Consider the following 72,089-nt stretch of genomic DNA (forward strand, 5'->3'; position numbering starts at 1 on the left):
TAATGGCGGGCTTTCTTGAAAAATTAAGGGTATATTATCTGTGTTAAACAGTTCCGCATCTGTCTCAACATGTACCGAAGTGAATATAGGAGACTTCGCTTGACTAGGAGGAACCTGTCTCTTAAGGAGCTCAATTGAGAGGTGACGCTCGGCCCTCCTTTCAGCTAGAGCTAATTCTCTATCAATATCCTTAGTTGCTTTCGCAAAATATTTATCAAGGGGGCCGAGAATGGATATACTCACACAGTTGGGAAGAGAGTTAGGAATAGGGCTAGACATTCTTAAATAATAAGACAATAATAAGTAGTGCCCAAGGAAAAAGGGGGTGTTAAACAGAAGGTGGGCAAATTAAGTCAGCCAATATACAAGTAAGGACACGTTACTTCAGAGATTACTATCAGATAAACTCAAGGGTAGGTGGGAGTACAAACCCAATAATAATAGTAGTAAGACCACAACACTCAGCTTATCAGAGGGGGGGCCCAGCACAGCCTCTGCCGGCCCCGGACGGCCACAGACGGTCCCGCCCTTGTCCCGGGCTTCTCCCGGGACACTCCCGCGCCGCGGGGAGAGTCCTTCTCTTAAATACGTGGACCAGTAGAGTGAAGGCGGGGCGTGGTGGACAGAGAGAGCGGCCAGGTGATGGGAGGCGCAGGTTACCGAGGCTTCTGGTCCTCGAAGTCCGGTCCCACACGCTCGCAGCCCTGCGCAGCACACGCTTTACTAAAAAACACTGTCAAGGCTTCCAAGTGGCAGTAAAACGCTGCGGGACCCGCAAAGCGTGAATGAAGATAAGGGGCTAGGAACGCCCTCAGCAGCACCAGCACGATCAGCAAGTAGTCCCAATGCGTTCTGCCTTCAAGTCTTTTTAAATGTGAAGGCGGGGCGTGGCGGACAGGGAGAGCGGCCAGGTGACGGGAGGCACGGGTTACCGAGGCTTCTGGTCCTCGAAGTCCGGTCCCACACGCTCGCAGCCTGCGCAGCACACGCTTTACCAAAAAACACTGTCAAGGCTTCCAAGTGGCAGTAAAACGCTGCGAGACCCGCGAAGCGAGTTCCGCGAGTTGTGAATGAAGATAAGGGGCTAGGAACGCCATCAGCAGCACCAGCACGATCAGCAAGTAGTCCCAATGCGTTTCTGCCTTCAAGTCCTTTTACATGTGAAGGCGGGGCGTGGCGGACAGGGAGAGCACTTAGTTGACGGGAGGCGCGGGTTATCGAGGCTTCTGGTCCTTGAAGTCCGGTCCCACACGCTCGCAGCCCTGCGCAGCACACGCTTTACCAAAAAACTCTGTCAAGGCTTCCAAGTGGCAGTAAAACGCTGCGGGACCCGCGAAGCGGGTACCGCAAGTTGTGAATGAAGATAAGGGGCTAGGAACACCCTCAGCAGCACCAGCACGATCAGCAAGTAGTCCCAATGCGTTTCTGCCTTCAAGTCCTTTTAAATGTGAAGGCGGGGCGTGGCGGACAGGGAGAGTGGCCAGGTGACGGGAGGCGCGGGTTACCGAGGCTTCTGATCCTTGAAGTCCGGTCCCACACGCTCGCAGCCCTGCGCAGCACACGCTTTACCAAAAAACACTGTCAAGGCTTCCAAGTGGCAGTAAAACGCTGCAGGACCCGCGAAGCGGGTACCGCGAGTTGTGAATGAAGATAAGGGGCTAGGAACGCCCTCAGCAGCACCAGCACGATCAGCAAGTAGTCACAGTTCATAAGATGACAATCCTTTATTTCAAACCGGGTTGAATCCTAGTAAGATGCTTACATTATAAATTCGTAAAGTACAATGATACTCTGTAGGGCCTTTCTTAGAAAAAGGTTCTAAAATTACAGAACAATCCCTTAGTTTTAGGAGACACATTCACACAAAAAATTGGGATGTAAGGAAAAGAAAATTATTTTTGGCAGCAAATGTGTTCACATAAGTGTGGGCTCCACTGAGTGCATTATTATGCTTGTTTCAGATTAGTGTTTGAAAACAGTGTTAATAAAATGTTGATCCTTCACTTGCATGGAAGACATCAATAATTGTTGGTGATTTTTTTTTCATCATATATGCTGAATGTGGATGGATGTTCTTTCAGAACCACCATTATGCAGCATTGAAATCCATTTTACTCCAATAAGGTGGTTGCAAAAATTTCCATGACAGCTTGTTCTCACAGAATGTTCTTCATATTTATCTTTCAATTCCATAAAATGCTCCACATTGTGACTTTTTCCTTTCTGAATGTTTTAGTGAACCATACTACATCATTAGTTCTTCCTTTTCCGAACAACTTCCGACATTGCTTCCAAAACAGGCATACTTGCTCCTTCTTTTGCATCTTCTGCCTAGTGCGGATATGTGTAATCATAAATCTAAACAGAAAAAAAATGTTACAAGAATTATGTCTTATTAGCTTGGACTGGACTCAGAACTCACTAATAGAAGACAAATGTATTTGGCATTAAAATAAATGTTAACCGTGAGAGTAAACAGAGGAGCTGACAGTGGTAGCCAGCGTTAAAAAAAACCCAGCAAGGTTTCTTTTTCCTCCTTCCATTTCACAAGACTTAATTTTAACAGTCGCCTGCCAGACTATAAATAACACATAATCAACTTCCCTTCACACGAAACAAATTTCACATTGTTTAAAGTGCAAGCCTTGCTTTGCTTAAAATAATGCTTCTGCTAGCATTTACGTGCTCCATACCACAAAATATTAGTTTATGTGCATTCTTTAAGGATGCCGCGCAAATTTGCATTGCTGCATTCCAGCCATTTTTTTTCTCTATGCAATTAACATTTTACTAGCCCATTAAATTGATTACAGGTAAATTGTTTCAATGTTCCTGCTGAATTTTTTTTATAATGAAAATACAACCAGGCCGGAGACTTTTATAGCCAATAAATTATGGGTATAAAGTGTATTCCATCCTTTTTATGGTAAATATGTAATTCTAAAAGCCACCTTTACCAGCGTTTTATAGCAACTTTTCCAGATTCAGTGCTGCTGAGAATGTGCAAAGAGGCACACAATGCAGGCCAGCATTTTTATGAGGATACAAGTGGAGGGTGAGTGCAAGTGGGCATGGTACCTCGACTATTTTTGAGAGCAGATAAGACCCCTTTAGTTAAGGCGAAAGAGGAGGGCAGTATAGCTGTGGAATCACACTGGGTTTCACTACAGTGGTACTTACGTGTTTATTTCTTTATTGAGCGTATGTACTTCTTTCGCAAAGTGATTTATATGCAAAGATGGTGCACAATAAAAAAACGAATTGCATACCACCAATAAACATTATGATGACAGATATATGCAACCAACAGCAAATATTTATTTCAGATAATGATCAAAAGTAGAGGCCTATAGAATTTGACATCACTGGTGGAAAAAGCAGAGGGATTACAAGGAGCAGAGGGTAATAATGTAAACATTTACAAATGTACGAGGCAGGGTATAAAAATAGATCAAAGAGGATTAGTAAACTGGATACAGGCAATCATAATTTCCTTCTGTAAAGTGGGAATATATCACCAGCTAAGGCTTGAAGGCGCTGGGGGGCGGCGGGGAGGTAAAGTGAACAAATCCCCATAGTCACATGATGCTGAGCCGAACTGCTTCCGGATTGAAACGTGGCCCCCGCGCTCTAAAGTTAGTCACTCTGGCCGCTGTACCACACCGCTGCAAGGTAATGAAAATCATTGCAGACAACACACAGAAATCAAAAGTGCAACAGGAAAGGTAACCAGTGCAAGGAGATCAAATTTCAAGTGAGACAGTCAGTGAAAAAGAGGCAAATGAAAGTGTTAAAAATGAGAAATAAGAGGTGATAGAGAGTGATTTTGAAGACTCATGAAATGGGAAGAGCAGCATTGACGGCAGGAAAATGTAAGATTAACACAACATTTCAACATTTACATCTTGGAAGGTGATTAGTGGACGGAGACCAGAAATTATAGATCTTAAATCTGCAAATCAGAGTGACATTAGAGATGAGGGGAGGCTAAGGGATAAAAGACTTCAACTAAGTTACTGACAGAAGGAGATAGATGAAAGGCAGAAAAAAAATAGATGAAATAAAGAAGATTGTGTTCAATGAAAAGGTGAGAATTTCAGGGTTTCGGATACAATGAGAAAGAGAAGACTTAAAATGACAACAGAAAGACGAGTATGAACCGATAACATGGAGATGGAGGTAATGAGATCAAGTAAAAAGACACTCTTAAGACCCACCTGAAGAACGGTGCAACGAAAGAACTTAAGGGGGACATAATACCTGGAAAAAGTATATGAGGAGAGGAGTAGGGGCCTAGACTTAGCCTTCGGAGATATTATAGGGAAGATGGAAAGGGGTAGATGTTTTTGCAACGGCACAGAATAATATTGTTTGAAAATATAATAATAACATTGCGATAGTGCATTACCAGATAAACAAAATAAAAGAAGTGTGTTCAACATGTCAACAGTGGATAGAGTATGAAAATGTATGACCCAAGAGAGTTTACAATTCTTAGTAGTAATATAAATTGTGATTGCGAGAACTAGCGACTCAGTAAAGCGGACAGGACAGAAAAGAGGTTGGAATCGCAGAAGAACAAAGTGATTGCTAGGGAATAACGAAACTTGACAATGAGCAACATGTTCATAACTTTAGCGAGGTATTCATTCAAGTCCATTGTGCAAATATGTTTAGTGGCTCACATTCACCATCATGCTAACCAGGACTTGCTTAAGAATATTACAAAAGGTGGGCCAAGAAATTAAATGGAAAATTAGTGAAAATACTGGACTGAAGGAATAAGAACAACTTTGCTAAATATGGAATCCCCATGCAAATGCAGGGGCAGGGTTGCAATACCACTTTTATATGATCAAATATTTGAGTATAGTTACATTATTCTACTTATATTCAATTACAATTAGCTCCAAAACTCATTCAATAATAGGTCACAATGCTGGCAATATAGATTGATAACTTCTACTTAACACCTAACGGTTGTCACAGATGTTATGAAAAGGATCTCAGTTGGTCTCTGTTGAGGATTCTTGGTGGCCAGAGAACTCACTGGATTTGGCGGCACCCACCAAAGGTAATGAGAGTATCATGGTTGGACAGTTTTGGAGAGGACCAAGACAAAGCTTGTATATAGAGTGGTATAGATCAGGAAAAATTATGGTCTGGAAAGAGGCCCAAGTGATTACAATGGCTAAGATTAAATCAAACAGTCCTTCTATTAGCATATTATTTGTTGCAGTTGACACAAAAACACAACAGGTATGCCAAGACATGACATAGGCCTTAGGCTGCACCCTACTGACAAGGCTCATTTAGGCTGCCAGTGGTCTGGTGTTTCTTTTGTTCATGTTCAGAGGGGATCTGGCCTATCAGTTCTGGCTGGATCTTTCCTATTGGAGCAGGACTAAGCCTGATTTGCAAATGGCAGGACTCTCTTAAGATTGGCATAGTGGTTGAAAATCAGTGGCTCTTTCATGAAGAGCATACCAACTGGGTTATTCCAGTATCATAGATCTAGATATCCCTACTAACATGATAATTCAGTTTATAATGAAGGACAGACAAATACGCCTGACTGGATTTAGTGGATGGGTTCCTATGTGTTTCTGAAGGCACCACCTTGAAGCTAGGGCCCATTGAAAAGTGTGCTCCTTCCAAAAATAATAACCTCGCATAATCAGAGCAGGATGATCTTTGCAAATGTATTAAAATTCTTCCGGCATTGAAGGGGAGGGGCATTAATAAATGAAACAAATGACAGTAAATTTATAATGAAGAAACTAAGGCCAGACATCCTGAGAAGGGACTATTTGTTGATTGGAGGAACTTAAAAAAAAAACTGCCCAAGCTGTCAACCAGATTCAGCTAGGCCTTTTGTAGAAAATAATTAATACACTCCTTGCTACTTTTTTATTCTCCTTTCATTTTCATAGCAGCATCCCAGCACAACGGTCGTCTCTCCACCACTGAGATCAACCTTCTACTGCCAGGGAATCTTTCCCACATTCTAAATTCTACTTGGCAACTCTAAACATCTCCCTTACAACACCAATTAATAAAGAAATCCAAACAAAATCAAAATATTGAAGATACATGCAATAATATACAAATAACATAGACAATGAAAAACACTCATTTCATTCATTCATTTCATAAACTTTATTCGGGTAACTTGGTACCCATAAAAGCACAATCTCATAAATTAAAATAACAGTCAAAGAGTTTTGAAGACACATGGCAATTTAAAAAACCACAATGATATGACCACAATAAATTGATCACAAAATAGAAATAACTTAATTGGTATTAAATAGATTAAAAAAGTTTTACTGATGTGGGAACATTATATCAACCTTCTATTATACAGTATTAAAATCTCAGGGATCAGGCATCGATTTACGTGCTCTTGCGAAAATTCTAAGGAATGTCCTCGTGCAAAAAATCAACTCTTCATCAATTAATGATACTATGCACGAGTACGCCTTCTCCAGACTAATAGGCCCTCCCTTTTTTAAAAATGGGATTAAAAGCAACTTTGAATATTTTATATAGTATTTACAAAAAATAGAAAATGTAAGATTGATTGACCACTTTTTCCATCGCATGGACATGGTATATGGTTAAGATTAGAGTGGTAACCAAAAGGAAAACATAGTGCAAATCTGACAGTTCCTGCTTTTAGGCGGAATAATAAGCTCCTTTCCCAATGACTCATGGGTAAGGTAAGATATATTGGTAAGGGGTGATAATACTGTTCGATGGTCATATAACTAAGAACAATACATTTCTTGGATTCCAGATTTATCCTTTCTGTGTTATATAGAGAGTAAAAAGCATCTCTCTAAACCTTTTTAGACACTGTTTCAGCCAAGCTTGGGTCTAAGAAAATACATTCCTTATCAACACTACGCAAACTTTTTTGTACGGCCCTCAACCAAGGGATTTCCAAACCTTTCTCACACTTGGGACAATCATTGATAATCTCTCTGGTAAGGGAGGCAGCCTGGTTCTTCCACATTGATAAACAGAAAAGAGCAGGTCGAGCATGTATAAAGTCAGATATAACGTTAAGATTGAGTTCTCTATGCTAAATATATTGTGGGGTCGAAATTGGAATACCCAGCAGTTTTTCCTGCAAAACCTATTTTCTTCCTGCTGGATTCAAGAATTCTTTACAGTACCCCAATATTCTGCCCCATACGTAGCCACAGGGATGCACTGTAGTTTATACATTTTTTGGATAGCTAAGATGGCTCCATTAGTCCTAGGGCAGGGAAGGCTGAGGATTGAGTTGGTGGCCTTTGAGAACTTGCTCCTGGAGTGAGCAAAATGCTCAGTCCAGGAGCCGTTCGGAGCAAAGATCAGCCCTAGATATGAGAATATGCAAGTCCGTGTCAATTTCTGGCAACCTACTGCAATAGAGCTCAACTCTTGCTTCCCAGGGCCGCAGGATGTTAAAAACGATTTTTTAAATTAACGCATAGGTCCAAGCCGTCCATATGCCTTACAAAAGTTTGGACTAGAGTACGCAGAAAATTTGGAGTGCGGCATATAAGAACCGCATCATCTGCGCATAGCACAGGAATTGGTTTGCCATTAATTAAGGGGACATTATGAGTTACAGTTTTCAATGAGCTATTCAACCCATTGATATATATAATAAAAAGAAGGGGGGCCAAGACACAACTCTGTCTCACCCCTCTTTCTACCTTAGTAGGACCCGAGACCGCTCCACCCATTCCAATCCTCACCTGCGCGTGACGATCTTTGTGGAGGTAAGCTAAAAAGTGTACCAATGGCTCATCAAGCCCATATGCTAAAAGGATAGTCCACAGCTTTGACCTATTAACAAGGACAAATGCTGAGGACAAATCCATGAATGCCAGATAGACTGGAGACTTCCATGCAAGGGTGTATTGTCCTATAATCAGGTTAAGATTAAGGTATTGTTCTGTAGTACCCACCTTGCTACGGAATCCTAACTGTCATGGCTCTAAAATATCATTCTCTGTTGTCCAAGTTAATATTTTAATATAAAGAACTCTCCCAAATATTTTTAATGTATTATCAATTAATGATATTGGTCTATAGTTACTAGGCTCAGACCTGTCTCCTTTTTTTAAAATTGGAACTATAATACTCTTTGCCCATGTTGCAGGTAAAGTTGCATAAATTAAATTATTAAAAACATTCGAAAGTAATGAGGCCCAAAAGTCTGGTTTCCACTTGATTAAATCGATAGGCAGCCCATCTGGGCCAGGTTCCTTATTACCTATGCTCTGATTAATAGCTTCTTCCACTTCAGAGATAGTTAGCTCAGTGGTAGCCAATGGGCCGGACTCATAATGGTCTGTCTCTGGTTGGGGGGTTGCATCGATTTTTTTAAAAAGGTTTTCCCAAGCTTCGCTGGAGATGTTAAAAATAATGGGTGTTAATAACTGGCCCATCGATCTGAGGTCCTTTACATCAGACCAGAAAATATTGCCCTTTTTTATACTAGCAGCCTCAGAACGGTTTACCCAGCTTTCGGTTAGGAGAGCTTTCTTCCTATTCGAGATCGCTGTATTATATCCTCTCGTTGCCAACTGAATGTCTGTTCTACATCTTGGATTAGATGACAACATCCTACGAAGGTTCCTGTTGGCCAGTGTACAATCTCTATCAAATCATCTGGGAGTACTTCCTGCCAGGGATGGGGGTTTTGACAGTAGAGTATTGTGGCTTGACAAAGTTTAGAAGAATCATGAATAACCTCAGCATGTATTCGTTGCAATGACAGGCAGAAATTTACAAGATGCATATTACCCTTAAGTCATTTTTTAAACACTACACCACTGTCAACACCCTTCCATATTAGTCTTAAGTTATAAGTTGAAGGTGTGAGATTCGTGACCCTGCGTTCTGAAAGGAACACAGGTCTAGGGGCTGAGCTCAGCACTATTTTAATGGGGTTGTGGTCCTCATTATCCGTGGCAATGACCTCTGCGGCCTTTAACTGATCTTCAAGAGAGGGGGAGATAAAAACAAAATCAATAGTTGAACAACATCCCCTTCCCCTGAAGGTTAGCGGTATATGATTGGTTGCATTATTGCCTCCAACCAAATCTATAACATTAGCCAGACTATGTGATCTTAGGAACATTGCTAGCTCTATGCCCCTATGACAAGAAGGTCCAGGATTACTTATCCCTGCAACACACTCCATATTAGTGAGCTTGGCATTAAAATTACCCCCCAACATAATCCCTGTAGGTCCCTCCATATTAAGCTCAGTATCTAAATTTGAAATAAAATCAAGCAGCCCAATGAAGTTCCTATTATGAACAGAGTAAAAATCACTATTGTAAACATTTACCAGGTGAAAACAAACTCTTCTTTTAAACAGCTCAACTTGGTAATTTTGGCTATTTGTAGGAAGAACAATGAAGCTTCCTCCAGCAGCCACATTAATCCAAATCAGTAGACCCCCCGATCGTCTACCCTTTTTGGGACTTGGGGATACTACACTAAAACAACGGAACCCTTCAATGAATAGGTCTTCGGTAGCCCAGGACTCATGGAACATGACTATGTCATGTTCCTTTATGATGCGAAGCCAATCCTGATTATCAAGCATATTTTGGAGCCCGCCACATTCCGGTTTAGAATTCTTAGATCGGCCCCCCTGTTGGTCCTAGTCATAACTTTAACTGTAACTGTAACTGTCCTATCAGCATGGGAAATACCAGTGAGAATAATGAGGGGTTTGTTATTATTTTACACAGATACCTGGATTCAAGTAAAACTCGGGGATGGTGCTAGAATCTCAAGAAAAGTGTGTACAACTATCGGTTTAAAACAGGGATGCGTACTGGCCCCGCATCTATTTAACCTGTTCATATCAGGTCTTTCTGGAAAACTTGATAGTACCAGGTCGCATTCTTCGAAATTCGACAAGTTACAACTCTCTCATCTTGCCTATGCAGACGACATTGTGCTGTTGAGCTTAACTAAAGTTGGTCTGACTAGGCTCCTAACTAAACTCTCAGATTTTCTGTCTACAAATAAGTTGAAACTTAATTCATCTAAAAGAAAAACAATGCTTATTACCACTTGACTAGGCCCACAACACAACGTCTGGCTAGAAGGCAAACAATTAGAAAAAGTATCCCGCTATAAGTACTTGGGATACTACATAGATGATAAGTTATCCCTACATGACCAGAAAAATTACATGACACAGAGGGCGGGGGCCTTAATATTTGTGTTTAGGTCATAGGCACAGAAGTTGGTAGGGCCATCCCTAAGGCCACTTCTGACAATTATCTCTGGCAAAGCACTGCCAACCTTATCATATGCCAGCGCAGCTATGCACGGAAAGGACTCGGAAATTCTTAATAAATTAATAACAAGAATATATAAAAAGGTTCTTCAAATTCCGAAGACCGCTTTGCCTGCGCAAATGCGATTAGTATTTGGACTAATGAACGAAAAACTGGGCAGACTTTATACATATATAAAGGTGTGATATCGAATTAAGCAAAGCGGAGGGGAAAACAGCCTCAACAAATTCTTATGGCTGGAATTGGAAACGCAAAAAAAATTGCAGGCCAACAAATGTTTGACCAGTGCACTGGAGGCAACATGTTCTACTAATCTCTGGAATAAAAATATGCCTTTTTCATCATTTAAGCTGGCACTAAACAGAGCAGCAACATTTAATTCGTAGTTAACAGATAAAGACATCTTTTCTCATCACTCTCAATCATGGACACTGATTAACAAGTATAAAACCCTTAATCCGGCGGCCTACTTAGACACTACGTTCTCTATCTACATTAAAAAACAACTAATGGCATTGCGTTTTGGCAAATTTCCTACTTTGGCCGATGAGCCACAGTGGAAGCACATTGAGTCAAAAGAATGCCATCTTTGTGGCTACAAAAAGGAAGACTTAATTCATCTGATATGCCATTGCAAGAGGCTGCAACCAGAACGTGTCCATTTTTTAAAGAAATTCTTCCTGGATAGGGGAATAAGCTTGTGTAGAACTGCCATTATTAGAGGTCTGGATCCAACTGACCACCAAATGAATTGTAGAATGATAAAGTTTTTACATGCTCATGATAAATTATTGAAAGCAGCAGCACTTTAATGAGATAATCTCAATTTGGGACGAAAGCAATAAAATGTGGAGGAGATGAAACAGGTGTGAGCACTGACTACTTGAGTGAAATATATTATCTATTGAACAACTGCCATTCATATTTTTCAGACTCATGGCTAGGAGCTAGATGGATGCATTTTTGGGTAAATTTTTTTTTAAATAAAATAAAAAGGGATGCAGATAAAAGATAGAAGCAGATAAAGTCTAGCTCCACATATTCATATTATAGTTTTTTTAATAAAGTTTGTGAAATATGTAAATACTGATTCAAGAATTGTCTTTTACACGTTTTATGCTGAGATTAGGAAATGAAGGGAAATTTTATGTAAATTGGTAATAAATTTAATTTAATGTTTGCAGAACGTTGTTCTATGTAAATTGTTACGGTTTTTATTAACTATACAATAAACACATTTTACCCACTAAAACAATGGAACCCTTCAATGAATAGGTCTTCGGTAGCCCAGGTCTCCTGAAACTTGACTATGTCATGTTCCTGATGGATGTCAAGCCAATCCTGATTATCAAGCTTATTTTGGAGCCCCACCACATTCCAGCTTAGAATACTCAGATCGGCCCCCCCTGTTGGCCCTAGTCATAACTGCAACTGTAACTGCCCTATCTGTATGAGGTAAGGGTGTAATACCAGTTTGGTCCTCCTCATAAACTTGTATTTCGGGCATCTACAATGGTTGTCAGTCCTGAGCATCAAAGTTAGAAAGTGCATGGAATCTATTCGTTACCAGCGGGAATTCGTCAGAATCCCTAGCTAATGTGGCTGATGGTTTAAAGAAATGGCCTAGGGAAAGTGCACAAATACCAGTATTTTGAACAAAGGACTGCTCTCTAGTTGTCAATATACGGCGGATCATTTGTGGTCTCCCGAAATTGAGAACAATGAAGTCACCATTAATATCCTTATTCGATTGGCCGACCCACCCTACTCTCCTGGCCATGATAATTTCATCCATTGCAGATGGGTCAAAACTTTTATGTTTACTAAGCCAGTCAACTGATTTATTCCAAAGGTCCGACCAAGGCTCCCTCGACCTTACAACAAGACTTGGGACACCGGCCAAAACCAACACATAGGGGCCAGAGACAGGCGGTAGATTCAAAATATCACTATTTTGATTTAAACATGCCCCCCTAGGGTGATCACCAATATCATTAATGTTGTCACCCACAATAATATCTTGCTGTGACTGATGACACTTCACACTCCCTATGGCCAAATTTAAGTTATTTGAATTGTGTGCTTTCAACGTGCCCTGACTTTCTCTCCCTATAAGGGTAGGTTTAGAGACAGAATAGTCTTCACGATAGCCGCAGGATACAGAAGATTTTACAGGGAGTATGTCTGTGCCAGGAGCATTAGCTATCAATTGCAACTCAAGACCTTGTTTGTTAGCCACGGGTATTATAGAATTACGTCCACCCACATCATTAAAAACATTAATCAATGTCCCATCACTTAATTTGTGTACAGCAAAGTTCAAATCCATTAGCTTCCCCCAAAGCAAATAAACATTTTTAGCGATTGTATCCTTAATATTGGCCACCATCATTTCGGGAGATTCCGTTGCAACCAATGTCGGTGTAATTCTCCCAGCGGTGCCCATATCAGTTGCTGCACTCCTAGGCCTGGCGATAACATCAGTCTGAGTCCCGACCGAGTTTGTGCTGACAGTCTCAAGAACATTAATATTACTAGTTGGTGGACCACTCTTTTTTGATTTGGGTTTGGGTTTGGTGAGGACAGCATGAATCTCATTTTGTGTATACACCACTTCGTCATGGCTGGTGTATATCGCTGTCACAGGCGCCGTACGGTCTTCGTGACTAATCAGCCATGCCAACAATTTGCTGGGTATGTCGTCCAGGTGATGCATGCGCACCGAGTGGGCCGCATAGTTAAGGTGACGCAGCCTGTCTAGCAATCGTCCATGATCCGCGTGAGCCTCCAACACCCGCTCCTCATTACCCTCCCTCGCCTCCTGTTCTCTTTGAAGTTAATCTGTCTCAATCTGTGTCAGGTCTATCTCCAATTGCCTCCTTAGGTTGACTTGTGTACCTAGGCAGTGGCCCCTGACCACAACTTTAAAAGCGTCCCATTCTATTTGAGGGGTGGATGCAGTGTCTGTGTTTTCCTCAAAATAGTGTGCTATTTGTGTGTATAGGGGCTCCTGGAAAGGGGGATCGAGAAGCAGATCTGGTTGCAATCTCCAGGTGGGTATAGGCGGGCGTGGCTGCGCCCATGTCATCTCCAGTATGTGTGGGTTGTGATCTGAATGAGTGCGGCCCATGTAGTAAGTGTCTGCAATGTGGGGGATAAAGCACTGGATAGCATGTATCTGTCTAAGCGTACGTGCAAAGCATGTGCGCCCGAATAGTAGGTGTACATCCTGGTGGTAGGGTTACGGTGCCACCAGGCATCACGCAGATCCCATTGTGAGGCCCAGTGCATAAGTGTCTTTGTGGCGTCCTGCGCAGGCATGCCAGGCTGTGGAGGGAAGGAGCGATCTAGTGCAATGTCAAGGATACAGTTATAATCGCCTCCCCATACCCAGGGAATCCCATGCCTAGGGGATAGGTTGCCAGAGAGCTGTGTAAAGAAACCATTTTGGTCCGTGTTAGGGGCATACAACGAAATCAAAACCACAGGGTGCCCATCCAGCCTGCCAGTAACCATCACAAATCTGCCCTCCGGATCTATGCGGGAGTGTGTGACTTCTAGAGGAGTCCCCGGTCTCACCCATATCAGCGCTCCAGGGGCATAGGACGAGTAACCTGTGGCATAGAGCTGCCCTCGCCATCTGCGATGTAGTGTGTGAGTCTCCGCATCATTTAAGTGTGTCTCCTGTAGGAGCGCAACGTGAACATGGTGACGTTTAAGGTAGGAATAAATCTGGTATCTGTGTGACGGTGTGTGCATGCCGTGTACGTTCCACATACAGAGTTTTATTACTGACATTTTAACATTTCAAGCAACTCCTTTCCCCCTCCTCTCCAAGGCCCCACAACAGATCACAAGAATATTGTCACCCAAGTACCCCCTTAGTAGATCACCATAGACACATGTACGATTGCCTGCAATACAAATATAAGAAAATAAAAGAAAGTGTGATCCAAACATTGCAATAAGCCATAAAGGACAATACGGTTGGATAATACCAAAAGGTCGGTTGCATAACGTGCTCCTGTCCAAACTCTCTAGTGAGATTGTTAACATTTAAATCGAGGGACATCGCTGTGCACTGGGCACAGTGGAGTTATCATAACATCCGGGTAAGGAAAAGAAGCATCACCCCTCCCAGAGAACATGAGTCAAGTGCAGCTGCTCTAAGACATGTTGGTTGTAAATAGATATAGTACATAGCCTGCCATACATGTCAAGCCCAAGCCTGGTCGCTGCCGGTAAGGCCAATTCTGTCTCGCTTGTCCCATCTGGCCAGCGCGGCAGCAGGCGGGACCCAGCCGGTAGGAGCATCTGTGGGTCCTCACCAGCGCAATGTCTCATTTAGAGCCAAGTCTCAAAGGTCAATACTCATGGCATCTCGCGCCGAGCAGCCAAGTGTCTCCAAGGCAGCCACGCCCCGTGTGGTACCAGCGTCAGCATCCGGTAGAAAATCAGAGGCGCAAGGCGATTGGGGCATCGCAGGCCAGGCATCCAGTTCAAAAACTGCTGTCACATCTGATCAGTGGATCAGATCTGCTGTTTGCGGTGTGACATCCGGCTGCTCCGTAGAAATCTGGGAATCTGGCAATCCGTAGATCGCTTTGTCATTGCTGGGCAGTGCCCGGGGGCTAGCATCCAGAGCTGATTCCTTGGTTGGAGAGTGTCTGAGCTCCGCCACCATGCGGAGGGCGTCTTGTTGTTCATGATGTGCTAGTTCCACGGGCGGTCCAGTGCCCATCAACGCTCGAGTCCCATAGGCCAGCGATGACCTATTCCTGCGTCGTCGCCGTGGACCCCGGGTCCGCCGCATACTGGAGGTTTCCATTAGTCGCCGGGGGGCCGTATCCGTCCCGCTGTCTATCCATGCCTCAACCTCTTCCGGGCTGGTGAAGAAATGTGTCTTGTCTTGTGTCACCACTCGCAGATTGGCGGGGAATAAGAGGGAATACTTGAGGTCAAGCTGTCGTAAGAGCTGTTTCACTGCAAGGAAGGAGTGTCTCTGGCGCTGGACCTGGACTGTGTAATCAGGGAAAAACATTATCTTAGCATTTTCTATTTGAATGTCCTGAAGCCTTCATGTTTCTCGTAAGATGGAGTTACGGTCTGGATAATTCAAGATGCGTAGGAGGAGCGGTCTAGGTTAGATCCCGTAGGAAGTGGTCTCGTCGGCACGTGATGTGCCCGTTCCACAACAAAGTGAGGCGATAATGTACCTTCAGGCAGTAGGTTCCTCAGCCAGTCCTCCATATGCATCGCGGGCTCCTTCCCTTCACATCGCTCCGGTACTCCCATGATCCTAGCGTTATTTCATCACACCCGTCCTTCCGCATCCTCTGCGCGGTCCTCTTGGAATTCAACCCTGTTGAGAAGGTCCCGTACCTGCTTATCAGTCTGGGTGACCCGAGGGTCAAGCTCCGACACAGCGCCCTCCAGGGTTGTGGTGCGCTCTTCTAGCTTCTTATGATCAGCCCGCAGGTGGGTGAGGTCAATTGCGACCCTATCTATTTTGGTCTCCAGTGAGGTGCGGGTGAGTTGAATTGACTCCTCCAGCCTTTCTATGGCGTCCAGCATGGTGTCGAGCTTGGCCGCCATCTGGTCAGCATCTGTATTTTTTGTGAGTTTGTCCATCTTTCCCCGTAATTGCGCTCCTCCGGTGCCAAGCCATGCTCTAGTTCCCCCAGACATGAGCAACGTGTTGGGCGTGAGAACTGTGCCCGCAGCGACAGCGTCCAGTGGGCTGTGAAGTTCCAGTGGACATCCGTGGCAACGTAGCTGGTGAGGTGCGTGTGCATATGGAGTAAGCATGGGCAAATTTTGCAAATTCGCGATCCGCGAATTTGCGGATTTGCGAATTCGCGATCCGCAAAATTCGCGAATTTGCGGATTTTTGTTTTTTGCGTGTTCGCGGGGATTTTTGCGTCTTCGGGAGCCGCTTGCATAGCGAAGTTACCCATGCAGTCGTTTATGGGAGAGGGAGATAGATAGATAGATAGATAGGATCACTGAAATAATATCGAGGGACAAAATATCGACTTGCCAAAATATCGTGGACAAAATATCGACAGTCAAAATATCGAGTTTGTATCTACAAACAGGTAAGTACAAAAATATCGAGCACAAAATATCGTTAACAAAAATATAGATGTAAAAAATATCGACTTTATTAAAAACAGTGTTAAATTAAATTAATATTAAATTTTAATTACTAAAATATACTTAAAACGACTTAAATTAAATTATAATAATTAAATAATAAATGAAAATAATAAAAATAATTTTTTTAAATCTTATTTGTTGACCCTGAACCCTAAAAATACCCCTTTACCCAAAAACCCAAAACTGACCCTGAACCCTAAAAATACCCCTTTACCCAAAAACCCAAAACTGACCCTGAACCCTAAAAATACCCCTTTACCCAAAAACTGAAAACTGACCCTGAACCCTAAAAATACCCCTTTACCCATGAACTGAAAACTGACCCTGAACCCTAAAAATGCTCCTTTACCCAAAATTTATCAATATTATTTAATTACCAATTAATTATTAATTAACAATAACAATAAAGTAAATATATTAGAACATTAGCTGTAATTATTTTAATAATTAATATTATTTTTTCAAAATTAATTACTTAAAAATAACACAAAATTATATATATAAAAAATGTACTCTAATTAATGTAATTAACTAATTACAATTAATTAATTAACAATTATTTACTAATACAAAATATGTTCAAAATTATATTAATTAATTAACTAATTAATATGAATTAATTATCAATTAATTATTAATTAAAAATATTAACAAACATATATTAATTAATTAATTATTATTAAATTACTTCCCACCCTACTCCCCTATAAACCCACAACCCGCTACAGAATTACATTACGCAATTATTATAAAAACAAAATTCATGTAGTAAAATATTTTATAACATTAATACACACTATTCACACATATTATTACATAAAAATACACTATAAAATATTATATATTATTAAAAAATCGATATTTTTGCTATCTATATTTTATACAGTCGATATTACTTCACTTACCTGAAAAACGATATTTTTTATTTTGTCTCTATACCAGATAGATAGATAGATAGATAGATAGATAGATAGATAGATAGATAGATAGATAGATAGATAGATAGATAGATAGATAGATAGATAGATAGATAGAGGGAAAGAGAGAGGGAGAGAGAGAATGAGAGAAAGAAAGAGAGGCCGCATCTCTGAAGGGCCAGATTCCTGAGTTGCTGTAAAGATATCTTTTAGTTTAACCCCTCCTGACAACTCAAAATGGGTGTATTTGCCATCCTCTCCCTTCTTCCTGTTTTTATATATCTGTAAGTGCTTCCTGATGAGGTTTAATTCCTTGGACAGGTGCCTCGTTGCCTACTTGTAACTATTCTCTGACCCTGCTTCAAGGGTCAGAGCAGGGAATAGTTGCAAGTAGGCAACGAGGCGCCAGGAAGCAATTAGCAGCAGGTGTCCAAGTTGAATTTCGTAGCGCACGCTGCATCGCATTTTGAGATGCAGGGCATGTTACGAAATTCGTTTTATTAATTAAATTGTTTACTTACCTTCAAATATCCATATGCCGGTTTTTATCACCCCCCATCCGGCCCATCCCCCGCTCCGCCTCCCTGCCCCACCGCAACTACCTCCGCGGGCCGTGGCTGGTGCAGTACTATGAGGAATATAGAACTGTTGCCCAGTGCAATGTTGTGACCTGAAGAGGAATGCCGCCATAAGTGCTTTGTTCGGCACCTCATTATCCCATGCAGGGGCTGTGGTGAATCATAAGGGCCATCGCCATTGTGCAGCGCTGTGAGGAAGATAAGACATTTGCCCTGTGCACTGTAGTGGCCCGAAGAAGGACAACACCTTGAGCGCGCTATATATGACTCCTGTATGGCAAGTGCAGGCCACAGTGTAGATTAAGGGTCATCACAGAGGTGCACAGTGTGCAGAGAAACTGGCCATCAACCTGTGCATTATGGTACACTGAAGGGGTATTCACATGGTGTGTCACTACGCACATCCCCCATATACCAGGTGGGGGCTATGACAAGGAGAGCAGAGCAGAGTGCAGCTGTGAAGAAACCGTTTGTTACAACCTGTGGAAGAAGACCATTGATTCAACCACCTTAACGTAGAGTATCCGAGATATGTCATGGTTCCTCAGGTAGACTTATCACAGGACCAGAGGAGCCTCGTGGGTATCTGCCACCTTTAAATAGGCATCCATCTTTCTATTAACTGACAGGCATCCAGACTTTCCGAACCACCACTTCAATGGGATATGGTAAGAATAACTAATATGTCACCAGACCTAGAGGGAACTCCCACTGACTGAAGTGCTACAGTGTATGGACAGTTTGAATTTCCAAAAAGCCACTGTTGAACCTTTAAGACTGGAATTCACTAGGGTGGCCTATCCTCAGGTGAATGGGGAATAACCACTATTCTTAGAGGAGGAGGTGGAACTCCAGAGCTGGTAATGCTAGCATACCTGCCTCAAGAAGACTGTGTATATTATTTGTGATGTGCTCTATTTCACTTTGTGCTCATATATAAGTATTACTTTTGTATAAAAACAATTATCTGACTGGACAATAATTTCTTGGGGTGGCTGGATGTATTTTGAGTCTTGAACCAGTGTTCACCCAACACCTACTTCCTCCCCAACACGCGTTGGATTGCCCAAACCGTTCCCACAGTTAGAGATAAGTACTGAAGGGGTACTTTGCCCATTTGTTCCAAAGTCATATTGAGTTGGGCTCCTGGACTTTAGGAGTAAAAGGCCTTAACCATCGCGGTTGTGTCAAGTAACTCGTGTTTGCGACTTGGCCCTCTGAACAGGTTTATGACAACTGCATTCGTGAATATCTTTTTCAGACTCTAAACCTGTACAAGTATGACATGAGCCATGGTTCATGTCTTCTCTCTATCCATGCTAAAGGTGCAAGTGTGTAATTCAAATATTAACACATCCATTTAATTTGTATGAAGTTCAAACCAGGCCGGAGCCTTAGCGAGTTTGCCAGCTACTCAGCAGCCTGCTAAAAATGGTATGTCAGTACTAACAATGTTCATGCATATGTAATACGTTTTTCAAACACAGGTCCAAGCTGCGAGACTTAATTGATTCGATTTACTCTTTGATGTGAATGCTGTTGTCAGTTTCATTGTTTATAAGACTTTAAACAGTTTGATTAAAGACAGGAAATTCATTTTGAGGCATCGCAGATTCTACCTTTCCTGGGTATTTTAATAGTTTGCATCCGAGATGCTGCCTTTAAATCTTCTTTGAAGTGCTTGTGAAAAAGCCAAGACGATGTCCTTGAATTGCAGCAGACACATCAAAGTTAAAGAGCCTATTTTGACATTTTTATGACACAATCTGTATGTGGATTGTGTTACTCCTTATGGACCTAGACAAAGTATTTGTTTACTTACTTGTTCATAGGTCAAAGCTTATGACTTCCATTGACATATGAGCTGTCCTCGAAATGTATTCGACAAAAAAAATGCTGATGCAAAAAAGGACAAGACAACCGAGACACACATGTGCAAATAACCCCTATGCTGCAGCGGGTAATTGGGGCATGGGTGGCTGATTGGCCGCCTGCTCTGCCCTGAAACCAGCCAATTAGAGTGCTGCTCACATGGGAAATGGCAGGGCGGAAGAATAGTGGACATAGCTCTGGGGGAGAGTAGGTACGATGCTAGTTTTCCACTGTTATTTCATATATTCTTTTTACGTCAACATTTCCTTTGTGTACGTGTTGAGGTGCACCATCTTAATCCTCTGCTTGTAAACCAGAGCCCAGACTAAAAAGAATTCACGCAATGTAGAATGAGGAGGAATGCATTGAAGAACCATTTCCACTAAGATTGGCCTGCTGCTCCTCTCATGCCCTGTGCTGGCATTCAACAAGGCTTGAATGATGCACAGTCTCGTGCATTGGTGCATAGCTGATATTGCAATGCTAAGCGAAGAATTGTGCACTAGAAAGATATGCTTGAGGAAAAATTCCTATTCTTAGAGAAACCGAGAAAGCTCCTATGTTTTGGATGTGTGCTGTGCATTGCAGCCCAGATGCAATTATTTTTTTTGACAAATGAACACCTTGTTGACATCTGCTTCAAGTAGGGGTTGTGATGTCTGGCACAGGGCCCCAGGCCCTCATGCATTCTAGAAGGACGTGACTCAGACACCGGTAGTTGCAGGATATATCTGGCCACGAGAACGTGCACCCGGGCCCATTTATTAGCCGGGTCACGTCCCTCATGACGCTGGTGGTGGATGGGTGTGGGCTGTGCGTGCCCACTCCCATAGGGGGAGTGGTTATTAGACCAGTGCCTGGCGAGACACTAGAACGTGTATCGCAGGACACTACATTCCTTTCCAACTTTATTAAAGAACAAACAAAATGTTGGTCCTCCCTGTGGGGATGAAACAATTAACTAAAACACCACAGGGTCCATCAGTCTTCTGAGACAGGTGGCAGGAAGATGCCAGATGTGGGCTGATGACTCTGCCTGCAGCAGGACCTTCTCGGTTGGCACTCGTAGTTTAACCTGAACGGTTCAGGACACAACCGCAGGCTTGGAGACATCCACTGCATAGCGACAGTTCACTTGTGATAGCATGTCTTGCATGACTTCCTTTTTGTTGACGTCGGTGATGGTCTGTGGTGAATTCGAACAGTTCTTTCAATGGGATGCGTCATGAGCATGGACGGAGTTCATGGTGACGGTTCGTGGAGGTGTTGCCTGATCACATGTCTCTGTGGACTCCTTTGGCTGTAACCACTGAGCCGTCGGTGGGGCAAAGTCTCTTTTCACTCTCCCGTCTGGAGAGGCCCAATGCCGGGGTTGCTGCGGGACTGCAGGAAGGCTACGCTGGGGCTACTTTTGTGCCGACTGGGGCAGCTGCAGGACCACATAGGAGCCGTTGCTTGGTCGCACGCACAACCCTTTAGGGTGGAGGTGTCTTGGCCGATGCTTGCTCTTGCTACCGCGGTTCAGGGGTGTGCCCAGTTCACAAGTAGCCTCTTGTCTCTTCTCTCGGCTGGTGTGGCAGCAGCAGGTGACTCTGGTCCATCGATACTCTGGGAGTGGTGTTTGATGCATGTGGTGATGGCTGGCATGATGGCAGTTGCCAGCCATGTGGTGACTCAAGATAACAAGTGGTGGTGAGATGCTGGGAGAGCTGGATGTCAGGAGGGACTTGGTAGCCCTGTGCCTCCGCCTTGTTGAGGTTGAGCTTCAGTGACAGCGTGACACGTAGTGTGTGGATCCTCTCTTGCCTGGCTTGGGATCACTGATGACTCCGTCTTGAGGCGGTGTGAGGAAAGACACTTGATACCGAACTTCAACCATGGCATCTGCAGTCAGAAGCAAGGATGCCATTTGACTTAGACTGCTGATACTCTGGGGTGGACGATCGTCTGGTGACGCATTGGGATGATACACGGTTTGCGTTTGCTGTGGCTTGTGTTTGGCTCTCCCGTGAGGCTGTATCCAGGGACGCCAGTTGATACTCACCTGGGGAAACTTTGGGATGATACTCGGTCTGCGCTCGCTCCGGCTTACTCTTGGTTCTCCATTGAGGCTGTATCCGGGGATGCCGATTGACGCTCACCTGGAGACGCATTGGGATGAGACCCAGTTTGCACTTGCTGCGGCTTACTCTTGGTTCTCCCTTGAGCCTGTGTTCAGGGACGCCGATTGACGCTCACCTGGCAAAGGGGACGAGACTCGGTTCTCACTTGCTGCCACTTTCGTGTGGTTATCCCTTGGTGCTGTTGCCAGGGCCGTCAGTCCGCCTTGGTGTCTGTCTGGTGTCTTTGAAAGTGTTCTTGGGTTGTGTTGGTACAAGTCTTTGGGCTTCTCCTCTTGTTATCTTGATGCACCGGCGGGTGTCCAGCACTTCTGGGTAACACGATTTCCACTCTTCTTCTTCTTCTGGGGCAGTGACATGCCACATGTTCTGATGAGGCCAACGGGCCTATTAACTTCGATGGTCTTGAGAACATTCAGGCGAACCTTCAGTCACTCTTCTCGGCTGCATGGCAAGCAGCCACTCATATCTGGTGCTCCTTCTTCAGGCAGCTTCTTGTTGCTCCTTCTCTGGGTGTTCCCTTTCCCGGGAATGACTTCCACGGGCAGTGGTGAGCTGTGGTGGTAGCTGGCCATTAGTAGTTTATGACTCTCCTCTCTTCAGCCTTCGGTCACTGACGACTCCGGCTGGCGGCAGTGTGAGGGAGGACACTGTGCTGCGTTTGGCCCCTTCTGAGCTCCATTGCTGTTGCTGCTGGGGAGATGTAGGGGATCTCCCTGCTGATTCCAGCAGTGCTTCTTTCCTTCAGAAAGTTCTCTCTTCCTCCTGGGTGTGCACTTGTGCTGGCACGCTTCTGGGTGCATTCGGTGCACCCCTCAAACTGCACACTCTTCTTTATTTCTAGGGCGCCGTCTTCTGGCACTGGGCGTGCCCACTCTTCCTCCCTGCGGTGGTGGTCGTTCACTGCCAGGGCGTGTGGCGGAAGTTTCCTCAAGCTATGTGGCATCGGACAGTCACTGGGGTGCTCTCTGCACCAGCCCTTCTTGGGCTTTCCTCTTGGGTGTTTACCTGTGCTGACGCGGTTCTGGGTGCTTTTATCGTGCACCTCCGACTTGGTGCTCTTCTGCCCTCTTCAGGGTATTTATGATTCTGGTGCCCTGCCCAGCCACTACTTCGACCTCTGTCTGGTCGCCTCTGTTTGGTGTCCTTCCAAATGCCCCTTTCATTTTCTCCACTTGGCGCGTATTTGGGTCCGTCTTCCGTTCCTGGAGTTGTAACAGCTGTTCCTGCGCTGCTAAGCACGTGCTTTGTGCTGTGTTTTCCTTGCCACATCTTCAGATGGAGCTACTTCTCCTTTTGCGGTCTCCACATGTGCTGGCAGTCTTTCTTCCTGTGGTTCCCTTCATGTATCCCTGGCCTCCCTGGTGCGTAAACGTTCTCGTGCTGAGTGAGACTTTGTTCATTCCCCCTCACAATTAAATGACAAAATCTTGGGGTGGTGTCTGTAACTTTCCTCACTCCTAACTTTGGGCCTGCAACAGCTGTCCCAGTGGTGGATTCACGTCATCTTGTCACACCTTTGTCTTCCTGCCCGTTCATCTCCTGTTGCCTTTAGTGCAGACTTTGGGTGCGTTTCCATTCCGTCACACTGTATGCTGTTTAGCAGGTGCAGTACCACTCAATGTCCACTAGGCGGCACTGCAAGGCTAACTCCAGCAGTCCGTGGTCGTTTACCTTCTTTCTGGAACCTTGCTCGGTTCCGTAGTGCTGCAGTTTGTCCTACCCACGCAGGCCTCGTTGGGGCAAAGGAAATGGAGGGCACTGCGTGGGGGTGCTGCCTTCTCTACAATTTTATGCTCACTGAGCTGCAGAGGCTTTTGTCAGTCGGTGACTGCTGCCTGGGATGCATTTGCAGGATTGGTGCCCAGGGCCAGACTGGGAACAGAAACCGGCCCTGGCACACTGTCAGCCAGCCCCCCCTGGGTGAGGGGAAGTGCAGCAAAGCAGTGTGCGAGGGCCGGTTTCGGACGATTTTGTTACTGGGGGCCGATATGGCCGACCCACGGTAACAAAAAAACGGCCTCCCAGGGGTCCAAAATCGGCCCCCACCCTAGTGGCCCACCGGGGAAATGCCCAGTGCCCGCTATGGCCAGTCCGGCCCTGTTGGTGCCAGGATTAGCTTCAGCAACTTTGAGTTTGTTGCGGGCCTTGGTGCTTTGGCGCTGGAGCCATGACTTGGCTGTGCAGTGACGCTGTCTTCACCTGCCGCATCTCCTTCCTTCTTCCGGTACGTTTTCTTTTCTTCAGTACAGTCGGTGCAGGAATGGAGGGTGAAAACACACAAAAATCCTGCTATCTGGGCAGGCAGCTTCTCTCGTGTCCAAAGGCCTTGCTTCACTGCTTTTGCCACTTAGATGGGGCGCTTCTCTGCCTTTGCTACTTGTAAGCGGGGTCCTTGCAACACAACGGACCACCCGCTCCCTTTAGCTTCACTGCCACTCACTCGGCACTCCACTCATGTCAGCTCACTCCGATGGGATAGTTTAACCTCCTTCATGCTGGCTGCTCCGATCGGCCGCTGGCCGTAAGCTGTCTTTTCTGGGCTCTCTCAGCCCGCAGCAGCCTCACTCCGTTCCTACGCTGCACGAGCAAAGGGGAGCAAGGCACTGCTGCATTGAGCATCCGGCACCTACTTCACTACGGGGCAGCGTTCTTCACTTTGTCCTCCCCTCATTAGGCTCTCTTGGCTGCCCTTGATGTCCAGCAATCAGGGCTCTCCTTCTGCCCAGTGGGTGGTTGCGACCGACGCGGGTGGGCCCCTGCACGGCTTCAATGTCTCTCTCCGCACTGAGGTAGACGGATCTAGCTGGTCTGCTGTGGCACCAGCGCTTCTCCTGTCAGCTACAGGCCTCTTCAGCTAACTTTGCGGGGCTTCGAGTCGACCTGGCACTTGTCGCCACCATGGGCTCACCTCTCGCCCGTCACTGATCCAGCCTACTCCCTCTCTTGGCAGTCTGCGGTGACGGCCGGCATCTTGACAGTCACTACCACCGCGGGGCTTACTTCAGTGCTGGATGTTGCAGCAGCAGGGTCATCAATGCGGGGCGGGCTCCCACGGCCCACCTCCATCCTGGGGCTCTTCACTCACCCTGCGGGTCCTCCGATGATTGCCACCTGCTGCAGGGGGTGCCCATGACACGGGCGACCCACTGTACACGCGGGATTACCCCGCTAGTCGCCACTGTGATGTCTGGCGCATGGCCCCAGGCCCTCATGCATTCTAGAAGGACGTGACTCAGACACCAGTAGTTGCAGGGTATATCTAGCCACGAGCACGTGCACCCGGGCCCATTTATTAGCCGGGTCACGTCACTCGTGACGCCGGTGGTGGATGGGTGTGGGCTGTGTGTGCCCACTCCCATGGGGGGGTGGTTATTAGACCAGTGCCTGGCGAGACACTAGAACGTGTCTCGCAGAACACTACAGGGGTTACGTTCTTGTAGTAAGGTGTAGTAAGGTGGGGTTTCGTCAACATCTAAGGATGACCCAGTAATGGCCCTTCATAGCAAAGATGCACAGAGCATTTTGTGGCTGAGTAAAGGGCACCTTTCTAAAGCAAAACATATTTTGCATTGGATAGGAAATACCATACACTATTTTGTATCATTTAGAGATAGGAGTCATTTAAGAACTGTGGTGTAGAGTTGTGCATATTTAAAAATGTCTTTTTTATCTAGGTATCGCCTTTTATGTTACCTAAAAAAACAACACACACAATCAGTATCCAGTACTTTCTTTGTATTCCATTGTTAAAAACTTGAAATTAAATAACTACAAAACTTCTCATTTGCATCCTTGTTTTGCATGAAGGATCAAAGGGACCTATTTGCAGCATAATAGGGTTTTGTGAAGTAAAAATGTCAGTCTCTCCCATAGCAAAAGTTATGTGTGATATAAAGGTTAAACAGAACGACTGAAAGCAAAAGGAAGGCCTACAACACTTGCAACGCATGGTCCTTGTGACAGCAGCTCACCAGGAAATGTGTTTTTTAATTTTGACGCCTCTGCAAGGAATGATGCTGGTGATCAGGTGACCCAAGGTAGACCCCGCTTTCATAATCTAACGAAGACAGTACAGGACCCACTACTGTTGTATTGATCGAGGATAGCTGGGGATAGAACACTTTGTCAATATTCAGCAATCAAATAAACCATTCTTTGTTATGTTTGTTGTTTGTGGCACTCTAGAGAGCTGCTGATCGATGATGACTCTCATGGCTAATGGAGACTGACCAAGAGCGGTACGCACGGTGGACCTTTTCCAAGAAGTAAGAGCCCGGCAGGAATCCCAGCCTTCGTGAGAAAAAGTACACCAGATTAGCACAGATCAGGAATTGAACTCATTTTACCTGTAGCAAAATGATTACTTGGCTTTGTGTACGTCTCCTATCTGTTCCTACTTGAGATTTGAGCCACATTTTAAGATTAGGTTGTCTGCTGATACATACAAATGATAATAGGCGTTTACATCGCATGCGTTTACAACACATGCAATTACAACGCAGTAGTTATAACAACCGCATTGTTACATTGTAGTACCATTACAACGCATGTCTTGACAACGACTTGCTATATGGGGTGCGATGGACTTAGGAATAGTATAATTTACAATTCCAACTCCAGTGTGTGCATTGGAATGGTACTGCCATGTAACAGCGGTCGTTGTAACGACCGCGTTGTAACCGCATGCTTTGTAACACATGCAATGTGATGGCTGTTTCCCCATACAAATAACAACAACAGATAATTGGTTTATCTATACCATTTTAAAAAATTAAAACTCGCAAAATAAAGGTCCAAAGCTGTGTCAGCAAGGCAGTTGGCTGCCTGGGGAGAACTGGGCACAGGCCATGCACAGCTGGGGTTATCTCCTTCCTGGGTACAGGTCCAGGCCATATGCAACGCAGGTTGGCCGCTCCACGGGTAATGGGTACAGATTGCCCAAGGGAGTTGGATGTATGCTTAACTTAAAATATAACATAAAGACAGAGAAATCAATCTACGGCATTCAAATAAACCAACAGATAAAGTGACATTATAGTTAGGTATAGGTTGGTATGGTAATAAGATCCTAATATACAATTAAAAAAAAAAATCACAGAAAAAAAACAAAGGTATAGTTAGCAATTTAAATTAAATAGGAAATAACACTTGACAACTAAAAACCCCTTGCATCTGCATTCGCTCCCCAGAGCCCCTATTACACATGAGGCACACTTTCCGGTTTGCATCATGGCGCACCTTTAAATCGGTGTATGTGAACAAACTGTGAAAGTGCACTCTATTACAGTGAATGCATTGCCTCCAGAGCAGCCTCAAACTTGGGCTGTCCCCGAGCAGCACATTCAAGTGAAACACAGAGTGACTGCTTCAAAGCCGCTCAGTGTTTCAATCTGCAGGCAGCAACCCACACAACCCCAGGGCACTTTCTGTTATACGGCCCCAGAAGTCCTTACTTTTCCTTCCCAAAAACTATCCATTAACCAATTGAATCCCAAGGATCATTAGATAATCCCTTAAAGTGCAAGGCTCACTGCTACAAACATCTCTCAGAAGATGAGTTTCAAGCCAGAATTCTGGATACTTCATTAAGAAGTGATGATCGACATAGTTCCATGTATAAACCAGATGACCATTCAGGAAAGGCAAAGTGTATTTGGAATAATAATGCCCTCTATTACCATGTGATTTTTCAGTGCACTCAAATAAGCTGTAATTTCGGACAGTGGTGTAGGAAGGGGGGTGCGGTTGGTGCGGGCCACCCCGGGTGTCATCACTGAGGGGGCTGACAAAATGGTGGCGAGTGTATGGATAAGGAAGGGGAGGGGGTGTTTCTTACCGCCGAAATCTGTCTCTGCACTTTGTACTCGAGGGGGGTGGGTGACAAAATGTTCCGCACTGGGTACCACCTGCCTTGCTATGCCACTGCATTCGGAATATCAATCCTATATTCAAAAAATAAAAGAGCAATATACACCCCAGCTAATATGTAAGCAATTGTGAATCACTTGAATTAAAGTCACCTTGAACAAAAACCCAGTAGATGCTCTGGTCTGAAAGTGCATCATTTCATTGAATTGAGCATCCAGACTTTCCCATTTTCTCTAATTCTCCCATGACTTTGGGGTACTTGCTTTGTGGTTCATCGTATTTGCTCACTCCTAATTCTCCCATGACTTTTAATATTTATTAGTGCCTCACATGGCCTTCCTAGGCCTGTATTTTTATTGATGGTAATATTTTTTTCCTTCTGCGTCACGGGGCCCTCCTACATCTGTCTTTAATGAAATGTGCGTGCATGAATTTCTATGTCGTATTTTTGAAGTGTGTCACGTGCTATCGTCTCTGTTCTTTTACATTTTACGTGCTTGATGGTATTTGTTTCTACGTCACATGGCCCTCCCAGCTCTGTTTTGCTTTATTTTTGTGGGGTACATGCTTTGTGGTTCATCATATTTTCTCCCTCCTAATTCGCCCATGAATTTTAATATTTATTACGGCCTCACATGGCCTTCCCAGGCCTGTTTTCCTATATATTGTGCTTTCATGAATATATATGTTGCATTTTTGTGCTACGCCACGTGCTTTGTGTTTCAAGGTATGTACTCTCTCCTAATCATCATAATTGCTTCCTTTTAATCCTCCGCTGACTTTTAATATTTCTTGCTTCCTCATGTGACCTATAGTTGTTTTTTATGTGGTCTAGTTGGCCTATGAAAGTTTTGCCTCCTCAGACTAGAATAGTTTTAATTGATGATAATTGCTGGATTTGTAACCTTGGCACTACGGTGTTGTACTGGCCCTTTATTTGGCTTAGGTTCCCTAATCATTTTTGCCTCTATTGTACATCTTTTTATGACATGCTTTCGCCAAAATAGATGTTTTGGACACTTCACCACTTCATGATCAATCTTTAAGTGCAATTGCTACCTTTTTTGAAAGTGTAATGTTAATTGTTTGTCCATGATTAAAATGTTAGTCTTTATAGTTATGTATACTATGTATACCAGGGCTGCTCATGTAAATGCTACTAGTGGGACTGCAGCAGTAATTATGCCATCCACACAAGTAACCCTAAACTGCAGTGCCTGAGCGCCCTTTGTTAAACTGCCATGTTTTCAAACTGCATCCATTTGACAGACCTTACCCGTGTCTTTGTATGGACTGTACTCTGTATCCCTTGCTTAAACTTTGTGAGCAGATTGAGCTGTGAAGACTGGGTGACAGTTCTTTTACTAATTGTACATTCACACACCTTTATAGTCATCTATGTCTTTATTCTTGAATGTGAGCATGTAAAATTTGTTCTTTACATCTATAATGCTTTCTTTTAACGTTTTTTCCCGTTTATCTTCATTTTCCATAGAAATGGATGCCACTAAGTACCAAGAGCTTCTGGATTATATAAGCCGTAATGTGTAACCTGATGGTTTCAGTAAATTCCAGAAGCATGGATTGCGTAGACTATATAAAAAATTCTCTATTGACAGTAATATAATTTTTTCAGTATTGGCACATAATTTCAATGTCTAGATTAAAGATGTTCTATTGGCTGGTGTAATTGTCTCCTATATAGGTGAAATGTTAATAGGTTGAAAAACACTGTTCTAAACACACCTTTTGGATTATGACCATGAAATAGTGGTGTAACTATATCATAGATTCTATTGTCAGATGTCTACCTTAGTGATAGTGGAATTTCCTCTACTTTTTAGACTACCGTTGAACAATAATGTGGGGAGGAGCGTTATTGCTTGTTGACCTTCAAAAAGGAGGAAGATTTAAATTTATATTTCAACACCTTAACAAAATAGTTGCTTGATTTGGAAAAGAAAATTAAGTAGGAATGTTAGAGGAAGTCTGGTACAACTCTGAACGGATTGGGCAAATCGTGACAGCTGAAGGAAGCGTGTCTCAACATTACTTGTTATGATAATCCGGACACAACACTAGATTGCAGGAGTATGCAAAACATCTAAATAGACATCTTGCATGCAATCACATTTTTACTTTAAAACATACATTTTGTACATTTGTAACAAGTAAAAGGTAAGCAGGATGTTACATTTGGTTTTATAAATTCAAGATGGACCCATCTGCTGCATTCGAAACATTAGGCTTGTTAGGAAGATAGTGAAAAGTAACTAGTTATTAACATTGCATTGTTTAAAAGTCAATAGCCTTTTGGAATGAAAACTTTATATGTATTTACATAGTAAACATAGTGACCTCTCAACACTCAGCGGGAAAGTGGTAATTAATCCATGAGTAGTAAGGGTGCATAGCCAGCTTTCCAAATGGCGGACGTAACTCTGAAAAGACCATTGCAAATGCCTCAGTTATCTGAGTCATACTAATATACACCCTGAATCAGACAAATGTGAACTGGAGACTTAGGGGGTCATTAGGATGGCGGGCGGACTTAGTCAATCCGCCATCCTATTGATCTTTGGGGGGCATTAGGATGCACCTGCCACTGTGGGGGACGCATCCTGCATGTTTAGCATTGTGGCGGGCAGTGCTCTAAGCACCACCCGCCACAATGCTAAACATGCACAAATGTATTTGCATTAACAAAGCGGCAGGCACTGTGCGGTGCCTGCCACTTTGTTAATGCAAATGAAGGGGGGTACCACAGGTACCCCCCTGTGCACCCTCCAGCTCTCCTTCACTCTAGGGGCCCACAAGGGGCCCCTGAAGTGAAGACCGCATGCCGATGCCGCACGGAAAGGCCTCTATCCTGGGCCATCCTAATATGGCAGGCGGTCTCAAACAGACACCGCCACCGTGTTAGACCTTTTCCGCCCCTGGTCGCCTTAAGCGGCGGACAGTCTTTCCATCCGACGCGGTCACCCCACCATACTAATATGGTGGGGGGCATTTAGCTGAGGATGGTGGGTGGATTTTTCCTGATTCTCCATAATTCTCCATAATAATCCATAATAATTCTCCATAATTTGCTGTTGCAAACCTTCAAGAAAAAAACAACATTGACCACTACATTAGCATAGAAGTTGACACTTGAACTATTTTCAAACTGATAACCAAACTGATAATCAAACTGATAACCAACAATCTCTTCAACAGTGTCCTTTTTCTTTTTGCTTCCAATCACAACATTATCTTGTTTTTTTCCTTCTCTATACCTTCACTAAGATGGTCTCAAACCTTCTTTTTCGACCTATCACACGCTTTACAAATACAGGATATTGACCTAAATTGGGAGCATACACTCTTCTTAACATATTATAATTTTTTACACTGTTTATATCTAAAGTAACCTTTGTGTCATCAAAATCAATCAAAAATAAAACAGATAAAGTTCTGTCTCGTGACAAAGCAACATATGCCATACCCTCTTTAAACACGGTACTTCCAATGTTCACCAATGCACTGTCTACACTTAAACCTTAAGATTTATGAAAAGTCACTGCATATGCCAGATAAACTGGAAACTGTTTTCTACAGACATATAAATCTTTAACAAGCAAAAAACGAACTGAATGACGACCAATGTGTTTCACTTCTTCGATCTGGTCAAATAATTTTTTTTTAAACTCAATACCATCTTTATTTGGATTGTTAACAAAATCCACAACTTTGCCCATTGCTCCATTCATTAAACCTTTTTCTACACCCAAATTACGCCATAAAATTACCCGACAGTTTCTACATGCATATAGATTATTTTCTGAACCAGCAGTTTTAGATATCAATGTTTCTAAAGAATCTAATTTTGTCTTCAGTTTTTCTGTCAAAATAATAGTGATTCCTTCATGCAATATTTTATCAATAGCTTCCATTTTTATCATTTCTGCATTTTCCAGTTTCAAAAGTTGTTAGTTGAATATAGAACACTCACACAGTGTTGGCATTAAGCAGAATACAGATTTGTTTTCTGCAATTTTCATATATATTTTCCCAGGAACTATATTTTCATTAGGAAACAAATAGGAAAGTAACCAACTCTGCAAAGCTTGTTTGCCATGTTCTGTCAGTACTCCAAATCATATATTGTGAAGAATAGTTCCATAATCAACATCATTTGCCTGTCGCATATTTTTTAATGAGTTCTTTGTATTCACAATATGACTAAATGTTAACGTTTTCAACACTACCCAGACTTTATGGTGTCTTCATGCGCAAGTTTTTTAAATACTGGTTGTCTTTTTACAGGAGTAAGTTGAAGTAGATCTCCAAAAACTATTACATGTTTTCCTCCAAATAATACATCGTACTCTGTTTTGAGAATTTGCTGCATTCTTAAATGCACAAAAGCAAGCATTACGTTTGAGACCATGCTTACTTCATCAGTATTCAGAAGTTTCATGTTCTTCAGTACTCTTGAAACTTCACAACAAGCTTCTCCAGATGGCTTCTGATATTCCAATTTGTTTTCATGCTCCACAGGCAGCATCAGTAAACAATCTAATGTAATTCCTTTATTGTTGTGTGCTGCCAACCCAGAGGAAGCAGTTACAACACAAGACAAATGTGACTCAGTTGTTTTCTGTAGATAACAGGTGATAACAGGTGATTACTTTGGGCGTGGCTTGGGCGCCGATGGCGATGGTCGCCTGAGAGCTCGGCTCCGGGACTAAGCCCGAAATTATCCTGAACATCGGAGGCTGAGAGGCGCCCCAGACCCCGCATTCGGTTGAGCGAGGCGACGACACCCTGCCGGGGGCCTTGGTGGAGTTTGGACGGGGGTGGCTTCGAAGAAATGCCGAAGTTTGCGGAGTTGCGGAGTGCGACCCAACATGGCGCCCGGACCCCTTTGTCCCCTTGATCAAAACTACGGAGTTGAAGAGGTCTCGCGGGTGTCGACTGGCACCCGGCTTCACCATCCTCAGTTGTTTTAGACATTGGACATTGGCAGGCTCGGACCTTCTACAACGGGTTCATACTCGATTAGACGACCGGGCGGGTGCCCACGCACTAGAGGGCACCGGGCGCGGGTGCCCTCTGTTCCAGGCGGTGGTCTGCACCGCGACTCCGCGACTAGATACGATTTCCTGGCCAGCCCAACTACATGGGTGGCGCGACACTCTGGCGCCACAGATCAACCGAGGGAGTTGGTGGCCCTCGCCCCGGAGCTATAGTGGGTGAACGGGCCTGCCCGACTCGGCGACGGTTGTCTCCGCCCCCTTATCGGTGCCCTCGGACGCCGTGGCGGTGGCGTGAGCCGAAGCGGCGGAGTCTTCACAGGCTCTGGAGAAGGAGATCGCCCATACCCGACTTGAGAACGAACTCCCGGGAAGGTCGTGCTGGACACCTGTACACGGAGACGCCTACTCCGGGACCCTCACGGAGAGCCCCTGGCAGCATGGGGAAACCTAAAGGAGCCAAGGGATCCAGCCAGACCGCCTCAGACTCTGAAGCCCAGGACAAGGAAGAGCATGGAGACCCTAAAAGACCCGGTGGCGCACCACTCCAGCAACAATTCGACCGTGTACTGGAAGCGATAGAGGCAACTCGGTCGGCCCTCCAACAGGACATTGCCCAGGTGGCGACGGGCCTGGGCCTCCTTAGGGCAGACCATGGTAAACTCTCGGACCGGGTCAAGGAGGTGGAGGGCACGGTGAAGACTTTAGAACCGGCGCAGAGAACCCTAGCTGCGACGATAAAGGATGCCATGTCCCGAATTGAGACCCTCGAACGGAGGGCGGAGGATGCGGAAGGCCGCAACAGGAGGAATAACATTCGGGTGGTGGGCCTGCCGGAAAAAGTCGAGGATGGCGATATGGTGCGATACTTGGAGACCTGGCTCCGAGACACGGTGGTCCCAGAGGGCCTGTCCTCATTTTACACTCTAGAACGGGCCCACATAGTCCCAGCACGGCCCCCACAGCAGGGACGAGCCCCAAGGCCAGTGGTGGCACGGTTGCTACATTTCCGGGACAGAGATCTGATCCTAAATGCCGCCAGGCACAATGGCCCGTTCCAGGTTGCAAACAGTCAGGTGAATATCTTCCCTGACTACACCTACGAGACGCAGCGCAAGCGGTTCTCCTTCCTGGCGGTTAAGCGTGAACTCAGGAGTGAGGGCATCCAATATTCACTCCTATTTCCCGCAAGGCTCCGCGTCATTGTCGACGACAAAACCCAGTTCTTCGACACCCCAGAGGAGGTCTGTGACTGGCTCGAACTGTACCGGACAGGGAAAGATGGTTATAGCGCCTCGACCCATCAGGCGGAGGAGCCGGAACAAAGGAGGCGATCTAAGAGGGTCAGGAACCGCCGCGGCCGCACGGGAGGGCCCTCGACTGCGGAGACATCATCGGAGCGGAGGGGAGTGTTGGAAGTTCTGTCGGAACTGTCGGGAGCAAGAGGCGAAGTCATCGAGGAGGAGGAAGAAAACCCGGGTGCTCAGGGGGCACCATCGGACTCAGAAGATTCAGTGGCAGACAGTACCCATACACCGGTGATCACACCGAAATCGGTGGAGGACCTTTTGGACGGACAAGGGTAACGGGATATGCTGCCTTGTTTTGGGTGGGGGCCCGGCAGGGGGGAGGCGGTTGCCGTTCTTTATTGCTGACAACGAAGGAGGGAGGGTTGGGGGGCTTCTGCTCTTGCCCCAGAAGGGTTTGACACCGGAGGGGGCTTACTATAGTCCTGGTAGCCTGGGCGACGAGGGCCCACTGCCTCCGCTCAGCCCGCACCTGGCCCATAAGGCCTTCCTACGGTGGCGACCGTAGGACTAGTGGGGATTTTGGGGTTGATCTCCGTAGAGGTTTGGATGGGATCTAGATGGTGCAGTTTGGGTCCTGTTCTGGGGTGGTTGGGGGGGGTTTTGTTGGTTTTTGGGTGGTTTGGTTCTGGTTGGGGAAAATGGCCGCCGTCAGCGCTGGGAGGATTGATGCTTTTTCTTTGTGGGGACCCGAACGGGGAGACTGTGCAAGAACACTCTGGGACAATGGCCGATGTTGCTAACTTGAAATGTATTACTTGGAACGTGAGGGGGCTTCACACTATGTCCAGGCGTCACAAGGTCCATGCTTATTTAGTGCGTAGGGGAGTGCAAATGGCGCTGCTGCAGGAAACGCATCTGAACAAGGCGGAAGGGGCGGCGCTTCAGCGTAGGTGGCGAGGGCAGGTCTTTTCCACGGCGTACTCTGCTTATGCCAGGGGGGCGCTAATATGGATTAGGGCAGGAGTCCCCTTCCAGGTCACGAGGACAGTGTTGGACCCAGAGGGGCGTTTCGTGGCCATCTCAGGCACGCTAGGGGGGAGGGACCTGAGCGTTTGCTGTGTGTATGCTCCTAATGTGGACCAGACTGCCTTCCTTTCCAGGTTATCGGGCTCGCTGGCCCACTTTTTCGCCGGGCCCCTCCTGCTGGGGGGAGACTTTAACTCCGTAGTGGATGTAGACATAGACCGCTCGCATCCCCCGCTCCCCGATTCCCCGGTCCGGCGGACGGCTAAGGGTCGTCAAGATTGGCAGACCCGCTGGGGTTTGACGGACATTTGGAGGGCGCATCACCACGCGTCTAGAGATTATTCATACTTTTCGAGCCTTCATGAGCTGCATGTCAGACTGGATGGCTTTCTTGGTTCGTCCGAATTAGTTTCGGCAGCGGTCCGATCGGAGTACTTATCGCGGACCATCTCGGACCATAACCCCCTCCTACTGGACATTCGCTGGTTCCCTGGGACGCCGGCAGTACCCACCTGGAAGATGCGCCCCGAGATCCTCGAGGACAGTGTCTTCAAGGCGGACCTAGGGGATAGAATCACGGATTATTTTGCGTCCAACGGCGGCTCCGCGAGTACTAGGGCGTTCGAATGGGACGCTTTCAAGGTGGTGGTGAGGGGCTACTGTATCTCTAAGAAAGTGGGCATGCGGCGTGTTGTCCTGGCTGACTTAGACACAGCGGACCGAGCACTCCGCGAGCTCGAAATTAGCCGCCCCGGACACCCAGAATTGCAAACACAAACGGTAGAGGCGAGGGAGAAGGTAGCGGTGGAGGTCGAACGGCTCCGCTGTTTCGATTATAAGGCCTATACGGTCCGGTCTATTGCGGAGGGCGACAGGTCGAGCGCGTTACTGGCGTGGTTGGCCAACCCTATGCGCCAGTCCCAAACGACGACAAAAATGCGTGGGGCGGATGGGACCGAGGTGTGCACCCAACCGGAGATTCTTAGTTGCTTCCGGCATTACTACGAAAGTTTATACCGCAGTCGCTCCGCACGTGACCCAGACCGGCTTGATAACTATCTTAGCCCACTGGAACTCCGCACAGTAGGACAGGAAGTGGCGGAAACCCTGGGTTCTGACATCGACTTGGGGGAGATCCGCGGGGCCATCAAACGGATGGCGAGGAACAAGACCCCGGGCCTAGATGGCCTTCCGGTGGAGTTCTATGCAGCTTACGCTGACCTCTTGGCCCCTCGATTACTGGTGGTCTACAGGGAGGCGAAGAGGTTGGGTCGTCTCCCTGGCTCGATGTGGGAGGCGTTGGTGGTTCCTCTCCTCAAACCAGGCCGAGACTCGTCTGACCCGGGGTCCTACCGTCCCCTTTCAATGCTGACGGTGGACTACAAAATATTGAGCAGCATCTTGGCCTCGAGGCTGCTGGGACATATGAGTTCCCTAGTGCATGAAGACCAAGCCGGTTTCATCCCGCGGCGGAATACGACTATGAACATCCGAAGGTTGTTCCGCCTGCTTGGGGAACCATTCGTGGATGCCCCGTCCCCGGTAGTCTTGTCGGTGGACCTGGAGAAGGCTTTTGATAGCCTGGAGTGGGACTACCTATGCACGGTATTACGGAAATTCGGCCTCGGGGAGGGATTTGTCAAATGGACAGCAGTCCTCTACGCTTCCGCTTTGGCCAGGGTTAGATCGGGCCCTTTGATTTCATCGCGATATCCGGTGGAGCGTGGCACGCGGCAGGGGTGCTCCTTATCCCCGCTTCTTTTTGCACTAGCGGTAGAGCCACTAGCGATGCATCTTCGCTCGGGAGCCCACTATACGGGCTTATGGACAGCGGCGGGCCCGCATTATGTCTCGCTCTATGCGGACGACCTGTTGCTCTTCCTGGAGGATCCGGTCGACGCGTTGCGGGGAGCGGAATTAGCGCTAACGGAGTTCGGAGCGGTCTCAGGCCTCCAAGTGAATTGGTCTAAGACCTGCCTCTTCCCGATGCGTAGGGGTACCCCCACTCCTGCGCTAAGTAAGGAGATCAGATGGGAGCCCGACTGCTTTAAATACCTTGGGGTATTTGTGTACCACGACCAACCCGACCTCCTAGATGGAAACATTGCCCGTTGCATGCGAGCACTCCGAGGTAGCATGGACTTTTGGGCCACGCTGCCGCTCTCCGTGGCGGGGCGCATCGCCCTGCTCAAAATGGTGGCGCTCCCCAGACTATTGTATTACTTTCGGACTTTGCCGATCTGGGTCCCACCGGCCACGTTTCGTCGCTTGCGTTCTATGGTGGTCGGGTTCCTTTGGGGAACGGGCCGGCGGCGGGTGGCCCTCAATACCCTGATGAGGCCGAGGGACGAGGGGGGGCTCGCTGTGCCGGACTTCGAGAAGTATTACCTAGCGGCGCAGCTCCAGACCTACACCCAGGAGATAGCCAGGGAGTTCAGAGGCCCGGAGGACGGTAGAGGGACGGGTATGGCCAGGCACGTCCTCTCCTTTATCGCGCTGCGACAGCGCTTAGTCCTACGGGACCTGTCGATGGAGGAGCGGACTATCCGACTCTGTTGGAATCGGGCTCATAACAGAGGTCGCCTACGGACGCCATATGCGCCTGAAATAACATTGGGGATGCTGACGGCCCTCCCCCACGGAGGAGATTGGTCACGACTGGCGGACTGGGAGGATTCCGGTTTACAGCTCGTCGGGGACCTGTACGAGGACGGAGCGCTCCTGTCCTTTCAGGATCTCATTGACCGCTTTGGGATCCCCCGGGGTGACTTTCTGCTGCACTCGGCCATTGTGCGAGCGATCCAGGCGCACTGGCAAAACGGGCTAGAGGAACCTCAATTGTCTCAGGTGTGCCAGTACGTAATGATGTCGGCGGGCACGGTGAAGGCGGTCACTTGCCTCTACGGCAGGTTGATTGCCGAGGGGTTGGTTCCTCTCGCCACACTGAAGTCCCGCTGGGAAGAGGACATTGGTAGGGAGATCCCGGAGACGACCTGGTCCCGGCTGGTGAGGCGTGCCTGGAAGGGTACACGTAGCGCCCGTTTCCAACTGGTCCACTATTATGTTCTCCATAGAGCGTACCTGACCCCGGTAAAGATCAGGCGTTATTTTGCCACGGCTTCGGCGGAATGCCCTAGGTGCCCGGCTCAGGAGGCGGACCTCCTACACATGCTATGGGCCTGTCCAGGACTGACGTCCTACTGGCAGGAGGTGGCGACGACTTTGGAAGAGGTGACGGGGAGGCACTTATCATTCGATGTGGCGGTAGGGCTCTTGCATTGGTTCCCCCATACCCCCCGGAATAAAATCACCAGTAAATTCATCGACCTGGGGCTCCTACTTGCTAAGCGAGAGGTGACCAGGAACTGGAAGGCACGAGCTGGTCCTACAGGCAGCAGATGGTACAGTGAGCTTTTGAAATGGGCGGCGGGTGAGAGCGCGCTGCGATATCAGTTGGCTTGGAGGCAGGGCAATGAGAAGGCGCAGGAGGCCGCGTTAGAATGGGAAACGCTGGTGCAGGCCCTCAGAGATTATTGTACCCCCAGCGACTCCGAAAGTGAAGAAGCAACTCGACCCGAGTCCCGTTAAACATTAGCATTGACAGCACTATAACCTTCCCCGTGGGTCAAGCAGTGGATTCTATGTTGATGAGCTCCCTGGCGCTGATGGTGGGGGGGGGGGGGGAGGGGGGGGGTTTCACAGTAATTGGGAATTTTGCGGGGGGGGTTTCTTTTTGAGGTTTTGGGTTTGTTTAGAAAAGCAGATGACGGACAGTGTGTTATCCGGACCAGCTCCAGCATCCTACTGACCCCAGCTGCATTTGCCGCCCAACCCCAGGGATATGGGCTGATGGGCTGTATAGCAACGTTATGGAAGGGGGTCGGTGGGCTATACCTTGTATAAGTTGTTTATAATACGATGCTGGTCGCTACTGTATTGTTTTACTGATTCCTGCAATAAAAATATATTTAAAAAAAAAAAATAAAAAAAAAAAAACAGGTGATTACTTTAAACAAGAAACTTTTTCCTGTTCCAGCTTGTCCAATCATATACATACGGATATGTTGGAATGATGTGCATGTGCATTCTTTATTTTCATGAAGAAATCCATGGTCAATCTGTTGTCTCACTTGCTGATATATTTCTTTCTGTTCAAAATTAAGGGGCCCATTAGGATCGCGGACGGACTTGCGTCCATCCGCGACCCCTGAGTAGGAGGGAACCTCTGCATGGCCTGCAGAGTTCCCTCCTGTGAAATTAGGATGTGACCGCCACCCTGGCGGTCACATCCTCTATTTTTACCATTGCGGCGTGTGCGGCTTCAAGCTGCACCTGCCGCAATGGTAAAAATGCATACATTGCATTTGTATGCAGAAAGCGGCAGGCACTGTGTGGTGCTTGCTGATTTCTGCATACAAATACAGGGGGGCCCTCCTTCACCCAGGGGGCCCACAACAGGCTCCCGCAGTGAAGTTCCACATGCTTTTCCACAGCAGAAAACCGGCCGCGGAAAAGCATTTTTTTAAACACATCCTAATATGGCTGGCTGAAACCAGGACCCACCAGCCTTCCTAATGTGGCGGTGGGTCTTTGGTGGGTCCGCAGCGGATTTTCCGCATCCCCCGGGCCGGTGGTGGCTTCCGCCGGCCCAGAGGATGTGGAAAATATGCAATCCTAATGAGCCCCTTAGTTGTTCTTACAAGTTTGCTAAGTCCGCTACATCTTCTTGAGCTTGATACATTGCTGTTTCCACCTCAGTCATAGCAATTGCTGCTTCATTTTCAACAATTGGTTGTCCTAGTGGATCTTGACTCAGTGCAACAGAACTTTGACTGTCTTGAGAACTGCCTCTAGCAATCTCAGCTGTAATAGTGGTTTCTTGATCAATTTCATCCCCCTTAGACTTGTACTTTCGTTGACAGTATTTTCCACATCAATGGCTTTGGAATCGTAAGACTTGTGGCTTAAGTTTTTTTCTTCTGTGCTTTTGGGTACAGCACATGTGGCATATTCTTCAATAAAAGACAAAACAGTATCATCCGAATCTGTTCCAAATTTGGGGGCACCCTTAATCCCTTACAGCATATGTATATGAGTAGCACCTCTTGCTTGATACTTCTTTCTCCAAAAGAAATCCACAACTTCTCCAAGAGGAGGATTTTTTTATTACAGATGAAAGACATCATGGCTTCAAATCAAAAAGTTCCTAAGTTCTGTAACATACATTTAAGTTCTCCATGACGACGGTACCAATATTTATTAGTGCCACGCTAACATGCCATCAGATTAATCAGCTGAGATTCTAAATAATAATCTCTCTGGTGCACTTTATCCATAAAATCCTTTGCAGAAATATTTTGCAGATGTACTTCTGTTTTCAATATGTGATTGACTGCATAGGAAAGTCCAGACAAGTCACTTTCAAACAAAAGATGAACTATATAAGGGATACATTGTCGAAATCTTGGATCTTCTGCATATAATCTTGTTGTTTGATATTCAGATGAAGGAATCTGCACAGGTCGTTCATCATATCGTCCTCCTTTTCCTGTTGGAAACAACTGGGGAAAACAATTAGCTTCCAAGCTCTCTTCCCATACACTCATGGGACTTCCCTTTGCTTTTTTAATTTGGAATAACTCAATAGAATTCCCCATCACTTCTTTTGAATGAAGTGGATGTCCACTGTAATGTTCATAGATTTCTTCACTTCTTGACATGTCCACTTTTTCAATTTGTCCACTTGACGTTTCAGTATCTTCTGCTGAAAGTATTTCGTCTTCTCCCATATAAACATTTTATAGTACTTGTTGTTTTTTATCAAATACAAAAGTTGCCTTCTGCACTTTTCTAACATCCACTAACTCCTGCCAGATTTTCTTACTCTTCGTATGAACGCCAATAACTAGAATAACTAGAGATTCATTTTCTACACTCTCTACACCAATAGTTTCAATATTTTTCTTTAAATCTAACGGTAAATATACAACTCTTTCTTTTAATCCTCTTTGTAAATCAGAAGGAGGCAATTTACGTGTTTTAGGCTCGATACGAACAATAGCCTGAAATGGATGCACACATTGAATGAGAATAGACTCATAAGTATTTAAATCTATCAGTTCTAGAGGAATAGCAACTATCTCTAGATTATTATGCAACGCTCTAGCGGGCCTTTCATTCTCATCTAATTTGTTATAATAATATTTACAAATACACTGATCAGAACCCACATCAAAACAATTCTCTACCAACAAATAAGTTGCAAATTCCTTCCATTTCATAATTTTTTTCTCTTTCCCTTTTTAAATACAGATACAAATACAGATCAACACTCCTAGTTGTATAGTGAGTTCGCCGACAACATATACAAGAAAAATTTGGCCTTTCACCTGAAATCACCTTAAACTTTGTAATTTGATCCTCAATAATGTTTGGAATAGTATCTTCAACATTTTCAGTTTCTGCACTCTCTTCTTGAGGACCAAAGTACAAAAACTCATTTTCATCACAAAACGTCTTCACATCTGATACTGATCCATGCAAAAGAGCATTATTCAACTAATTTAATTTTAGTGCTGGACTTTTGGCATAATACAATCTTCTGACTAACTTCCGCATTTCAGTATGATATACTGCTAACATCCTGAAATTCTGAAAAAGACTTTGACATACTTTTCTAGAAAGACAAGCCAGAGAAGACCTTGCAAACCAGTATTGTTTCTCACTCTGCAAGGGTTTAGTCCTTGCAACATCTTAATCTTTTGTTTAACACTTTTTTTAGTATATGCTCATAAGAAATTGCTAAAAAGATCAATAGATTCTTGTCGTACACGACAAATACTACTGCAATCTCAAGTATACACTGGGGCTTTAGGACATCTGCCTAGAACTTCATCAGCTATCACTTCTTCTGCATTTCTAGGAACCACATTTCCTTTCTCAATTGGACAACCATTTCTAATCTCATAAGCTCGACCACTGGTGTCAAATGCATGCAACAAATCATTGTTTGGAAAATTACTCTCTTCAATAAAGAAAGGCTCTGAACTTGAAATGTGTTTCCATTCTCCCCAAAAAACGTCACAAAAATTATTTCTATTAATTACTCTTTTCCTCTTACTTCTTTCCTTCATTAAATGGATTGCTTTATCTAGTGATCGAATTCATGTTCAAAACTAAAATAAATAATTTCCTCTGTACTTCAAAAGCCTTTTCAAAAATGGATTCAATATGCTTCTTTTTATAAGATAGTGCTCTCTTTTTATATTTCTTCATATCTTTCAGCAAAATATGTAGAACTCTATCATAAAATAATTTTTTGCGTATTTTTTTATACTGATTTTCTCTTCTTTTACCATATGTTCAATCCTTTGACTGTACATTGTTTTTTTTTGCTTTCCTATTATTTTGAGTTTTTTTCTAGCTGAAGCACTGTCAGTGGTTTCAACATTCTGAACATTCTGTCTGGGCCTAATAAGATTTTTAATAAATTCCTTACTTGTCTTACCAGAAGATTTTGTCTTTCTAGCCATATTATGTTGGTCATCCAATTCTTGTTGAGTTTTCTTCAGTTAACTGTTCTTTGGCTCTCTTTTTCTCTTTCTTGATTTTTCAGGCATGAAGACTTTATTTTATTGATGATAAACAATATTTGTGAAAAATAAACATAAATAAATCTATATTAATAACTTTATGAACTATACTTTTCTATTACTATACAAACACATTCTATATAGATACTGACTGATGAATTGAAGACCTTAAATACAAGTGTGAAGGTGGTAACACCACTACATGCATAGTGCATAGGAGTTTGAAGCACTCCGTGCCTTAAAGTCTGGCTCACTCCATGAGTGCATGCACACTGACTAAATGATTACTGTACAATAAGGAGAAACACTGGGTGAATTGATATTTGGTTAAGTTTTACTTTTGTGAATGGATTAATACATGGTATTGAAAGGGTCACTATGGGATTGCAAGAGCAGTGACAGGACGTTTGCTGGAGTGTATGGATATTGACTGGGGAATTGTAGGTCTGAAAGACAAGTGTGAAGGTGGTTAGAGTTAACTGGTTTGTAATTCTATCAAAACATGAGAACAGGATACGTTTTTAAGCAGTTACATGTCTGCAAACACATGAAATACCCAAATGCTTCTCTCAGAATGATTCCCAAATGGACACAGACTCACATTGTGATTCTAGACAAGCAACACTATCCCTTGCATTTTACCAAAACTCATTTACTAGTCTGGAAGGGGTAAGGTGACTGTACACATTCCACATATTTGAGTTCTGAATTTTAGTGTGGAAGCCTGACTCATTTTGCAAATACATACGCAATGACTGGTTTCTAATTCTACCAAAACATGATAACAGGATAGATTTTTCAGCAGTTATGTGTGTGCAAACACATGAAATACCCAAATGCTTCTCTCACAATAGTTCCTAAATGCACAGTGATGCACAGAGTGATTCTAGACAAACAACACTATCCCTTGCATTTTACAAAAACATATTTATTACCTGGAAGGTGTAAGGTGACTGCACACATTCCACATATTTTTGCACTGCATTTTAGTGTAGAAGCCTAACTCATTTTACAAATACCTAACCAAAGAATGGTTTCTAATTCTACCAAAATGTGAGAACGAGATAGATTTGTAAGCAGTTATGTGTGTGCAAACACATGAAATGCCCAAATGTTTTCTCACAATAGTTCCTAAATGCACACAGATTCATAGTATGATTCTAGACAAACAACACTGTCCCTTGCATTTTACCAAAATACATTTACTACATAGAAGGGGTAAGGTGACTGTACATATTCCACATATTTTAAAACTGCACTTTAGAGTGGAAGCCTGACTCATTTTACAAATAGATAAACAAGGACTGGTTTCTAATTATACCAAAATGTGAGAACAGGATAGGTTTTTAAGCAGCTATGTGTCTGCAAACACATGAAATTCGAAAATGCTTCTCTCAGAATGGTTCCTAAATGCACACAGACTCATAGTGAAATTCTAGACAAGCAACACTATCCCTTGCATTTTACCAAAACACAATTAGTATTCTGGAAAGGGTAAGGTAACTGCACACAATCCACATATTTTAGCACTGCGTTTTAGTAGGGAAGTCTGACTCATTTTGAAAAAATATAAACAATGACTGGTTTATAATTCTACCAAAACTTGAGAACAGGATAGGTTTTTAAGCACTAATGTGCATGCGAACACATGAACTACCAGCATTCTTCTGTCACAATTATGTCCAAATGCACACAGACTCACAATGTGATTCTAGACAAGAAAAACTACTCCCTGCACTTCAGCAGGAGAAACACATTACTCTTATTAAAAACAAAATGCACCACATACATCCCCTCACAAATTAATAACTCATCTTTCAAATTGTTTTGTAGATTAGGAAATATGTCAGTCACACACCAGATGTTCTTATACAGAATCTTTGTATTGTACTGCTTTCAGGAAAACCAAAGAATGGCAAACTTTCCCCTCTCATTCTGCACACATATGCATGTAAATATCAAATCACATTGCTTCCCACATTAATTAAAAAGCAAATACACATTTCTATTGGTTACACATTTCAACCCTTTCCAATTGACATCAGTTTCAACCCTACCCCCAATCTATCTTCTGCCAGTTACCATAGTAACAGTTCATGGAACACTAAACTGTGCACATAGGTCACAAGTTCAGCACACAATGTTGCTAATCAAAATAGCAAGTGTGATTGACTTTTCAATATATCAGCTTATCCTATGTAATGTTCATTTCAAACAGTTTTTGTTATCCAATAAGAAACATTCTTTTAAAAAACAGACACTTGCACCCTAATTTTCAGTCTAGACTGTTCTCAAACAACAAATCCTTTCTTTTCTTTTTTCAAAACTGCACCTTATCCACCAATTTAGAAAAATCTTAGTTTTCAAGCTGCCATTTCATTTACAGAGACCATCTGAGTGCATCCAGACCTCCTTTCAAGATGCTTAGAGTGTGCATTGTAGGGCACAGCTATATTTTCGTTAGCCAAAGGCATGCAGAAAATAGAGGCATGGACAAGGACCTAGCTTTGCCAAATGTAGACATTAAATGGATTGGACAGAGAGGGTTAAAGTGTCACCAATTGATGCCATTGGATAAATCCTTTTTACATCTCCAACACCCTGACCTCATAATTGTGCACTGTGGAGGCCATGACCTAGGCACTTTGACTGGGATAGGTCTGGAAATGCTTATGAAGGACACCTTTGGAGACTTGATGTCACTTTTCCCCCAAACTGCCTTAGTCTATTCTAACTAGGGGTGGGCAGAATTCGCATAATCGCGTTATGCAAATCTCTACGAAACGGTATAAAACTGAGCGAACACACAGAAATTCCACAAACATGCGAAATTGCTGGTTCGCAATGCTTTTTTCCTGTTCGCAATTGCTGTTTGTATGCTCGGGGGGGGGGGGGGAAATATCTCGCAAACACGCATTTTGAGAACCTAAACAAGCAAAACAATTTGCGAAATTGCGGAACGCAGAATTTTGAGCAATTTTGCGTCCCATAGCATATGGCCCAGATCCGCCTCTGCTGTATTACATCTGGGGCAAGCTGCATTATCCACCCCAAAATATTTCCCAATTTTCCCCGGTGTAAGGTAGGCCCTATGGAGGATATAGAAATGTATCAGTTAAAAGCGTGCGTTTCTTGTGCTTTTCCTTGCTCGCCTAAGCAGTTGCGCCCAAGTTGTGTCAGTGATCTCCAGCTGGAGATCTAGTTCCCATTTGGCCTTCAGTGTTGTCAGTGGTTTTAAAGTTTCTCATAGCATTCGAGAATAAAGGCAGGTCACTGCCTTATAAGTGCCAGCTGCCATCATAGTGTACTGGCAGGCCATGGACGTGGCGGGCTCCTGCAACCCTTCTCCCCAGTGCGCCTGCATTGCTCTGGTCACAGCAGTGTGCATCAGCTAGTCTCCTCTCGGGAGATCGAATCGATTCTGCAAGGTCTGGTATGGGAGTAATACCTCGTCTTCATACAGGTCTCCCAGTATTTGTAGCCCTGCATCTTCCTACCCATGTAGCCGCGACCAGTCGCCGCCGTGAGGGAGTGCTGTCACCATTCCTAGCGGTATCTCGGGTGCATACATACGCCGCACTCCTGCTCTCCGTCGCGCTCGATTCCAACAGAGCCTAAAATGTCTGCTCCTCCAGGGATAGATCTCTGAGGAGGATCCTCTACTGTAGAGTGATGTACGCAAGCACATGTCAGGGGTGCCCCCGTCCCTCTCTTGTTCCGAGCCTCGATACACCCTCGCCACTTCCTGCGTGAAGACCTGCAATTGAGCCGCCAGGTAGTAGAACTCAAAATCCGACACTGCCATGCCCCCCTCATCCTTTGGTCTGACCAACGTGTCTAACGCTATAATGCGTCTGCCCGTACCCCATAGTAATGATATCAGCAACAATCTCAACTGCCGAAAGATAGAGCCCGGTATCCACACTGGCAACGTACAGAAGTAGTAGAGGAGGCGCGGTAGGGCTATCATTTTCATTAAGGAGATACGGCCTGTCACCGAGAGCGGAAGAGTGGCCCAAAAGGTCATGCTTCCCTTCAATGCTCGGACACAACGGCCCACATTGCCCTCTAGCATATCTGCCACTGAGTGGTACACATAGACTCCCAGGTATTTCAAACAAGTAGGTTCCTATTTGAGTAGCGGGCGATTAGTAGGCTGCTTCTCTCCCTGTCGTAGTGGGAATAAACAGGATTTAGTCCAATTAACCTTTAAGTCTGATAGCTTACCAAAAAGTTCGAGAAGTCTTTCTGCACCCTCCAGCGCCTCACCCGCATCCTCCAGAAATAATAAGAGGTCGTCCGCATACAGCGAGATAGCCTGCGGGTTTCCCCTGTGGACTAGGCCCTTGTAATATCGTCTCGTCCGTGCTTCCGCCGCAAAAGGCTCCATCGCCAAGGCAAACAGCAGAGGAGATAGCGAGCACCCCTGCCTAGTGCCACGGGCCACTTGATATTGGTTCGAAATTAGGGAGCCTATCCGGACCCGCGCCTTCGCCGACGTGTACAGCACTTTGGTCCAACCTATATAACTATCGCCCAGGCCGAAACGCTTCATGACCCTGTAAAGATATTCCCATTCCAAACTGTCAAACGCCTTTTCGATATCAACTGATAACACCAAGGGCATGCTCGTCTCTGACATCGGGTCACCCATTAGTCGTATCAGCCGGCGTATATTAATGGTAGTGTTCCGCATGGGAATGAAGCCGGATTGATCAGCTCCGTCATGTGGCTCAACAGTCTAGTGGCCAGTATTTTGCTCAGGATTTTATAGTCCGTCGTCAACATGGACAGCGGACAATAGGAGGCTAGTTTACTACTCTCCCTCCCCGGCTTCAGCAACGGGATCATCAAAGCTTCGCACATGGATTGAGGCAGCCTCCCTCTCGACCTAGCTTCGTTGTAAACCGCCTGGAGCTGTGGAGCTAGTTGCTCCAGGTATTTACTGTAAAACTCTATGGGCAAGCCGTCCAATCCCATTGTTTTGTTTCGAGCCATCTGCTTCACCGCGCTCCCTATCTCCCCCAGTGTAATGTCCCTGCCCAGATCGTCTGATTGTTCTTGATCTAGTTGCGGCAATTGCAGTCCCTCCAAAAAGGTGTCGATCTCAAACTCCTGGCCCTCTAATCCGCTTTCGTATAGTGTTTCATAATATGACCGGAAGCTGTCTAAGATCTCTGCTTGGGTGTTGCAGATGTATCCCCCTTCTTCCTCGATGGCCAAGATCGGGTGGCTACGCCTAGTTGGATTAGCCAACCAGGCGAGCATCGTCCCTGCCTTGTCCCCCTCGGCGTGCGCCCTCGTCAGGTAGATCTTATGGTTAAAGCTCCAGAGCCATTCCATTTCAACTGCCACTGTTTCCCTGGCCTCGCTAACAACTTCCTGTAGCTCGGGATGGTTAGGGCGTGCCAACTCGGCTTTCCGCAGCGCCCCCTCGGCCTTATCCAGATTGTCTAAGAGCGTCTTGCGGGCTCCTGCATATTTCCCAATACAGTGGCCTCTGATGACAACCTTGAAGGCATTCCAATCCATCGCTCTGGAGGCCGTGGTGCCACTATTTTCCTCAAAGTATTGTGTTATTCTCTCCCCTAGTGCTTCCCTGAACAGTAGGTCATCCAGGGTGTCCGGTCGTAACTGCCACGTCGGGACTCGTGAGGTCTCGGTCATCCAGTTTAACGTCAATAATAGGGGATTGTGGTCGGACAGCGTGCAAGTCAAATACTCAGCGTTTGCCACAGTAGAGATCACGAGCGAGGAGCACAAAAACACATCCAGGCGGACGTGGAGATGATGCAGACTAGAGTAATACGAGTAATCCCTCAAGGTTGGGTGCAGTGCCCTCCAAGTGTCCACCAACTCCCATCTTTCCTGCCATTCGAGCCTACGTTTCGCCAGCCGATGCACTGGCGACGCTCCCAGTGGTGGGTGAGACCGGTCTAGCGTAGTGCCTGCCACTGAGTTAAAATCTCCTCCCATGACGATAGGGCCTGCTAAGTAGCTCACCAGTGTGCCTGAAAGCTTCGTTAAAAAGGCTGGTTGATCAATATTAGGTGCGTACACACTGCATAGTACTATGTTTCGGCCCCTAAGTTTCCCCTCTACGGCCACAAATCTGCCCTCGGGGTCTATTACTTGTCTAGTCACTTGGAAGGGAACCCGCTTGAATCCAAATCAGCGCCCCCATTGTAAATGCAGAGTATGTGGTGTTGAACAGTTGCCCTCTCCACCTTCGCTGTAGCGCTATGCCCTCCTGTTTTGTCAGTCGTGTTTCCTATAATAGCTCAATCTGAACGCCTCTACGAACTAAATAAGCATGCACTTTGTGTCTTCTCGCCATAGTGTGCAGACCCGCACATTCCAGGTCACACATTTCATTGCTCCAGAGCTAGCCATAGTCCCATGTTAACCAATTCGCAGTTTCATCAGTCCGCTTCCAGGCGCATATGGCGGCCTCCCCCCAACCCCGCCCCCCCCATTCAACAGTCCCCCACACCCCACGTCCCTCGCCTCGAGCCCCCCCAACTACTCTCGGCATCCTCCCCCAGAACAGGACCTAACTTCACAAAAGGAGCTCCTATCCAAACTTTAACAAAAGCTAACCCAACCGCTATCCCTTTAATCCGCAGTCTTCACTACGGTGGCCTTATGGGCCAACAGGGCGTGACACGACTCTGAGGGTGGCTACCACAAACCCATCCCCCCGCCCCACAATCCCCCCATAATCACTCATGAGTTTCCGACCTTCCTCGCCGTAGTCATTTACATCGAAGGGTCCCGTCTCCCCAAGGACTTTGTGTAGTTAGTTCTGCTCGCCTTCCCCCTCAAGCTTCTATAATTTCCTCCAATGTTTGCAGTGTCACCACTGGGCCCCTGGCACCACCAATTTCTGAAAGGTCTGTTTCCGAGCCCGTAGCATGGCCCTCAGAGTCCGAGCCCTTACATGATCGGTTGCTCGCCGTCCCCAATAAGTCCACCACCGCTTATAGTGCTGCCCTTCTCTCCTCCTCCGTTTGCGATGCTGTTGGCTTCTTAGTTCTCTGTCGGTTCTTCCAGAGTCTCTGTGATTTTCGGGTCGGCTGTCTACGCTTCTCCTCCTCAGCTCTGACTTGTGCTCCCTCCGTCCCGGCCTTGTAAGTTTCCCACCACGCCCAGGCATCTGCTGATGTGGGAAAGAAGAGTGCTTTGTCATCCACCACAACTCTAAGCTTGGCCGGGAAGAAGAGTGAATATTTTATGCCCTCCACTCGCAGTTCCCGCTTGAGTGACAAGAAGGAGACCCGTAGTTTCTGTGTTTCAAATGTGAAGTCCAGGAACATTGTCACGTTGTTATTATCCACTTGGAATGGGCCCGCTTCTCTGGCCCTTTACAACAACCAGTCCCTCTCCTTATAATGCAACAGTTTTATCACCACTGGACGGGGCGGTTGGCCCGGTTTAGGTGGTCTGGCCGGGACCCGGTGCGCCCGTTCCAGCGTGAAGAAAGGTGAAAGCCCTTCTGGCGCCACTTCTGTCCGCAACCATTTATCCAGAAATCCCACCAATTCCTTTTTCTCTGGCAGACAAACCAAGCGTACGTTATTGCGCCTACTGCGATTTTCAGCATCCTCTGCCCGCCGTTCCAGTGCTAGTATTCAGTCTAGAGCATCCCCTAGCCGTCCTTCCATAGATTTATGCTCTGGTACTATCTCTTGCAGAGTGACCTCCGTGCTCTTGACCCTGTCCTTCAATTTATCGTGATCCGCTCGCAGGAGCCCCAATCGTTTTGCTACTTGAGCTATCTCCTGTCGCAGAGCTTCTTTCGTGGCCGTGATAGCTTCCAGGATACGATCCTGCATTTGTTGTAATTCCGTAGGGCCCTGCTCCGTGCTGTCTGCCGTCTCAGAGCTAGCAGCCCCTTCCACTCTCCCTTTGGTTTCCCCATCTCGATTTGTCCGCCTGCCGGCGGCTTCTCCCCTTTAAAACCCAAAAAAGGGGGGGGCTCGCTCACTGCCCCGCTGCCAGGGGCGTAGACTCAATTGCACCTCCGTGAGCCATTCCAAGGGCACCACAGGCTTCAGCCTGTAATTTCCAGCCGGCTCCCAATGTCTCATCCTCCGGTCAGCGCCCTTTTCGTGATAGCAACCAGTTCTAGGGGGCCCCTCACAACATTAGCCCACCCAGCACTTTCCGGCTTGGTCCAGTCATCTACGGTGTACTAGTCCTCCCTTCAGCTGTTACCAGGCCTGCGCACCGCCAGGAAATAGGGGTTTCCCCATCACTACCCATTCGCCGCTTTGCTCACCTGCAGTGTACGTTGAGGCCTAAGGCTGAATATGTCCGTTCTTATTGTTGTTCAATTTACGGCACTCTTGGCCTCCCGAACCTTCCAGCGCAATCCCAGCCGTGCTTGAGCGGCTATCTGCAGTGAAGCTCCCCTTTTCAGGACCGGGGGTCCTCACGGAGCCTCTGTCGTCTCCGAGGTCTCTCAGGTGGCGTGGGTCCATGCAGGGACACCTTTCCACCCGCGCTCCCCTTGGGCTGCGCCGCCGTCGCCTGCTTCGTCAACGGCTTGGGTTCAATTCCGCTACTATGCAGCCCTTTTCATGGGGCTCGGTGCACCGCCAGGTTAGCTGGAGCGCTTGTCACTCCCAGTTCTCGGCTCCGTGCTCCCTGGCTCCGGTTTGCCAGTAATGGTCGCCCCTCACCCGCTTCTGGCCGGCACTCCGGCTACAAATCGCTGGGCAGGTCGTTCCTCTGTGCATTCAGGTGGACCGCTTCCCTCGCCAGCAGGCTCCGTACAGTGCGGTCACAATGCTCTGTGTCATTGGCCCTCTTGCACTGCGGTCTCTTCAGCGGCCGACTCCCGGGACAGCCGCCATCTTGTGTGTGCTCGTGGGGGAGCCCGTCGGCCACCAACCGATTCCGCCGCCGTTGTTGTCAGGGAATTCAAGTAGCGGCCTCCGTTGTTGGAGACGATCAGGAGGGTCTCAGGCGGCGTCCCTTACTTGACCGGTGCATCCGGAGAGGGGATTGCTAGTCTCTCTCAGTGCTCAGCTGCGCCGGCTCCGAGCGCTGTCCTCCATTTTGGGCCGAAGCGTTGCGACCCTCAATTAGACCTTCGAGTGGGTTTTAGAGCGCCAGAGTGGCAATTAGCTTGAACCCTTGGGGCCCCGTCGTCCCTCCGACGTTCCCTGCTGACAGGATGCTCCTTGCACGCCGGTTTATGTGCCTTTTAGCAGGATTTCAGCCGGGATCGGGCGCGGAGCTCCGGGCTCATGCTGCCTGTCCCCTCGGCATCCAAGCCACGCCTCGCCTTCCCGTCAGCCACCATGCTCCCAAAAGAACAAAAAGCTGCTATAAATCTTGCTGCCCCTCATGCTCTGATTGACTGGCTGCTGGACTTGGCCCTTTTGGCAGGTTCCCCACTAAACAGTTTGCCTTTTCTGTGACCTGATATTAGTAGTTTTTGGCCTCTGCACACTTTATCGAGAAAGCCTGGCGCCACGACCAGACAGCAGAAAACATGACAGCCCTCAAAAACACCACCCGCAAACACCACCAGCTGATCGGCACCACCAAGAAGACAACATTCAAAGAACGACTGGACAACAACACCCACAACAGCAAGGAACTCTTCAGCATCGTTAAAGAGCTTTCCAACCCCAGCGCCTGCAACAAAGATATCACACCCTCGCAAGACCTCTGCGACTCACTCGCCTCGTTCTTTCCCCGCAAGATCGCCGACATACACAACAGCTTCAGCGCGCTGACCACACACCCAACCACTGAACCAGTGCCCCCCCACCACCACCCTCTGCACCTGGACCCCTGACAGCACCAAAGACACCACTCGCCTGATGAATACCATCCACTCCGGCTCCCCTACCGACCCCTGCCCACACCACATCTTCAACAAAGCCGACTCGATCATCGCACCCCAACTCTGGAACATCATCAACAGCTCCTTCGCATCCGCCACCTTCCCGGAGAGCTGGAAACATGCCGAGCTGAGCGCCCCCCTGAAGAAACCCACCGCAGACCCCACGGACCTCAAGAACTTCCGCTCCATCTTGCTCCTCCCCTTTCCAGCCAAAGTCATCGAGAAGACCGTCAACAGACATCTCTCCACCTTCCTCGAGACCAACGGATCTCTCGACCCCTCCGAGCAAACCACAGCACCGAGACCACCCTCATCGCAGCCACCAATGACATCAGGTCCCTGCTCAACAACGGGGAAACTGCTGCCCTCATCCTCCTGGACCTCTCAGCAGCCTTCGACACCGTATGCCACTGCACCCTGATACAGCGCCTCAGTAACACCGGAATCCAAGGTACTGGATGATCTCGTTCCTCGCCGGAAGAAACCGGATAGTCCGCCTCCCCCCGTTCCAATAAAAGGCCACCGAAGTCATCTGCGGCGTTCCGCAAGGATCCTCACTCAGCCCCACCCTCTTCAACGTCTACATGAGCCCTCTCACAGCCAACGCTCGCCAACACAACCTCAGCATCATCTCCTACGCCACGACACCCAGCTGATCCTCTCCCTCACCAACTACCCCACCACCGCCAAAGCCAGCCTCCAGGAAGGAATGAAAGACGTTGTGGAATGGATGAGGATCAGCCGTCTGAAACTGAACTCAGACAAGACAGACGTCCTCATCCTCGGACCATCTCCTCTGCCGGGACGACTCCTGGTGGCCCCCTGCCCTGGGCACTGCACCCAAGCCAACGGAACACGCACGCAACCTGGGCTTCATCCTGGACTCCTCCCTCACGATGACCAAGCAAGTCAACGCCGTCTTGTCCTCCTGCTTCCACCCTGCGCATGCTCCGAAAGATCTTCCGATGGATCCCCACCGAAACCAAGAAGACGGTCACCCACGCCCTCGTCACCAGCTGTCTGGACTACGGGAACACCCTCTACGCTGGCACCACTGCCAAAATCCAGAAAAGACTCCAGTGCATATAGAACGCCTCAGCACGACTCATCCTGGACATCCCTGGCCACAGCCACATCTCCGCCCACCTGAAAGACCTGCACTGGCTCCCCATCAGCAAGAGGATCACGTTCAGACTCCTCACACAAGGCTCTCCACAACACGGGCCTGAAGTACCTCAACAGCCGTCTCACATTCTACACACCCACTCGCCAGCTCCGATCCGCCAGCCTCGCCCTCGTCTCCGTCCCACGTACTCGCAAATCCACCGTTGGAGGAAGATCCTTCTCCTACCTGGCGGCCAAGAAATGGAACTCCCTCCCTACTCACCTTCGGCTGACCCAGGACCATCTCTCCTTCTGGAAACAACTCAAGACCTGGCTGTTCGAGCAGTAGCGACCCCTCAGCACCTTGAGACCCTTGCGGGTGAGTAGTGCGCTTTACAAATCTTGTTGATTGATTGATTGATTTAGCACTGTGGCCCAGTGTAAAGTGTGTGTGCACTCTGAATGTGTGTGGTGAGTTTGGCCATCTCTCCTTCTCCCATCACCGCCAAAGCCAGCCTCCAGGAAGGAATGAAAGACGTTGCGGAATGGATGAAGATCAGCCGTCTGAAACTGAACTCAGACAAGACAGAAGTGTTATACTGTTGTATATCGCCCCCCGGGGCCCTTTAAACAGTTTCACATGCAGCTTCCATCCATTGTATCTGAACGGGTCACAACTGCCTCCAACTATACATTGTTAGGGGACCTTAATCTCCATTTTAATGCTGCTTTGGATCATATTGCCATGGCGCTTGCTGATGATCTAGCGGCACTACAGCTAGCCCAACGAGTTGAGGCACCCACCCACATTAAGGGCCACTTACTGGATCCAGTATTCAGTAATTGTACAGAGTTAGTGGTTGTGTTACCAATTTCCCTCCCTTGGACTGACCACCTACTCGTGCCTCTCACCTGGACTACACATAAGTCACTCCCCCCTAGTCCCATTGTAAGGAATGCTAGATCTTGGGCCAGATTACCAGTCGAATCTTGGTCTAGTAGACTTGTGGCTGACGAGCCCTCCTATAATGAGGACCCATGTGTGGCCAATCAGGGGTATGAAGAATGGATTGTACAATCCCTCAAGGCCACCCTCCCCATGTGAAAAGCTACATTGAAACGCTCTCAAAAAAACGCTCTTTAGTATTCAGAGGCCCTTAGGGAAAAGAAACGCCACTGTAGGAAATTAGAAAGACGGTGGCGCATGGGCTACTCGCTGGACGAGAAAACCCAATATAGAGAGGCAATTACATCCTATAAGGTTGAGGTTAAATCTGCCCAGTCTATGTACTTCTCGGATAAAATTATGCGAGCTAAGTCTAAACCGAAGGACATTTTTCAAATAGTGAACAATCTCACTAAACTTCCTTCCCCTGGCATGCACCCGGGTAAAACTACAGCGCACTGCAATGACCTGGCAGAATTCTTCCATCATAAAGTCAACCAAATCTACTCATCTTTTCCCCCCAGAGCACCAGTACCCACAGCCCAGGGACAGACAAACCTTGGGGATACCCCTTTTCAGTCCCCGATAACTCTAGATCATTTTCCACTGTTAGACCCCAAATATATGGACTTAATACCCCGCAAGGTAAAATCTGGGTCTCCATGTGATCCAGCACCCCCAGAAGTTATGATGCAGGCATCTCAGGTCGTTCTACCTACCATCATGAACCTCCTGAATGCCTCCATCACCTCCGGCACCGTCCCTCCAGCATGGAAGCGGGCCATGGTTCGTGCCCTGCTAAAAAAAAACAACCTGGACCCCGGTGACTTCAGTAGTTACTGTCCGATCTCCTTGCTCCCCTGGGTGAGCAAAATTCTCGAGAGACACATCAATATCCATCTGGTGGACTTTCTCGAGAATAACCAGCTGTTAGATGCCACCCAGATGGGCTTTCGACCCAGACATGGGACGGAGACCGCTCTTCTGGCAGTCACTTAGGAAACCGGAAAGATCCTGGATCAAGGGGGATCAGTGGCAGTGATCCTCCTTGATCTAAGCGCGGCATTCGACACGGTCAGCCATGACGCCTTGCTGAGCCGTCTCTCGAATGTCGGAATAGCAGGAGGAGCATGGCTATGGCTCAAATAATTTCTGAGCAATAGGTCCTTCCAAATTTTTGATGGAGATACGGTATCCACGAGTAGGCCACTGAGGTGCGGAGTCCCACAGGAGTCCTCCTTAAGCCCTGCGCTTTTTAACATCTACATGAGACCACTGGCTGAGGTGGTCCGTCCGTTTGGTATTAAAATCATCTCTTACGCGGATGACACTCAGCTAGTGGTCTCCTTGGTGCAGGAGGATGGTCTTTCAGCCTCAGGTGGGCTGACAAAATGCTTGGAAGAGGTAAAGGGATGGATGACCTCCTCCTCTCTTAACTTAATCGGGACAAAACAGAGCTGATGCTCCTGGGTCCCACGAACCCTAATTTTTTTAATTCCCTGTGGCCCCCATTCCTTGGCACCCCCCCAACCCCCAAGGACAACATAAAGAGCCTTGGGATCTGGCTGGACAAAGCTTTATCTTTTAATACCCAGGCTACAAAACTCTTGGCTACCTGCTTTGGTCTCCTTAGGATGTTGAGGAAAGTTCTTGCCCTCCTGCCTATGGAGGCAAAGCAGGTGGCCATTCAGGGTTTGATTCAGTCCCGTTTGGACTTTAGCAATGTCCTCTATCTCGGTGTCCCTAAATACAAACTGCGTAGGCTAAAGATAGTGCAAAATTGCATGGCCCGCACATTGCTCCAGCTGCTGCGCAGACTGTCAGCCAAACCTGGACTGAGCAGTCTGCATTGGCTACCAGTGCGACAAAGAATTGTCTTCAAGGCGCTGTGTATATCCCAACAAGCCTTTTGGGACACAGGACCGGCTATCACCCGGGATCTAATTACACAGTATCATCCTAGCAGAAATCTTCGTTCTAGCCAGGCTTTTATGGCTATTGTCCCTAGAATAACAAGAGTTGGCGGCAGGATGTTCACTCATAATGCCTCCAAGCTATGGAACTCACTTCCCCTGCAACTTAGGTCCAACCCTAACCATTCCTCCTTTCGGAAACAGCTGAACACTTTTCTCTTTAAGGCTCCTCATTAATTTTTTCAGCGTTTTCCTTTCTGTCAAGCAAATCATACCTGTCGTAGCGCTTGGACGCCTCAGGGCAGCAAATGCGCTTTACAAATATACATTTCATTGTAGTGAAGTAGTGTGGCTCACTGGTTAAAAGCGGCAGACCCGAGAGCAGAGGACGGCCCGGGACCAGGGTTCGATTCCCGGCGCGGCAGGTTTCTGGACCAGGGTCAGCGGACTCGATAATTCTCTCGCCTCGGTGCCCACTCTGATCAGCGATCACACTCGGCATCTCTGGGCATTAGCTTGCCTCATCTTCACTAACGGCCCCACCAGACCGCCGGGGATGCCTGGTCTCACCCTGGAGATACCCATTAAGGGACCATCTCTCAGGGAAGCCAGGAAGGGTTTTGCAGCGGTTGAAGCGCCTTGGGACCCTCCGGGTAAGTAGTGCACTATATAAATGCCTATACATTTCATTTCATTCAAGTCCCCATCCTCGGACTATCCCCTCTGCCTGGGACGACTCCTGGTGGCCCCCTGCCCTGGGCACTGCACCCAAGCCAACGGACCACGCAAGCTACCTGGGCTTCATCCTGGACTCCTCCCTCACGATGACCAAGCAAGTCAACGCCATCTTGTCCTCCTGCTTCCACGCTGCGCATGCTCCGAAAGCAAGAAGACGGTCACCAACGCCCTCGTCACCAGCCGTCTGGACTACGGGAACACCCTCTACGCTGGCACCACTGCCAAAATCCAGAAAAGACTCCAGCGCATACAGAACGCCTCAGCACGACTCATCCTGGACATCCCTGGCCACAGCCACATCTCTGCCCACCTGAAAGACCTGCAATGGCTCCCCATCAGCAAGAGGATCACGTTCAGACTCCTCACCCATGCACACAAGGCTCTCCACAACACGGGCCTGAAGTACCTCAACAGCCGCCTCACATTCTACACTCCCACTCGCCAGCTCCGATCCGCCAGCCTCGCCCTCGTCTCCATCCCACGTACTCGCAAATCCTCCGTCGGAGGAAGATCCTTCTCCTACCTGGCGGCCAAGAAATGGAACTCCCTCCCCACTCACCTTCGGCTGACCCAGGACCATCCCTCCTTCTGGAAATAACTCAAGACCTGGCTGTTCGAGCAGTAGCGACCCCCCCACCCTCAGCGCCTTGAGACCCTTGCGGGTGAGTAGCGCGCTTTACAAATCTTGTTGATTGATTGATTGATTTAGCACTGTGGCCCAGTGTAAAGGGCGTGTGCACTCTGAATGTGTGTGCTGAGTTTGGCCTGCCCTCCTATAGGAATGCATTAGGGAAATGTGTGTCCCTCGAAATTCCTGGTATGAGAGGAGTGCAGGGGCGAGATTAGTATGTGCGAACTTGTGAGAATAAATGCTGCGCAATGGTGTGCGCTGATGTATGGTGACTGGTGGAGAGATGCCACTTTTAGTAGTTGGCATTTCTGTGTGCGTTGTGTCTGCCTGCCTGATGTGAATTGCATGTCTGGCTTGTGATTGACAGGTGCTCAATGGTGTGGTTGGCTCCAGGAGCCAGGATGAGTCTGCCCAGTGGGGAATAGGGAGATCTGCATGTAGATAGGAGGAAGGAGTTGCACCTGGGACCTGAATAGGGCTGTGCCTTCCCTCCACAAAGCCGGCTCCACCCCCTGTGGTGCGTCTAATCCCTGAATCTCCACCTAACAAAGGAAAGAAGAGCTGAGCAAAACAAAGTGCTCCAAAGCACCCCTATACCAGTTCTAACTGGCATCCCTAAACCCTGTGCTGTGACACAAAGGGGAAAAGTGGTATAAATGAAGGGACTGTTACTCCATGAAAATGTTCTCTGCTGGGCTGGTCCTGATGCTGGGGGCTGCTGGGCTCCAGGAGGAACCACCACAAGGGACTGCCTCCCTGCTGGAGTGTCCTGTGTGCTGGCCTGCCTGAGACCAGCCTTGTGCCCCCTGAACCTTGCCTTTATCTGGAAGAAGTGCTGTGCTCTTTATTGCTGGTGAGAGCATTTTACTTTTATTGTGGAGAGCGCTTTACTTTTATTGTGGAGAGCGCTAGACTTTTATTGCGAAGTGTGCTTTGCTCTGGGCAGCAGGGAAGGAGCGACTTGTGCACTGCAGCACTGATTTATCAGGAAGCGGGTTCCCACCCCGCAATGGCCTTTTTCTAAATCGGGTGCCCTCCCCACGTTATGGCCACATCATTAACTTAATAAATAACGGGTGCCCACACCACGTTTTTGCCCCATACTGCCTTTACTTGATAGCGGGTGCCCACCCCGTGTTTTCACCTCAGCACCGGAGCCTACCCTGTATTGCCTTCCCAGTAAGGGATTCACCACCATGACCAAGGCTAAACCGGAAGTCAGGCAACCCTCAGGGGGTGGGTGACGCAACGGAACCTGAGTCCAGCTGGGGCAGCCTCAGCCCGACTAACGGATCTTCAAGGTGGGACCCCCGTATTGCAGAGGGAGTCCCACAGGCAGCCTCAGCGTGACCAGGAGAGGAGGCAACAGCACTGTGTCCGCCCAAGCCCCGCAACCTGACCGAAGCTCTGCTGCCAGGGGAAAAAGCGGAGAAGTGCTACCTAATGAGAGCCGGTGAGTGGAGCTCGAGGTAGTCCTTGTTGGAGGAGGCAGAGTCAGAGCATCCCCGTCTGGCAACGGGCCGCTCCAATGTTGTTGAGCAGTTCTGGAGGGCTCCACAGTTCTTTAGGGGCAGTTTCTGTTCTTGTGGGAGCATATTTGTTTTAGAGACAGGGTGCATTTTGAATGCCCACAAGGCACAGTAGTGGCAGTGCCTGTGTCCTTCAGCAGCCCCGCAATTGTTGTTTCAGAGTCCCGGTGGGGGCTCCGGCGGCACCATGAATGCCAGTGCTTATTTTTCCCCTTCAGCTGCACCGCTACAGCGGGCAGCTGCAACATAGTTTATTTAGTAACCAAAGAAGACGGCCACGGTAAATGACTGTCTGACACTAGGGCAGACTGGCACCTCAAAGGTTTATTAAGAAACCCCTCACACACCAACCTGGTTGGTGTCATGCTTCATCATCAGGTCCCAGCTGGGTGGCTGAATGCTACCCATCTGTGCTACGACACCTGTTTACAGTGGAGCAGGTTTGAGGTGTAAGTGAATGTGATGAAAGTGAGTGTAAGATGTAAAAATACCTCCAGATTTTTACCCGTTACTTTATTCCTGGTGATCTAGGGAATGGTTAAAGAACAGGAGAGTGGATAATGGGCTACAAGTGCTACGTGTAGCTGGTTATTATCCTAACGTGGGCGACATGTTTCAGCCCTTTGGTAAAAATAGAAGAGCTTTCTTCGGAACCTCTCAAAACAAAACAAAGTGGATGATGTGAAAAAGTAAAAATAGCTACCACGTGAAAAGCATTTTTAGCACTGGCGCTAAGGAGTGCTATATATGCGTGGAGGACTGACCGTATGTGGGTCCTCTCAAAATGTAGAATACATTAGTTCATTTGTAGGCTTTCATACCTGGTCCTGGGGGGAGTGCACCTCTTTTAAGTCACATATATGTGTGGAGGTGTTGTCCGCCGATAAACCTAATTCGGGTCCCCTGGAACAGGCTGGCCACATCTGGGAGTCTATCCAAGATCCAAGTGAAAAGAATAAACAACCAGAAATGAATATGACGGACTTCTGAATGTCAAAACTGTGTTTTTTGATAACTGTGATAAACAGGATTAATAAGCAGGACTCCATAACATATGTGTTTTATTGTGACCCTTTTTTGTGTTGGTATGATTGATGGCATGTATGAGTAGAATGAAAGGTGAGAATGGAAGGATGATGGTGTTATGTTGGGGGATACTATAATTTGTTTCTAAATTAAGAGAAGCTAAGAATGGTCTCTTGCAAACTGAAATGATATCATGATTCTGTCATATTTGTAAATGTTTTTTTGAACTTAACTCAAATTATAAAAACAATAGAAATATATATAACTAAATAAATATTTTTGCTGAATAAAAAAAACAAGAAAGAAAGTAATTTTTGTACTGAGACTTTGTCCTATGGGGAAATGTCCAGTCTGAGTAATTACCACTGTAGAAACTAGATACTCCAGTTAAGAGGTTGTTTCTATTGTATTTATAGCCCCGGAGAGGGCCCAGCGAGCACCCATGCCATCTGTGATGTTTACAGATTCCCAGCAATAAGTGGGCAGCTGCCATGTTTAGGCTTGAGTAATTGTGCCTTCTGAGGTTTCTGCATGCGCCCGGACATTCTGGACATTGGGCATTTGAGCCCCTGTGAGAGGCCAGTTTGCCTGGAGCCAGGTTCAGTGCGTTGTGCCCCCGATTGGGGCACACTGTTTTTATGCCAATTTATTTCCTAAAGTGTTTACACTTGTGATGCCTAATGTTATGCTATGGTGCTTATGCATAATGTATTTATGCCTCTGAGGTTTATTCAGGATATGTTTTATACCAAATGCTAATTAGGGCTGGGCATAGTTTGCGAAGTAGCCCTACGCGAAGCTACGCAACGTGCACTTCGCACTACTCGAGCTACGTGTAGCACTTCGTGAATTGTGTAGTACCCTGTTCGCACTGTGCAAGATACCGTTTTCAATGATTGCACACTGCGGATAAGCATCCGGCACTGTGCAATTATTAAAAACGGCATCTTGCACAGTCGGATCTGTAGTTTACTGCCGCTCAAGTACTCGAGCTGCAGCTTTCTAAGCACGGACTGGTTGTTTCTCATTGCGAGCGGTCACGAGCATACACGACCACTCGTATTGAGAAACCTGACCTGCCAGCATTGAGAATCTCGCGGGGAGGTTTATTTTCCACGCTCACGATCGGCAACTTGATGTTACTGATCGCAAACGAGGAAAAAGTCTCTCCGGGATGTCATTTTGCTTGCTTGCGGTCGCCAACTTGACGTTGAGGACTTTGAGCAAGCAAAAAATGACCGCTGCACTACGCTACGCTACGCTACGCATGTTTGCACTGTGCTACGGGCAGTTTGTGTAGTGCGAAGAAGTGCAAACTTTGCAAACTACACAAGCGTAGCTTAGTGCTTTGCCCAGGGTTAATGCTAATGTGATAAAGCTGAGGTCATTATTATGCCAGTAACTACTGGTTGTGGTCTACGTCTATGATAAATTTTACTTTTACTATTTCTTCTAAGTGATGATATTGACGGTAGTACATGTGGCCCTTTCGTGTGTATATAATACCCTGTAGATACTGCCCAGTGCCAGTTTTCATAGTGTATATTGTGTGATTACCATCTAATGTGTTTTATGATAATACAAAGGCTATTTCTGATGTAACCTTGTGTGGAGTTCCTTTTGTGGTGTGCCTAGTGTGTTGCTGGTGTGTGTGTGTGTTGTGCAAACGCTTTACACATTGCCTCCGGGATAAGCCTGACTCCTCATGCCAAGCTACCAAGGGGGTGAGCAGGGGTTATCTTGGCATGTAACTCCCTTGGCCTGACTAGATTGGTGGTCTCTTACTGGCTTTGGCGCAAGCCTTAGCCAATCAGGGATCCCATTTCTAACACTGGCCACAACATGAAGAAAAATGTCCCACCAGTATATGATGCAAGGGACTCGATCCTCATGTCCTGACAATGAAAACAATAAATGTCAGCTGGTAACGCCACAAACAGTGCTGATATCTCCACCTAAAGACCTGATGCCGGCGACAGGGTCTGGTACCCATCATTAATTCCAACAGCTACAATAATCCTCAATTCAGGAAAAAGGCGGCACACCATCTGAAGCGCAGTAGTTTAGTGTGCAGACTGACAAAGATGGCACGTTTTGGCTTCACAGAAGCTTTTGTCAAGTCAATGAATTGTGCCCCATAAACCAAAGAAATAAACATGATGTTCATTAATATGGATGAAATACTATGATCAGGAAATTATAACAACCAATCTTTAAGAAATGCATAATGTGTTGCACACCCTTGACCCTGCTCCAGGCAGGTCGCTCCCCACGCTGCAACAGCACCACCTGATGTGCCTGTGTTCCCCTGCTTGCTGCCAGTGGCTGGCCGTAGGTTAGTTGCACTGCATTGCTCCTGTTGTATTGTTTAATTGTCTGGTTTCTCTCCTCCTCTGTTTACTGTCTTCAGTTTCACTTGCCCTTCTTCCAGTTGTATTCTGTGACCATTGCCCTCTTTTGCCTTCTGTTCCCTAGCAGTTCCTGCCCCGTTTTTACCGCCGCTGCGTCCCCTGCGCCCCACCCCACTTGCTCTGTACTGTATTGCCTCTGTTTTTCACTGTGAAGTGCCTCGTTTTTCCTCCTTCCCCATTGTTTTTTGTTCCCTGTGCCCTCTATTTGCCTTCTGTTCCCTCGCCCCCGGTTTACCCGCCACTGTGTCCCCTTGTGCCCGCCCCCCCACTCGCCCATTCATCCACTCCCCCCTCCCAGCTGCTCCTCCCTCCCACCTCCACTCTTATGGTGGCCGCTGCATGGTGAGGAGAGCAACCCTTGACCCTTCTTCAGCTGTTGTGCCTGTGTTCCCCTGCTCGACGCCAGTGGCTGGCCGTAGGTTTTTTGCACTGCATTGCTCCGGTTGTATTGTTTAATTGTCTGGTTTCTCTCCTCCTCTGTTTACTGTCTTTTTGTTTCACTCGCCTTTCTTCCTGTTGTATTCTGTGACCCGTGCCCTCTTTTAGCCTTCTGTTCCCTCGCCCCTGGTTTTCCTGCTGCTGTGTCCCTTGTGGCCCTGCCCCCCATCGCCCTTTCAAACACTACCCCCCTTCCAGCTGCTCCTCCCTCCCACCTCCCCTCTTATGGTGGCCGCTGTGCGGCTGCGCCGCTGGCTCGCCAAAGGCGCATCTATGGCAAGCCCGTCTGCGCCCATCCGCACCATGACCAAGCGCAGCGTCAGAACCCCTGTGACCAACACAACACCGTCACCGCTACGATGTCACTACCCTCCACGCACTCAACACCAGACGATCACACACCTACTGCCGGCTGCCCTGAAGCGCACACAAGGACCCTTCTCCTGCCAGAACTGCAGCTTCACCAGCACCCAACCCGCCCACCGGGAAAGAACCCACTACCTCAGATGCATTCTTCTGAACACCTGCTCCGCACGCAATCATGCCTTTGAACTCTAGGATCTACTCGACTCAACCTCCCCAGATGTCACCTTCCTGACGGAGACCTGGCTGAACCCCTCCTCAGCACCCAACATCACCATAGCCATCCGGAAGGCTACAAGAACACACCCAGGGACCGCACCAACGGAGTAGGAGGAGGAATCGCCATCGTCCACAGGAACACTCTCAGAGTCTCGACCTACACTGATGACACTCACCGCACAGCTTAACACCTGCACTTCCAGATGCACACCGACCCCAACACCACCCTCAGAGGAACCCTCGACTACAGACCCCCCGGACCCCGACCACAGTTCAGTGACTCCATTGCCGACTTCGTCAGCACACACGCCCTCGCTTCCACGGACTACATCCTCCTCGGGGACCTGAACTTCCACCTTGAGAACAACAACGACACCAACTTCGCCACCCTGATCGACAACCTCACCAACCTCGGACTCAGACAACTCGTCACAATACCTACTCACTACGCTGGCCACGCGCTTGACCCTATCTTCTCCGCAAGCCCCCACACCTCCTTCAACCACACCACCAAACTCCACTGGACCGACCATCGCTGCATCCACTTCACCTTCCCGAAACCCACCAGGCACCATTGCACCCAACCGCTGTTGGAGCAAAGTCACCGAAGACCAGCTAACCACCACCCTCGCTCGGAGCCCACCCACCGACCCCACCGACCCCGACAAAGCCGCCCGCAACCTCAGACAGTCAATCAATGACTGCACCATCACCCTTGCCCCGTTCAAGAAACCCTCCAACAGCCACACCAGCAAAAAATCCAGATGGTTCACTGAGGACTCCAAGCAAACATGCTGAAAGCTAGAGAAGAATTGGCACAGTGAACGAACATCGGACAGCCATGCAGCTCACAAGAACACCACCCGCAGACACCATCACTTCATCAGATCTGCCAGAAGGGCCTCCTTAAAAGACAGCCTTGACAACAACGCCCACAACAGCAAAGAGCTCTTCAACATCTTGAAGGAACTCTTCAACCCTGGCTCCAACACCAACGACATCCCACCTCGCAAGACCTTTGCGATTCGCTTGCCACCTTCTTCCATCGCAAGATCGTAGGCATCCACAACAGCTTCAACACCTCGACCGCCCCAACAACCACTGAGACCTCCGTCCCCTCGACCACCATCCGTACTGACCGCCTGCTGTCCAGGACCAACATAAACAACAACAACACCATCATCATCATAAACATCATCCACTCCAGATCCCCGTCAGACCCATGCCCACAACACATCTTCAACAAAGCCAGCACCACCATCGTACCCCATCTCCGGAAAGCCATCAACATCTCCCTCGAGACAGCAACATTCCTGGAGAGCCGGAAGCACATCGAGATAAACGCCTTACTCAAGAAACCCAAGGCGGACCCCAAGGACCTCAAGAACTTCAACCCCATCTCCCTGCTTCTGTTCCCGGCAAAGGTCATCGAGAAGACCGTCAGTAAAAAAAAATTACCCGCTTCCTCGAGGGGAACAGCATTCTGGACCCAACCCAGTCCGGGTTCCACAGCAACCACAGCACCGAAACTGCCCTCATCAACACCACATATGACAACAGGGCCCTGCTAGACAACCGAGAAACTGCGGCCCTCATCCTCCTGGACCTGTCAGCCACCTTCGACATGGTCTGCCACCGCACACTACGCACACGCCTCCACGACGGTGGTATCCAAGAGAAGGCCCTGGACTGGACCACCTCCTTCCTCTCCCCCAGAACACAGAGCGTCCGCGGCCTCTCCCCCTTCCGCTCCGAAGCCACCAAGATCATCTGCGGCGTACCTCAGGGCTCATCCCTCAGCCCAACGCTGTTTAACATCTACATGGCACCGCTCACCCACATCGCCCGACTGCACGACCTCAACATCATCTCCTACGTTGATGACACCCAGCTGATCCTCTCCCACACCAAGGATCCCCACACCACTAAAACCAACCTCCATGAAGGAATGAAAGCTGTCGCCGAGTGAATGAAGAACAGCCGACTGAAGCTGAACTCGGACAAGAAGGAAGTCCTCATCCTCGGATCTGCCCCCTGGGAGGACTCCTGGTGTCCTTACAGCACTGGGAATAACTCCAACACCCACCGACCACACATGCAACTTAGGGGTCATCCTCGACTCCACCCTCTTCATGACAAAGCAGGTCAACGCTGTCTCTTCCTCATGCTTCAACAGCCTCCGCATGCTCTGCAAGATCTACAAGTGGATCCCCACTGAAATGAGAAGAAAGGTCACCCAGTCCCTCATCAGCAGCAGGTTGGACTACGAAAACGCCCTTTACGCGGGAGCCTCGGCCAAACTCCTGAAACGACTTCAACGCATTCAGAACGCCTCTGCACGCCTGATCCTCGCCATTCCTCGCTGCAGCCACATCACACCCCAGCTGAGAGACTTGCACTGGCTCCACGTCAACAAGAGGATAACCTTCAAGCTCCTCACCCACGCACACAAGGCACTCCACAACACTGGACCAGTGTACCTCAACAGACGACTCAGTTTCTACACCCCCACCCACCAGCTTTGCTTCGCCGAACTCGCCCTTGCCAGTCACCTGCATCGAAAGAGCAACCTCCGGCGGCAGATCGTTCTCCCACCTCGTCGCCAAGACCTGGAGCACCTCCCCAACCACCTACGGCTGCCCCTAGACCTGCTGACCTTCAGAAGACTCCTAAAGACCTTGCTTATTGGGCAGTAGCAGCTTCCTGCCTCGCCCCCCAGCGCCTTGAGACCCTCACAGGTGAGTAGTGCGCTTTATAAATGCTATGATTGATTGATTGTTTTGTAACCAATACTAGCTTTTTCCTGCACTAATATTAACATTTCAACTCATCTATGTTCTGTTCATGTAAAAGAATGAACAGGATCCGCTGAGATGCATTGACGCAAATGGTCGTATGAAAAAAAGGAAGCAAAACGTGCAAAAATGAAAATTCCTGCTCTGCAGACATTCATTGCAGATCTTGAAAAATTAAGTAACTCTGTTTCGTTGCTTAGGTAACGCCAAGCCAGGTCATATTAAAATGTCAAAGACTGGTATAGCTTATACTGCAAAATTGATATTTTTTTAAAAACTGAAAGTACATTGACTCACAAAATAGAATTATTGAGTTGTATTCAATATTGTTGAATAACCTTGTGGTCTGTTACACAGGAAAAAGACGATGTATATTTTCTGGGGATTAAACAACTGTAATGGCTTCCTGCGGCCTTAAAGCCATTTTTACAACATAATTAAAGTCTAAAGTATGACTTTAAGCTTTGTGTTCCTATTGCGAATGCCAAATCACGCACTCCATAAATACAGGCTTCATTAACCATTCGAGGATCAATGCTGATTCCGTGCTCATTACTAGCAAAAGAGAACGTTTGTGCATTTTCTTAAAATATTCTGCCCACAATTGAATTTGAAATGAATGTTCTCATCATAAAAATTCACAGGCATTCACCGCAGAATCGCAAGCCAAAAAGTGAAAGTAAAAAGATTTGTGTTGAATGTAATATCACTGTTATTAATTTCAAGTCAGTAGGGGACACATGAGCCAGCCCTACTTTTGCAAACTTCTCCCTTGTTCTTTACCATAAACATACATTCTTATGCTTACTCCCTTTTTAGAATAGGCAGAGTGATAGAACCAACATTTTTAATACATATCATAGCGAGAAGTCACACATAAGTAAAATACGGGTTCTGACTTTCTATCCATGGATTGTTAACATTGAGATGGAAAGAAATAGTGAGAAGTAGATTGGCTTCTTTTTGAGTAAATAAATACAACTATTTCAACAGATGAGTTCACAATATGTGCCTGCAAAGTTGTATCAAATGAGATGCTATTGCTAAACATGCATATTGAGTTAAAGGCCAAAAGCATTTTATTTATTTATTACAATATTCTTAAACTTGAGCTTAATGGTGCTGCACCGTGGTGCCATAAAGAGAAAATGTTTAGTTGTTCTCCCTGACTGGTAGTATATTGGGTATCAGCATCAGCTTTCCTCTTTCCCATAGCGGGGTCCCCACGAAGCAGAGTGATAGAGAGCAGCTTGTTCTGTGGCCTTTTCCCGGCCACCTCACAAGCTGCAATAGGAAAATGAATGTTTCCGACCGCTCATAATGCGGTTGGATCCTAATGCTGTGGGCGGAAACGCCAACTAACAGTTGCATTAGGGCACCACCACCAGGCCTAGGGGTCAGAGTATCTCTACTTTATCTCTTTATGTCTTTTTTAGTGTTTGTTTTTGAATTCTTACTGGGGCCCGTGTCCTAAGATGGCTGCTGCCACATTCTTGTTGATGTGATGGCTGTCAATCAAATCCCAGCATCAGATCAGTCAGGTCCGCAGATCCTCCGTGGCATGAGGTACATTAACTTTATGAGCTTTCAGTGCTCAAAAATTACTGAACAGATTTACAAAGAATCATAAAAAGCACTCTTTCTGTCCAAAGATCTAGCTTTCTGCTAAATGTGATGTAAATCCATTGTGCGGTTTGGATACTGTATCTAAACCTCCTATTGAATAATGAAATGTTGGTACCCCCTTTTTTCTTGGCTCCACACAGGGCCAAAGGTTGGCTTTACTAATGGTAATTGTTAGAAATGGGGTTCTCTAGTTGGCAGAGGTAGGTACCTTTATCCAAATAGGGACTCTTCTTCTGGTCAGGGTAAGGGTGATACACTTAAAACATAGCCCCTGCTCAACCCCTTGGTAGCTTGGCACGAGCAGACAGGTTTAACTCAGAGGTAGTGTGTAAAGCATTTGTGAACACATACAGTAATACAGTGAAAACACTACAAATGGACAACCCAGCAGTTTAGAAAAATAAGTAATGTTTATCTAATCCAAAACAAGACCAAACAACAAAAATCCACAACACAGTAATAAAAATATGACTTTCAGATGGCAGAAATAGTTCAGTTCAAAGCAACTTGCAGATGACACACGTTTCACACAAAGTACCTTGGATGTGTCACACACAAAGCAAAAATGGTAGCAGGGAAGGTGATGGGTCGGTTCCTTACACTCAGGGAAGGTGATGTGTCGGTTCTTTGCTCCAGAGGAGGTGATATGTCGGTTCCTTACTGCTGAGCAGGGGAGTTGATGCGTCGGGTACCTTACCGGCGAGGAGGTGATGCGTTGGTTTCTAACTGCGTGGGAAGGTAAAGCATCAGTTTCTTACTGCATCCCCCAATGATGTGACAGACTTGGCGCCTCAATGCGACGATCCAGGCCGATGCATGGGTTCTTGCAGCCGCACAACAGGCCTTGTGCCGGAATCAGTGCGGTGATCTCGGGCTTCGGACATCGGTGCACTCGATGCGGCGTATGGCGATTTTCGAGCTGCGGGAAGGCACTACGACAATTTCTTTGGTGATGTAGCGGGGTCAGCGGGACAGCAGGGGAACCTTTACCACATCCCGCAAGCAGTAAGCAGCAAGCCGACACCAGAAAGGAAGGAGACTTGCGGACGGAGGGCGCGGTGCGGCGGACTGCGGACTGTGCTGACGGTGAGCCGCGCTGCCGCTGCCTCTGTGTGGCAAGAAAGGGAGAGAAAAGGAAAGAGACCCATGGGGAGAAAATCTTGGGCGGGCTGAGCCGTGTCGCTGCTGAAAAGGAAGGAGACTCGTGGCAGGTACCGCGGGAGCGGCGGCGTGGGGCACTGAGCTGTGGAGCTGCGTCGCTGCAGTGAGACTGAGAAGAGAGTATGGCGTTTTGAGCAGCAGATATTCAGTGCTATGAAACCATGAGCAACGACAAAGTTAAAGTTAAAGGAAACAAGGTGAAAGGTGAAAAGGTGAAAGGAGTAAGGATAGGGGGTCTTGCTCTAAACAACTAGCCAGACCGGCTCCAACCCAAGTCCTGAAATTCACGGTTTCGGTGGCCGGTGAGGCGGACGAATTGTAGCAGGTACCGTGTACTAAGCTGAAGAAAGTGGCAGAAGTGTGGTGGAGAGATTTGACTCATCGCTGCATGTGGGACCGCTGTGGTTGAGCAAGCGCATATAACATTCAGGAGGATATGGGGGCTGCGATGGACTGACAGCCCCTCCTCTTCCTGTTTGGGAGAATTTAACACTACTATCTAGCTCCGCCGCGCTGACCATCTGTAGTGATCAGGGGCCAGAAGAGGCCGGGTCGGGCTACCCCTCTCCGTCGTGATCCTCAAGTATGGGCAAGCGGAAACTCCATACTTCCCAGGATCAGGGAGGAGTAAATGCAAAAGTCCCTAGGAAGTCATCTTCAATCATTTCTTATTTGACTTTGTCGGTTGGAGTGTTAACATCGGAAATCGAGTCTGCAGAAAGGGAATTTGGTTTAGAAGCAACTACCGCCCAAACATTGAGTTCTCCACCCCTGGTATCCTCTAGTGGAAAGCATGTCCCCTTGGAACCGCGAGTGATTATTAACAAGCACACTGGCACAGAGAAAATAGACCCTGTTGGTCCCGTGGTTACAGCCCAATGTCCTATAATTGACGACTTTGGCGGCACCCCTTTTCAGGTGAAAAATAACAAAGGCCAACCCAAGAAGCAATGCCCCGTCCCAAAGAAACCCCTAAAAAAAACTAGCAGATGGGAATAAGAACTAAAATATCTCACACAGACCCAGAGTCCGGCTTTAACAAGTATCACAGTCTAATGTTCAGGACATGATGGAGAAACTTTTCACATCTCGTTTTGAGCAGGCCTTATCTATAATAGCTAAGGACATTATTGATACCCTGAATACGTGTGTTGCTAACTTTTTGGACAAATGTGAGCGGATAAACACAGTTTTAAATATGCACAATTGTGTTACAGGGCTAGTACCAACTATTGGACACACTTCATGTTCGTCCAAATCTGTTTTGGGGAAGACGGGGGGGACAAGGGGAGGACATGAAGCACAATGTCCCTTACAAGCCAAAAAGTCTAGCCAGAGACATAGTTCGATAGTGGGAACCATTGGCAAAATAGGGATTGAGGACCCTCAGTTTAGCCAAACCAGAAAAGCGGAGCCAGAAAGAAAACTAAATTCTTGCAGGGAGCTGGGGTTAGATTGGAACCCAAAGCACAGGGAAAGCACTGTTATCCAGCCAAGTATTAACCTACCCCCTGAAACTGCCCCTTTGGTGGTAGTATTAGTATAGTTCCCACCGCTAGTGGAGGGCGAAATTGAATCTACAGAAGCTCTCCTAGCCACAACTAAAAAATGGTGCAATCTTAATTGTACGGGTGGCTCGGAAATCGACGAAAATATTATAATGGCAAGACTAGTGGGTTGGCTAGGGTGCACCCAGAAGACAATTAAGGGTGATTGTGTTATTGTAAATTTTAACAATCCCCACGACGCCCCCCGCTATTGTGGGACGCTTCTGATATACAGAGAGAGGAAGGAAAAATCAGGGCATTATCCTTTGGCTATTTCTATCCCCCTATAAGAGGGTTCCAGGAACACCCTAGATTTGGTCCTGGCCTAGGCAAAAACCCAAGAATGACAGACTGGCCAACTCGCAAAAGCACAGTTAGGGATTTTAGCCATGGTAAGATTAATACGGACTCTGTCCCTACTCCAAGATCTTTGTGTGCCCAGGTATCGCTGAGAGATGATTCTCTGTTATTATCTAATAGGTTTTCACCTTTGTCTCAATTAACCCTTTAATTGCTGCTGTCGGCCATTGGCTGATGGCAGCACTACCTCCCCAGTGCTGCCGTTGGCCAATGGCCGATGCGGCCCCGCCCGCGCACGAAAACGCCTGCACCGCGGCGGAATTACCGCCGCGGTTAACGGGTTAAATGAGATCGACTGACTAAGTCCCACACAGGAGCTCTCTCGGCCCCTCACTCCCGTACATGAATCTATCCGAGAGGGTGCTAAATACCATCAATTGATGAGCTGGAATATTGCAGGCCTACGTTCGAAAAGGGACGATCAGAATTGGCTAAAGCTAGTAGCAGACTGTGAGGTTGTTGCCCTCCAGGATACTTGGGATAAGGAAAAGGATTTCTGGGTGGACGGTTTTAAATCCTATTTTCAGCCAGCTCATCCAACATCAGCAGGGAGATCTAAGGGGGGTTTGATGCTCCTTGTTTCAGAAAGACTGAAGGGAGTGGTAAAAATACTAGATGTTGCCTCCCCAAATTGTCGAATAGTAGAAATCAGTAATGTGAATAGCTCAAAAACCCTGTTAATTAATTTTTATAATGCGGAG

Source organism: Lissotriton vulgaris, chromosome 9, assembly GCF_964263255.1.
Source record: "Lissotriton vulgaris chromosome 9, aLisVul1.2, whole genome shotgun sequence".
NCBI lineage: Eukaryota > Metazoa > Chordata > Amphibia > Caudata > Salamandridae > Lissotriton > Lissotriton vulgaris.